This window comes from Gossypium arboreum, chromosome 11 (assembly GCF_025698485.1).
Source record: "Gossypium arboreum isolate Shixiya-1 chromosome 11, ASM2569848v2, whole genome shotgun sequence".
In the NCBI taxonomy this organism is placed as follows: Eukaryota; Viridiplantae; Streptophyta; class Magnoliopsida; order Malvales; family Malvaceae; genus Gossypium; species Gossypium arboreum.
In genome coordinates, this window is record NC_069080.1 from 55,181,502 (window position 1) to 55,253,590 (window position 72,089).

General features: G+C 32.7%; 2 protein-coding genes across 9 annotated transcripts; both read left to right on the forward strand.

Moving 5' to 3' along the window:
• The first annotated feature begins 33,606 nt into the window (after nucleotides 1-33,606).
• Nucleotides 33,607-37,181, forward strand: LOC108470689 (cullin-1-like). Of its 7 annotated transcripts, none has more exons than XR_001869366.2 (8): nucleotides 33,607-34,231; nucleotides 34,318-34,451; nucleotides 35,299-35,340; nucleotides 35,820-35,867; nucleotides 36,271-36,300; nucleotides 36,375-36,461; nucleotides 36,565-36,704; nucleotides 36,829-37,025. XR_001869366.2 is itself a non-coding variant. In XM_017772108.2 (8 exons), exons 3-8 carry the CDS (start codon nucleotides 34,356-34,358, stop codon nucleotides 36,955-36,957), a joined length of 432 nt encoding a protein of 143 aa, XP_017627597.1. In that variant the 5' UTR covers nucleotides 33,607-33,818; nucleotides 33,944-34,231; nucleotides 34,318-34,355; the 3' UTR covers nucleotides 36,958-37,181. The 7 variants fall into 7 exon arrangements, 6 of the variants coding, with proteins under 6 accessions (XP_017627597.1, XP_017627598.1, XP_017627603.1 ...); XM_017772108.2 differs by lacking the exon at nucleotides 36,565-36,704 and having other exon boundaries at nucleotides 33,607-33,818; nucleotides 33,944-34,231; nucleotides 36,829-37,181; XM_017772109.2 differs by lacking the exon at nucleotides 36,565-36,704 and having other exon boundaries at nucleotides 34,321-34,451; nucleotides 36,829-37,181.
• Nucleotides 37,182-47,130: 9,949 nt separating this feature from the next.
• LOC108470501 (serine/threonine-protein kinase SAPK2-like) lies at nucleotides 47,131-49,622 on the forward strand. 2 transcript variants are annotated; one of them, XM_017771839.2, is made up of 9 exons: nucleotides 47,131-47,506; nucleotides 47,629-47,703; nucleotides 48,100-48,201; nucleotides 48,308-48,340; nucleotides 48,458-48,550; nucleotides 48,621-48,713; nucleotides 48,798-48,902; nucleotides 48,984-49,082; nucleotides 49,167-49,622. In XM_017771839.2, exons 1-9 carry the CDS (start codon nucleotides 47,387-47,389, stop codon nucleotides 49,449-49,451), a joined length of 1,005 nt encoding a protein of 334 aa, XP_017627328.1. In that variant the 5' UTR covers nucleotides 47,131-47,386; the 3' UTR covers nucleotides 49,452-49,622. The 2 variants fall into 2 exon arrangements, with proteins under 2 accessions (XP_017627328.1, XP_017627327.1); XM_017771838.2 differs by having other exon boundaries at nucleotides 47,132-47,506; nucleotides 48,308-48,361.
• The last annotated feature ends 22,467 nt before the right edge of the window (nucleotides 49,623-72,089 follow it).

Here is a 72,089-nt window from a genome sequence, read left to right on the forward strand (position 1 = left end):
CTTAAATTGAAATTAGGGACTAAATCGAATAATTTGCAAAACTTGCATTCTAGAAGTTTTTAGTATGAAATTGCCTTGAAATATTAATTAGGAGGTCTTAAATGGTACTTTGACCAATTTTAAGTTCATGGAAAAAATTAGGACATGGAAGGAATTTTTTTAAAGTTTAGTAAGGAGGGGCATTTTGGTCATTTGAATATTAAATGAAATAAAAAGGGAAAAATAACACAAAATTTGTTATCATCTTCCTTAGTTGCTCCCGAATGATCCCTCTCTCCATAGCTAGGGTTTCTTCAATTTTCAAGCTTCATAGTAAGTGATTCCAAGCCCCGTTTTTAATGATTTTTACGTTTTTGAAATCCTGGTAACTCTCTATAGCTTATGATAGTAATATTTTGAGTTAGAGTTCATATTTGGAAAAATACCCATCCGTGAAATTTCTGAATTTTGATGTTTTATGATAGAATATGAGGTTTTAAATTATGTTAGACAACTTGTGCTACTCGGTTTTGAGTGAAAACGAGTAAAAGGGCTTAATCGGCAAAAATACCTAATAGTCATAAATACATGTTAGAGTGAGAATTTGATGTTGCCATAAAAGGGAAAAGTGATCAGCATGTCATAAAATATAAGAATAAGGAATTAAGTTTAATTCTCGAGATTTGGGGCAAAAGTGTAAATATGCAAAAGTTTAGGGGTAAAATTGTAATTTTTCTAAAATTTGAATTAAAGACTAATTTGATAATGTGAGTATTAAATAAGCTAAATGTGTTATTTTAGATCAACAAAGACGTGGAATCGACCCCAATCGAGGAAAAGAAAAGATTGTGGACTAAATTGCAAAATCTTTATATTTTGGTACCAAGGTAAGTTCATGTATGAATAATGTAGCATAATTGTTATTTATAAGTTATTGATGTTAATTATATGATATGCTGATTTTTATCATGAAATTTATGCTTTGTGGTTATTTTCGAATAAAATGCAAATTATGTATATTATTTGTTAAATATAAAGTGCTACCGAGTATTGGTTTCGGTATTTTACGGAAGATGGCAAGAATATATGTTCGAGGAAAATCCCGTTTGAACCTTAGGAATAGATTAGGATACAAGTGACATGTCACTAGGATGGTTGAGCATCCAAACTCGTTGAGTTGAGTCCGAGTTCACTTATGAATGCGAATGTCCGAACTCGTTGAGTTGAGTCTGAGTTCGAGAGATGTAACTAGGCATCCAAACTCATTGAGTTGAGTCCGAGTTCACTTAGGGGTGGGTTACATGATTGCTTGATTACATATGTGGCACTTATGTGCAAATTATCCATTCCGATGTGTTCAACGGGTAAAATTTCTAGTGAAATGGAAGAACATTTAAGGTGCAAGTGACGTTTTGGTAAGTATTGTGAAATGGACACTTTAGACAGGTATGTACTTAACCCTCAGGTTGAAAATAGATACAACAACAATAAGGTGGTAAGATGATGAATGATGTTTAGAAATGTAATATATGTTTTGGTGATACCATGCTAGGGTTGTTTGGTAAAATTGTATTGTTATGTTACTTGTTATTTGCATATGAACTTACTAAGCATTTATGCTTACTCCCTCCTTTTCATTTACTGTAGTTTTGAACAAGACGGCTCGGGAATCGGGACAGGTCGAAGGTTCGATCACACTATCCGAAGGACATTTTTTTGGTAAATGGCTTGTAAAACTTAAGTATGGCATGTATAGCAATATACCTATTTTGTGTAAATAATTTTGTGATATGGCAGTGAATTGGTTGAGAAAATGCTTGATAATGATAAGTCATGGAAATGGCTAATTTAGATTATGTTTGATGTCTTGGAAGGTAAATAGGTTATCTAGTCCATAAAACTCATGAAAAGATGAAATTTGCCATAAACAGAACATTGCAGCAACATTGACGTGAGTTTAAAAATTTACTAAAAATCATAGAAATCGAATTTGGTGATGGATTAAATATGAAATTGAAGCCTAATATGTCTAGTTTCAAATAAAACAAAATAAATAGGTAAAGGAATTATATGTTAGAAGATATTTTAATTTTAGTGAAACAGGGCCAGAGCGATTTTTGGATCCCCTGTTCCAACTTTAGAAATTCACCATAAATTGTACAAAAATAATTAGGTTGTGTATTTTATATTCTTGGAATCCTTATTAAGTCTAGTTTCAGGATAAACATACGGCATAGTAAATAAATTTTTCACAGAGAGAAATATGGTTCGTAGTAAACAGAGGTTAGTCCAGTCAAGTCCTGAAACAGGGGTAACTTTAACTAATAAACTGTACTAATTGGCCCAACCAAAAATTCTAGAAAAAAAATTAGTAAATAGATATATGAATCTAGATTTAGGGAAAATTTATGGATCTTGATTTCTAGTTTCGTAACTCAAGATATGATTTTTCTTGTAACTGTGATGCAGGTAACTAGAAAACTGTGAATGTAGAAACAAATGATCCGATGTTCTTAATTTGATAAATTATGTTCGGTAACACCTCAAGCTCGACTCCGGCGATAGTCTCGGGCATTGGGGAATTACAGTATCGGTTCAGATTCTTGACAATATGTTTCATTTCCATGTTTCAGAATTTAAGAGAAATTGAGAATTGAATTTGTAAACTATTAGACTATGTGAAATTATTGAGAGCATAAGACCAAGATGAACTGATTAGTTTCACTATTCGAATTCGAAAAGATTCAAGTAAGATGAGCTTGCTAGTATGGATCAGACTTTTGAGTGCATGAACTCTCTGATAGAAGTTAAGGTTTAGTGAAAGCGTTGTATAACAAAGAATCGCTCATGATTCGAATATGAGAAAATAATGAGATAAGTATTAGAGGCACAGACGAGTGACGGTTCTTTAGCAATGATTGTGAAAAAGAGAAGTTTATGTGAGAAACCAAACCACTTTCCTGGTAAGATTTTCAGGGAAGAAAATCCCTAAAGGGTGGAAAATTGTAACAACCCGATTTTGGGCCTAGTCAGAATAGTGGTTTTGTGACCACAAATCCGAAGTCAAGAAATTAGTTTAATATTATTTTGGGTATTATAACATGATTATATGAGTGCATGAAAATTTTGGTGAATTAATTTTAGTGTTTGTGAGTTTAATTGAGAAAAAAAACTAAATTGCATAAAGGGAAAAAGTTGTGATTTGCTGCCCAAATATGTTAACTAGCAAGAGAACCAAAATTTGGGGTCTTTAAAGAGCAAATAGACCCTCAAGAAAGGCTTGGCCGGCCATAGAGACAAAGAAAGTAGAAAAGTCAAAATTAGGTGAAGTTGGTAAATTAATTTTGACTAGAAATAAAATAAAATAAGACAAAAGGTATCATCTTTTCATCTTTCTTCTTCCCCACCGAAAATACCAGCAAAGAGGGGGGTTTGAAATCTCAAAAATATCAGCCACTCTTCACCCTTGCAAGTAAGTGATTTTGAAGGTCTTTCTTGATAATTTTTGTACTTTTGAGACCCTTGTAGCATAATCTAGCTAATGAGGGGACTATTTTGAAAAATGGTTGAATGTCTAGGGTTTTTCCATGTGAATACTCATATTTTTTACTGAATTTTTATGAAATAAAATGAGTCATGGTTGTGTAATAAACAACTTTTGTGAAAGAAGTTTGCATGAAAACACCTAAAAAGGGTTATTTTGTAAAGTTGTAAAATAAGTTGTAAATGTGTGAAATAATTGAATTTGTGAGTTGCTATAGCTATAAAAAGAATTCGGCTAGGCTTGATAAAGGAGGTCGATAAAAATCAATTTACGAGCCTAAGGGCAAAATCATAATTTTTGTAAAGTCTAAGGGCAAAATGGTCATTTTGCCAAATTACAAATTATAGAATTCTTTAATTAATGTAATGATTAAATGAGTGAATTTCATCATTTTAGATCAAGAGAATCGAGAATTGAGCTTAAATCAAAAAGTACGATGTTATGGACTAAAATGGAGTAATTAGCCGAAATTGCATTCGAGGTAAGTTCGTATGACGAAATAAGCATGTTGTTAATGTTATAGCTATTTATGGTTGAAATCTAAATTGGTATGTTAATTTATTTGTGATGAAGTATTTGTTTATGATGGTAAGTGCATATGTAAATAAAGTGGTGTTGTAGCATGTTTTTAATGTTTTGATATTATATGATATATGTGAAGCATCTAAACTTGTTGAGTTGGTCCAAGTTCATGATATATGTGAAGCATCCGAGCTCGTTGAGTTGGTCTGAGTTCGTGATATATGTGAGAAATCCAAACTTGTTGAGTTGGTCCAAATTCGTGATATATGTAAAGCATCCAAGCTTATTGAGTTGGTCTAAGTTCATAATGGATGCGATACATGTGACATCCGAGCCCGTTGAGTTGGTTTGAGTTCATTATAGATGTGATACATGTAATTGGGTTCTGGGCAATGGTCATGTCTGTCCTACCTGTGGCTAGGTAATCCTTGAGTTGGTATACAACTATACCTTTCATAACATGATGTAAGGAAAGTCCCGAAAAGGACATGTTATGAAAGGTATAGTTGTATACTATACTACGAGTGGTACAGGTATGTATACTAAGCTTATGATTATTGAGACTTTGAAATGTTGAGACATCAGTGAACTAAAATGTATGAATTATGATTATGATTTTTTTTTCAATATCATGTTAACTTATATTGTACATTTGAAAATGGAATTCATGAAATGGTGAGTTCATGATTATTTGAAATTGAACTTATGATAGTTATATGCACTAAAACAGTGTTGGACAGCAGCAGTTGTGTGACTTTAAAAAATCCACCAAAAATAGTGGAAATTGATTTAGAGGCTGAATAAAATATGAAATTAATTCTTAATGAGTCTAGATTCACATAGAAGAAACGGTGTAAGCAAAGGAGTTTCATATTATGAAATATTTAAATTGTTGTGAGATAGAGTCAGAATAATTTCGAAATCCCCTGTCCTGATTTGGGAAAATCATTAAAAATTGTAAAAAAAATAATTATAGGTTACAATTTAAATTATTAGAATCCTTAATGAGCCTATTTTCAAAATAAACAAACAGGAACATCATTCAATTTTCGTGTGAGGAGATAATTAATTTTCAATAAAGAAAGGTTGAAGCTGTCAAATAGTAGAATAGGGGTGATTTTGAAGAAAAAACTGTACTAATTGGCTAAACCAAAAATTCTGAAAATTTTATGGTAATAATATACGTGAGTCTATTTTCTGGGAAAATTAGCAGAACTTAATTTGGAATTTCTTAACTCTAGATATAAATAATTTAGTGACTGTGACTCGAGATACCAGCTTGACCTAAACATAGGTAAAAAGACAATCAAGATAGTATTACTCTGAGCTCATGTTGTAAGAATTGGTGGACGGATATTGATAAATTGCTTATTATTTTCATATGGACTTACTAAGCATGAAGCTTACTCCCTACTTTCCATTTCTTTTTGCTTGTCAGGCTAGCTTGGGGTTGGAGATCGTCGAAGGCAGCATCACACTATCAAGTCACTACCTTTGGAATAATGAAGCATATGTTAGAAATTTCAAGTGAGTGGCATGTACAGGGATCTAGTTTTATGACATGTGTTATTATGCTTTGGCCAAATGTATTGGCTTATATTGATTTATATGTATATGGCCATGAGATGTGGCTCATATTGATTTTGGATTCTAAACCTAGCTATTCATGTCATGTTTAATGTTTATGATGTGATTATGTTTGTTTGCCATGCATGGTTAGTAATATGACATGTGTGTTGGATGTATGCTCAATGAACAATTGAGGTGGTCATAGCCATGTAGTAATTGCACGTTATGAAAACAACGTGATAATGGTTGAACATGAGTGCTTGATGGATAAGTTAGTAATTATAGTATAATGGTAAAAGTGGTCATCAAAATGACAAGTCTTATGAATGTGAATTAAGGAATCTAGACTTAGTATTGCATGAGTAGATACATTTCTTGTAAGAGGACATGTTAATGTTATGAATATGTCTTAATAAAGAGTGTTTAATCGCTAAAATGATGTCATGATTTGTGGTTTTAATGTGTATAAGGTTGTAAGGGTTTATGGGTAATATGAAGGCTTGGAAAATAGCCTAAGTGTTGACTACACGGGCCGAAACACGGCTGTGTGTCTTAACCTTGTGGGGAACACGGCCTTAGCACACAGACGTGTGGCTTCGCATGTCCAAATTATTTGCTGACGTCACAGTCAAAGAGTTACACGGCATGAGGACACGGGCGTGTCAAAGGCACATAGGAGTGTCCTTCTGTCCACATGGGCGTGTGACCTTGTGTCATGGAAAGATTTTCTAAGTTTTCCTAAAACTTTCTAAGGTTTTCGGTTTAGTCCCTAACTACTTTCAATGCATGTTTAGGGCTTCGTAGGCCCATGTATGAGACATTATGCATGTGTATGAAAAGTTTTGAATCAAAAGAAATTTTGTAGCCCGATTTTTACATGTTTGTGAATGATTAATTCCTGTAATGCCTCGTACCCTATTCTGGCTTCAGACACGGGTAAGTGGTGTTACAATTCTGTGAAAATCTTTGTAATAGCCCAAAATTGGGTCTAGTTGGAACAGAGGTTTCGGGACCACAAAATCCAAGATAGAAATAATTATTTTATGATTATTTTGATGTCTATGATATGATTGCATGATTTTGTGAAAAATTCGTGAAGAAATTCTATGCATAAAGTGCTCAATTTGAAGTTAGGGACTAAATTGAATAAGTTGCAAAACTTTCATTCTAGAAGTTTCTAGTATGAAATTGCTTTGAAATATTAATTAGGAGGTCTTATATAGCAATTTGACCAATTTTTAAGTTATGGACAAAAATTTGACATGGATGGAATTTTTGAAAGTTTAGTAATGAAGGGCATTTTGGTCATTTGGTAATTAAAAGAAATAAAAAGGGAAAATAAAGCCAAAATTGACTCATCTTTTTCATGGAGGCTGAAATTAGCATGAGGGAAGCCATGGCTAGGGTTTTCAAGCTTTCCAAGCTCAATATTAAGTCCGTTCTAACCCCGTTTTTCAAGTTCTTTACGTTTTTAGAATCCCGATAATTTGATTAAGCTTATTCTAGCAATAATTTAAGCTAGGGTTCATATTTGGAAAAATACCCATAGGTGAAATGTGTTTATTTTGATGTTTTATAATAGAATATGAGGTTTTAAATTATGTTTGACAACTTGTGCTACTCGGTTTTGAGTGAAAACGAGTAAAAGGGCTTAATCGGTAAAAATACCTAATAGTCATAAGTATATGTTAGAGTGAGAATTTGCTGTTGCCATAGGAGGGAAAAGTGATCAGCATGTCATAAAACATAAGACTAAGGGATGAAGTTTAATTCCCGAGCCTAGGGGCAAAAGTGTAAATATGCAAAAGTTTAGGGGCAAAATTGTAATTTTGCCAAAGTTTGAGTTAAAGACTGTTTTGAATATTACATTAATTAAATAAGCAAAATATGATGTTTTAGATCTCGAAAAATGAGATTTGAACCTAGAATGAGAGAAAAAATCGAAAATTGGGAAAGTTGGTAAAATGACCGTTTTAGTATCGAGGTAAGTTCATATGTATAATAAGCATTAATTTATGCATGTTTCAATGTAAAATTGATATATTTACTATGATTTTCGAGGTGTTGAAAGTATGTAAGTTGGTGTGATAATAATATAGCAATAATGTTGTAATTTATATTTGAAAGTTAAATTTAGTAAATTAAATGAATTATGTTAAATTAAATGTTTATGGTGCCCAGTTTATGAATTGATTTAAAATATGTTTATGGTACATGAAGTGCATTGAATTATCATACATAAATGTGATTTTATGATTATGGATATTATGAGAAATTGTAAGTTCATATGATTTTTAATAAGGCAATGTGTAATTTAATGTTATTGCCTTGATATTAAATGAGATGTAAGTTTACATGTAAGTAATACATCAATTTTACTTGTATTATGATATTTTATAATAATGTTGGAAATATGTTTGTTGATAATTACTTAATTGGTGAAATTGTTGGAAAAGATAGAGAAATCCCGGTTGAACCTTCGGAAAGATTGGATGATACAGATGGTATGTAGCTAGGTCACATGTATGGTGCTGAGTGCACATCATGTGTACAAGAGAGCTACAAGACATTATGATGTAGCTAGGTCTCACGGGTGATACTATGTGTACACCATGTAGACAAGAGAGCTACGGGATATATGTAGCTAGGTCGTATGCGTGGTTCCAGGTGAAGGACACCATGTAGACAAGAGAGCTACAAGATAAACTGGCTAGGTCACATGGGTGGTACTAAGTGTTCACCATGTGTACAAGAGAGCCGAACTATATGATGGGTGGAGCTATGTTCTAAAACCACCAAGTATCGAGGATTGATCCGAAGTGCGGGAGACTCTCTATGTATTGCTTTGTGAGTTTTGTGATGAATAAGTGCAGGAATTTGGTTATGTGAATGATGTGTACATTAAGTGACCGGGATGTGGTAAAGTTATAAATAAGTAAATTATACGTGAGGATGATTTTATGGTGACCTTGTAATCATGGGCCTATATTTGTGATGTATGAAATGTGGTGAAAATGATTTGTGATATGTATGTTAAAATGAGGTTAATACAAAGAAAGTGTGAAAGAGTGAATTAGCAATAAAACTATTTTGGACAGTAGCAGTGATGTGATTTTGAAAAATCACCAAAAATAGTAGAAATTGAATCAGAGACTGAATGAGATATCAAATTAAATCTTAATGAGTCTATTTTCAAATAAAAGAAACAGAGCAAGAAAAGGAGTTCTATATTTTTAGATATTTATGTTTTTGTGAGACTATTTCAGAATGATTACGTGATCCCCTGTTCTGACTTTGGAAAATCACAAAATTTGGAGAAAAGAGGCTCAAACTTATATTTTTAAAATCCTTAATGAGTCTATTTTCAAGATAAATCAACAAGAACATTATCTGAGTTCTATATTGTGAGATAATTAATTTTTAGTGAAGAGAGGTCAGAACTATCAGAAAGTGAAATAGGGAAAAATTTAATGAATAAACTGTACTAATTGGCTGAACCAAAAATTATGAAAATTTTATGGTGGAAAGATATGTGAGTCTAGTTTCAAGGGAAATTTACAGATCTTAATTTGGAGCTTTGTAGCATCGAATTATAAATAAGTAAGTGACTATGACTCGTGTGGATAGTTTGTTGTGAGCATTTATTAGTAAATTGTGAAATCGTACTTACAAGAATGCTATATACATTAAGGATGTGGAATGGAGAGGAGGAGGAGGAAAATAAATATATGTGGAATACATGGAAACTATGGTATATGAAATATTGTTATAATGAAATAAATGATATGTGTTTATAAGAAAACAGAAAGAGAATGATATGTATCATGACATGTATATATATATATATATGACTAGTCTCAATGTAATGCTTGTTGGGTATGGAGTTGAATTGAAATGTTTCAGAGCAAACATGTTATTCTCATGATCTGAATTGTGGTATTTTATAAAGATATGATCTAGCTTTAAATATGAATGCTTGATGATTAAGCTGAAGATATTTGGTAAGATGATAATCTTGGTGTAAATGTATAAGTGTGTAAGAGATTAAGGTTGACCAAAGCTTGGAAAATAGCCTAGGTATATTCCACACAGTCAGAGACACGACCATCTGTCTCAGCCGTGTATGGAAAACGACTTTGGGACACGGGCATGTGGAACCTTAAAGCATGAAATTTCCAAGATTTCGTAAGTTCTCGGTTTAGTCCCGAACCCTTTCTAAAGTATGTTTTGGGCTCCGTAGACTCAAATAAGGGACTATGTGTAAGTGAATGAACGTTTTGAAATATGAATGAAATTTTATGGCTTGTATTTTAGTTTAATGTTTGTATGTTTGTCCGGTAATGCCTCGTACCTTATCCCAGCCTCGGGTACGAGTAAGGGGTGTTACAATCTTGTTTGAAAATTTCGACGTTTGGGCACTCAATTTAGTTTCAAGGACTAAATTATAAAAAGTGAAAAACTTGAATTCTAGATGTTAAAGGTGTCCAATTGCTATGAGATTTTAAATTAGAGGTCCTTATATGATAATTAGACCATTAGTTAAGTTTATGGACAAAAATGGACATGATTAGGTGATATCTTAAAGTAAGGCATTAAAGGCATTTTGGTCATTTGGTTATTAAATGAATTAAAAAGGGAAAATAAAGCAAAAAAATTTTCCATCTTCTTCACCATAGCTGAAATTTTTAAGCTCTCCACAGCTAGGGTTTGTTCAACTTTCAAGCTTGATTGTAAGTACATCCTTGCCCCGTTTTTAATGCTCTTTATGTTTTTGAAATTGTATTCACCCGATCTTTCTATTTCTACCATTGTTTTGAAGTAGGGTTCATGTTTAAAATTTTACCCATGCATGACATGCATGTGTTTTGATATTTTATGGTAGAAAATGAAAGTTTGATGTATAATAAACAACTTTTACTAGGTGATTTTTGATGGAAATGCATAAAAGGACCTATTTGTAAAAAGTTATAAAATGGGTAGTAGAAAAATCTGATTTAATGGAAAATATGGGCTGATATAAGCATGTATATGATTCAGCTAGGCTTGGGTTGCCAAGAAATTTAACACATTTCATTTTACGAGCCTAGGGACTAAATTGTAAAATGTCAAAAAGTTAGGGACAAAATGGTAATTTTGTCTAGGATGCAAATTAATGTAAATGTATGTGTAAAACGATGAACTGATAGTCGAATTTGCTTATATAAACCCAGAAAAACCGATTACAAAACTAGATCGAGGAAAACGAAAGGTCTTAGAATAGTTGAGTTAGAATACAAACCAATCTCAAGGTAAGTTCATGTAATTTAATTTGGTATGTTATTATGTTTTAATTGAATTGTGTAATTGAGATAATATATACGTAATGATACACACTATGAAATAATCATAAGATGGAAAACATGAATAAAATGTCATTTTCCCAGTTGAGCATTGTATTTCGATGGATTATAATAATTTCCTCGAACTGAACAAAAATAATATAGAAAGGATTTAGCCTGGATGGGTAATCTTGAGCCACACTCTCTTGAGCAGATGTCATTAAATGGATTTAGCCTGGACGGGTAATCAATAGTAAGCTCATTAGAGCTAACGTTATCGAAAGGATTTAGCCTAGACTGGTAATCCTGAATAAGCACTTGAGAGCAAACGCTAAGGATGGGATTTAGCCTTGACAGGTAATCCTGTTATATAAATGTGGCTTGAGAGTGTGCTCTATGAATATGTGCTCAAGGAGCACTCTGGATGTAAATTGACGGACGATTGACATGTATACCTCGAGTATACTACCTGAGTCTCCATCGAGGTTTACAATAGTTCAACGAAAAGAAATCTTGAGAAATGGAAATTGTCAAATGATATGAAAGTTTATATTATCGTGAGCTTATCTATGTTGGTTTGAATACTTCATGATATGTATAACTAACTTGTTTAATGAGCGAATGTATTTAGGTGACTTGTCAAAATTATTGATAGAATGAATGCGTATGTATGCTTATCTGAATAATTATGACCAGTAAGTTTTCTTTCTATTATGCGAACTTACTAAGCATGAAAATGCTTACCCCGTTTTACTTTTCCTTGTTTTATAGTGCTTGTAAGGCTCACGGAGGTTGGAGGATTCAGTCAGAGCAAGATCACACTATCCACAAATCTCCTTTTGGTATAGCTAAATGATTCTTTTTGGTATAATGGCATGTATAAGCTACTTGGCTTAGATGAAGGCTTGTAAGTAATATTTTGTGACTTGGCCATTGGAATGGCTAAGGATGTTCAAGTGGTGCATGTATGATGTTAATGTATGTCCAAATTCTTAAGTGCCAAGTATGGTTGATGATACATTTTGCAAATGGCCACTGAAATTGGCTAACATTTATTTAAGTTTATATGCATATGATGAAGTCTTTCATGGATGTGGAAATTGCATGGTTTGAGTTAATAAGCATGTAAATGATGTGTCGATCCCTTGGTTGTGGCTGAATTGGTTGTATGTTTATGCTTAGAATTGTATTACATGTTGTTGTGTAGGTTGTGCATGGAAGGGTGGCAAAAAGGCTTGGTAAATAGCCTTATTTTTTTCCACATGGGTAGACACACGGGCTTGTGTCTAGGCCGTGTGTGACATATAGCTTGCCCCATGGGTGTGTGTTTCGTCCGTGTGTCAACTATACCTTAATTGTTGCAAAATAGAATGCTCAATATCAAGCGCACGACTGTGTGTATCAGTCGTGTGGACGACACGGCCTTGAACACGTGCGTGTCACTTGACTATGTGAAGTCTGCACTTATTTTATGAAAAATTATGAAAATTTATTCGACCATATAGCCTAAGCACACGGGCGTGTGCCTTGGCCATGTGACTTCAATTTGTTGATGACATCATAAACAGAGGGTTACACGGGTTAGGGACACAGGCGTGTGTGACCACACGGCTAGTCCACAAGGGCATATCCCAAGCCACATAAGCATGTGACCCCTGTTTTGGTGAAAAATTTTCTAAGCGTTGTAAAATTTTTTAAGGTTCTCTGTTTAGTCCGGAACCACTTTCAATGTATGTTTTGATCCTCGTAGGCTAGTTTTAGGACGAAATGAATGTTTATGAAAAGTTTTAAATTTGAGTGGAAATTTGTGTCTTGGTTTTGAATGTTTGTTTGAATTTAAGTCCGGTAATGCCTCGTACCCTGTTTCGACGTCGAATACGGGTAAGGGGTGTTACAGGACTTGATTTTCAAATTTGAAAAGTAAAAGGACTAAATTCTTGAAAATAAAAGTACAAAGACTAAATTGCAAATTTGTGAAGTTTACATAGACTTATGACATATTTTAACCTTTATACTACAAAATATTTATTATTAATATATTTATAATTGTAATAAATATTTATTATTAAAATATTAATATTTAATATTTTCAATAATATGTGAATAATATTATTTAAAATTATTATTTTTAAAATTTATTATTAAAATAAAATTGAAATATTAAATAATTTATTAAAATAATAAATTATATTTATTATATTAATAATTTATTATATGACTAATTGTAAATAATTAAATATGTATGTTTAATAATATAGAAAAATATAATATTTTAATAATTTTAAATATTTTAAAAATAAAAATAAAAATAAAATTATTATCAATATAATAATATTAAGCTTGATTTAAGTTAATTTTTATATAAAAATAAAATTATCTATAGAGGAGCTCTTTTTCGGAAAATGACTTATGCTTTTCAAAAGGGTAATTCATTTTACAGGAAAAATGACTTATTTTACATTGACCTGTAAGTCATTTTCTATTGACCAAGCTGTTTTCTATGTAACAAACACAAGGAAATGCAGAAAACATTTTCTGTAAAACCTTTTACATGTAAACAAACAGACCTTAAGTTTTTGTTTGTTTCATTATTTGTGTAATCAAGTTTCTTATTTCTAATATGTTTATATCATCTAAGTTTGAGTTGTTTACTTTTTCTATGTTATTTTAAGTCTTCAATGCTAAGGTGAAAGGGTGAAACTCTTGGCAAATATTAAGGTAAATTCCATACTCATCATTCGAGCTAAAATTGATTATCAATCAGTTGTTATAATAATACTTGTAAAGAAAGATATTTGATTTGTTATAGACAATATATGGCACAATGAATGCTTAGATAAATTAACCTTGATTTGTTGTAGACATAAAAATTGACATAATAAATATTTGAAATATTTTTATAAGTCTCGAAGTAATCAGGTGATTATAATACCATATGGTTGGACTGAACTTAAACAGTTGAACTGTCATATTACACTATCCTTTACTTATAGATTCATTTGCTAAACTCTTAGACTTATTGGAAAATCATTTTGGACACTCCATTGATGGACATATCTTTTCTCATGGATCCATATACTTAATTAGTGGATGTACATTGCTAGATCATTCAATTGGGACCTCCATTTATTTGTGGATTCTAATTGAGTAATAACATTAAGTATTAAAATTTAATCTTAATATGACACGAAGAGTTTACCCTTTGACCTTAGCATATTTTCTTCTAGGTATCTACTTTTTATTTTTTTAGTTAATTTCTTGCGTTGACTTTTTATTTCTAGTGTTTCTAGCTATTACTTTCATTATCAATGCTTATTCCAAAGTTAAGTGTTAAATTTCTATTCTAGCATAATATAATCTAGTAAGTTCCAATCAACTACTCTGTGGGTTGACCTCGGACTCCGGAGATTTTTTTACTTGAATATAACCAATACTTGAGTTGTAAACCTATAAAGTCACTATCAGAGGTAAATAAACCAATCCCTGGTTTGTGGCCGGAGCTTGCATTTGGTTGGATCAATAAGGACAATATTTAATCTTATGTTCAGTTGATCCATACCTCAAACAAACATAAAACTTTTTCTAGCACTCACATGAGTGGTATTTACCAGAATACGTATAGTTAGGTGTCTGACCCCTAAAATTAGTTACAGCAACCCCTTACTGCAGCCTACCCTCCCTAGCAGGTTTTGTGGGACGAGTATTTGAGCCACTAAAACATAATCTCTCTTAACCAATACCTTACTTTTCTCCTATTTTTCACATTCCACTTGTTTGATCTCCTCCACAATTTTGACTTTCTCCATTAGGGTCTCAAATACCCATTTCTGGTGTAGAGCAACTTGTATTTTGAGGTTGAAACGTAACCCATTTTTGAACCTTACAAACTTATCCTATTTTGTGGCAATCATACTCTGAGCATAGCAACTAAGCCTTAGGAATTCAACCTTGTATTCAGCCACAATCTTATCCCCTTGCTTCAAGTCGATGAACTTGAGTCTGCAGGCTTCCACATATCTATTTCCCACATACTTCTTTTGAGTTTGCAGCCTTTTCCCTTAACAAGGATACAATGCCCTTCAATTTTTGTTCTAAGGTACAGTCTAGATCCTTTAGAAACCTCTCCACTGACTCCATCCAGTAATCTATCGTAGTAGGATTCGTTCCTATAACACTTTTAAATATTTTTGCCCCATTCAATTGGAGCTTCTCTATAACAGACCCACGATTCCCCAATCTAATTTGGGCTCTAACAACCCTCTACGTAACTCTCAACATCACCTGCGACACTGCATCACCCCCATTTTCATAGCCTCTACCACTATTGGCGATAGAATTCTCCACATACTCCTCCTCAGGGATTGGGTTTTCTCCCTGAATAGTAGGTGACTCAACAAGTGCAACCCTATACGGCCTACCATACCACGTCTACCTTGAATGTTCATATTGTATTCTTGAAAGTTTTAAAATCTAAGCTATATCTACAGTTTGCAAATAAAAAATTCAAGCATTAGTTATTTCCTAAGTGTTTTCAATATAAAGATTATAGTTTACCTAAAGTTTCAAAAGTAACATTAACTAAAGTAGGACCGATGCCAAAGTCTCGGATTAAATTTCTTGTAAAAAATCAACTTTTCAAAATATTGTGGCAGGGTTTTTCCCAAAATACCCCATTTTATGACATGCATGCAGACTTATTCAAATTTTCATAGTCTGAGTTTTAGAAACTTATGGCTCTAATACCACCAAATATAACCTCCCTAACCCGATCTAGATGTTAAGCCCAACTTCAGGATGCTACATTAACCGCCAAAATGGCCTAGCAGAACTGACAGAGTTCGAAAACTGTTGATTGAATCATTTGCTTTACTTTCCAAAGTAAAATTAATGTCTTTCTAAAGGATTATAATTTAGTCCCAAAAACTGGTTGATCTTAATGTTTGCTTTGCAAAAAGTGATTTTCAATATATATGTTTTCAAACCTCATTCTCTTAGTCATGCAATGAAAATGTGATATCTAACATAGTTTTAATAAAAAACGATATTTCAACATCTAATAATCAAATTAAATGTCATGCATGTTATATAATCCCAAAACCTAAGTCTCATTCCATAGTTTTAAAAAAAAAATAAAGCAATACAATATCTGGATAACATAAAATACAGATAATAAATCTAAGATACTTTAATAATAATAAAACATTATGAGTCGAGACCTTTTAGATGTCGAATCCGCGTCCTAACCTGGTGGGTTATCTATAAAGATGGAAATTAAGGTAGAGTGAGCTTAAGAAGCTCAGTGTGAGTCCAATCACAAGTAAACTAGTGCAGAAGAATAACAAAACATACAAAATAACAGTAGCCAAAAAAATTGTAATCATATAACATAGCAGAATGCAATGTTCAAACAACAGGAAGGCTCTTACCCATACTCCACTACACTCCTCAATAAGAGTTCCCCGAAACTTTTCCAACCATAACACTCAAGTTTGTGGATGAATCACCAGTATTTGCAGATAAACTACCAGTAGTAAAAATTATGAATGAACCACTAGTATTTGCAGATAAACTGCCAGTAGTAAAAAAATGGATGAACCACCAGTATTTTCAATTTAAAAAGTTTGTAGAAAAGATGCCAATAATTTGTGGATGAACCACCAGTGTTGCAGATTATTAAACTACCAATACTTCCTTCTTATAATTGTCCCACCTATGCAATGCAGTATGACATGCTTGCAATAGTATCATGTAAAATAGTAGTCATGTTTAACATGTATTCAGTTCAATTGTAGAATTACACATTCTTAACACGTATACGGTTCAGCAGTAACAATAGACATACTTAACATGTATTTAGTTTAACAATATTAGTTTGTAACATCCTGTTTTCAGTGGTGCTAGAAATAGTAGTTTCAAAACCATGATTCTGATGAGTGAATAAATATTTTATTATTTATTTAAAGTCTATAGGATTATATTAGGGTCATATTAAATTTTCGTTAAGAAATTTTAGAGTTTAAATAGTTAATTAGGTAAAAAGGACTAAATCGTAAAGGTTTCAAAAGTGGGTTTCTATTAGTTAAAAAGACTAAATGGCTTTGGAAAGGTAAACTAATGGATCTATATAGTAGTTATACCAGTGTTAAAGTTAGTGGACAATTATGGGTAGGATTTTGTTATTTTATAAGTTATTACCTAAGGGTAAAATGGTAATTTAATAAATAAATGCTTAAACATAAGAGAACTAGCTATCATCTTTCTCATTTCACTTTGTTAATGCAGAAATCACCATTAGAAGGGGAGCTTGGAGCATTCAATCACTTTAGTCTTGTGCATGGTAGGTTTTCAAGTCCCGTTTTTAGTGATTTTTATGTTTCTGAGCTCATATTAGCTTAATCTAGCTAGCCTGTGGGTTAAATTACAAAATTCCATGATTGATTTTGAATGTTTTTTTATGTTATTTGATAGATTATCAATCTTAGTTGTTAAACAAGTTTTGTCAAGTGGTTTTTGATGAATTTGAGATTAGGGATTAAATTGTTAAAAGTGTAAATCCATGGGGTTTAGTGTGAAATGTTTGTAATTATGGGCTATTACAACGTCCCTTTTAGAATTGGTTAACATGGATTTAGGTTAAAATGGTTAAAATTCAAGTTATGAGCTTAAGGACTAAATTGTGAAAAGATAAAATATTTGGGGTAATTTCATAATTTTACATAAATATGAATTATAGATTGTATTGAATGCTTGAGGTTAATTGAAGTACTGAATTGAACGAAACTATTTATTTAGATCAAGATAAATAACAATCGCACTTTAATCGAGGAAAGGCGAAAGCTTTGGATTAGTCTCCAACTCTACTTCTACAACTATAGTTATCGAGGTAAGTTCGTATGGATTATAATAGTATTAATGATAGTTAAATTGATTATCTACTATATCGTGTTAGTTATAAATGAACTTGCATATATATATATATCGATGCTTTGAGAAATTGACGAATAAATAATCCCGTTTGAACCTTAAGAATTCTTAGGATACGAATGACATGCCCTTAAGGATTTCATGTTTCGGGTGTTGGTCTTGAATGTCCTACCGATAGTTGAGGTACTGCATTTGTTGCAGATTCTCCACAGCTTGTGTAAGCAGCATCGTGTAGCTAACATTTTGACCCACAACTCATGCGAGTAGACCTATTCCATAGCTCGTGTGAGCATTATTGAAAAGAAAAGGTTACGGTTATATGGAAAGGCACACTATGTGTAAGCATTCCTGAGTATCCAATGTAATTCTAGATGGCTCAACGGGGTAAGCAAAGGTCAATGGCAAGGCATGTATATATTTGGATATTGATTCATAATCTTATAAAAAGGTTAATATGATAAGTGATGTGTACATGAAAATCTACTTATGGTATGGTTGATTATATATGTATCATGTATGAACTTACTAACTTGTGTGTTTGATGGTGCTAATATAGGATTTTACTAAGCATATGGTCTTGGTAATGATGTTATGCTTATTTTATAACTTGTGCTTAAGAATGGTAAGTTATGTTTGAGTTTATACTAGCTTACTAAGCACTAGTTGCTTATGTAGTTACTTTCCTTTGTTTTGTAGATTATCGGAAACTCGATCAGTTGGAAGCTAGTTGGAGATCTATCACACTATCCAGCAACCATTTCGGTAGATTTTGAGTTATTTTGGCCAAGGTTATTAATGACATGTATACGACCTTTTGTAATGGTAGTTATTGAATGTGTTAATGATCATTTTTGTATGATTATTCTTTTGGAGTATATATCATGTTTGATGGGCTTTTAGTGCTTTGGCAAATTGATGTACTTTGGTCACTTTAGGTACTTGTAATATATGGTACTTCTGGTATGTTTGTGATGAAAACTGAATGGTTATAATTGATGTCATTAGGGAGATAAAGTGACTATGTTTTGTGTTTGAAATATAACTACACATTGATTTGTTTTAGTTAATGATGTTTTGGTATAAATGTGGTGCCTTTGAATGAGATATTGGCTACATGATGTAGGATGTTTAAAATGGTATGTTTTTAAGTGTTTGAAAGGTGTTTGGATCTTTTGAATGTATGTACAAATTCGTCGGTTGATTAGATGTGTTTTGGCCTTAAAATGGCTTGTTTTTAAGGCCAAATTATGCAGCACATGGCCTAGGACACATGCTTTCGCACGACATACGGCCTAGCTCCACGGCCATGTGTTACTTGTTAATTTTGGTGTATCAAGTTGGTGTCTTACATGGCCTACAACACAACCGTGTGTAACAAGTCAGAGAGTTACACTATCTGCAACACGACCATGTGACCTTACTCAGTTAGTTACACTATTTGAGACACAGGTTGGGACATGGCCATGTGTCCCTTTGATCGATTGTTACACTACCTGGGCTATGTCACACGGCCGTGTGACCCACATTTTCAAATTTTTCACCTTTTTCCCAAACTTTCTGGTTTGTTCTAAATTAGTCTTGAATTGTTTCTAATCTAATTTTAGGGCCTCGAAAGCTCGATTTAAGGTCTAAATGTACATGTACGCTAGGGTATTGTTGAGTTTTAAATGATTGTTGTTAAATGACATCATTGAAATATTTTGATATTAATTGATCTATAACACCCCTCACCCGTATTCAACACCAGAATAGGGTTATGAAGCATTACCAGACTTATAAAACATTTAAACATTCAATTCACATAAAATTAATCAATTCATAAACAATTCAATCACAATTAAATATTTCGTCCCTAATACAAGCCTATGAGGCCCTAAACATACATTGGGAGTGGTTCGGAACTAAATCGATAACTTTGGAAACTTTTTGAACACTTAGGAAATTTTCTTAAAAACAGGGGACACACGCCCATGTGGCTTGGCCGTGTGTCTCACACGGCCAACAGACACGCCTGTGTCAAAGGCCCATTGGACATTCGAAATAGGAGCACATGGTTGTGTCCCAGCCCGTGTGTGACCCCATATAACTCCCTAACTTGGGTTACATGGCCAACACACACGTCCATGTGCCCTAAAAATGGCCATACATGCCTGTGTGCCAAGCCGTGTGCTAGGCCGTGCCAAACTTGTAGGGTATAATGACTTATGCCACATAGCCAAGTCACATGCCCATGTGTGAGGTCCTGTGGAGCATACTGACTTGATTTTAATTTCAACACTAGGGAACACATGACTGTGTAATATAACCGTGTGTCACACACGGCCGAGACACACACCCGTGTCTCTGACCGTGTGGACTTTTGCCACCCAAACTTGCATATACCTACGCCACATCAATTATCATCAACACATAGCATATCTAATCATCCAAACCAGCCAATTCAAACATAAATCCTGCACATTCCATACTTCCATTTTACATATACACAAATCACCAAAACATACCCTACCAATTGCACCAAACTTTTGTAACACCCCTCGCTCGTATCTGATGCCGGGATAGGGTTCAAGGCGTTACCGGGGTCTCACACTTACAAACATATAAATCGGGTCACTAAATTTTGCCCAATATTTAAAACTTTTCAAACATGTACATCTCGTCCCTTACACAGGCCTTCGAGCCTAAAACATACCTAAGGGAAGTTCGGGACAAAACCGGGAACATTCGATAAACTTTGGGTACCTTGGAAAATTTACTTACTTTGAAGTGTCACACACCCATGTGGGTGAGGCAGTGTGATCACACACGCCCGTGTGGCTTGGGACACGCCCATGCCCTCAGCCCATGTGCAACACTGGCTTTAACCATATCATACAATTAGGGACACACGGCCAAGACACACACCAGTGTGGCCTGCCCGTGTACAACACTGACTTAAAATTTTAGGTGCAGGGAACACACAGCCATAACACACACCCATGGGGGTAAGCTGTGTGTCACACACGACCTAGACACATGCCCGTGTGTCCAACCGTGTGGAGCTATTTCCAAGCCTTTGGTCACCCTTTTCATCACTTATACTTAATGATTACCAAATACAAAGTAAAACATGATTATATTCTTATAAATGATCTTGTGAAAACTCATTGTATGGAAACCTCATATCATTGGTTTCATACATGATAAGTTATTCCCCATCTTGTATTTATGGGATTCCATGTCATTTTAACACATTCAAAATTGGCTCGTTCTTGTGACTCATTGCCAATTATAAACAAACCATCATATATGAATATAAACATGGATAGATTTGTAGGTCATAGCCTACTTCAAAATAAGCCAATTCTCATGGCCATATACAAAAAGATAGGTATATCTTTACATGCCTTCATTTGGAAAATCAAATGACACATATAACAAAATACTCAAAAGCCCTATACATGCCATGGAACAAATTAGAAATGTCTTTATACCAAAACTGATCTATTTGATAGTGTGCTGGTTCTCCCAACCGTCTTCCAATACTTAGGAGTCATTGAGCTCTGAAAAGCGGGGAAAAGAGAGGGGTAAGCAATTACATGCTTAGTAAGCTCGAATAATCGGAAAGTATACTTACCAAGTAATTAGCATTCAACCAAATTGGGTAATAAAATCAATAAGCATGAAATGGTTTCCCTATCACATACACTCATTCAAAGAGTTAGTCATATAACAAAGCATCATGTAATTTATCTTAGATGAGCTCATCATTCAACATCTCATTTTGTACATATATCTCATATTAATCTCGTTGAGTTTCTAGGAAATCTCGATGGAATATCCATAATCCGTCAATTCATAAGGATAATCATTTCAGGTATGCACTCCCACGAACCTCACATCTTACGGCAGAATTACCAGTCCAGCCTAAATTCCCCGTATCGTAAACTCATAACGTGATGTTGAGAGTACCAGTCTAGGCTAAATCCCTTATAACGACAAACACCCTTAATAAGTTCGGATCTGAATTACTAGTCCAAGCTAAATTCAGACCCCAAATTGGATTACCCGTCCGGGCTAAATTCGTACTGCACATATATTCTTCGGGAGGCTCAATCATCCAAAGGAACACCCGTCCAGGCTAGATCCTTTTAATAATTGAGATCAATGGATTACCCGTCCGAGCTAAATCCTTACTGCAACACATGCAGGATCTCACTTCACATGTCAAGCTTGGTTTATCCATCGAATTCCCTTTTTAACCTCAACTGAGACAATTTTTCAACATATCATTATCAAAGTTGAAATTCATGTAATTTCATGCCATCAAAAAATACAATCATCATACATTCATAAATCATATAATTAGACACATTATGAGTTTACTTTAAGTTATCTGAACTTACCTGGTATTCGTTTTGGTGCTGTGTTTTAGTTATTTCAAAACCTTTCGTTTTCCTCGATCGACCTCCGAAGTTTGTTCCTCGGGGTATATAACAACAAAATTAAATAATTAACACTCTACATTATGCTTTTCAATTCTAAATTCCACCCCCGGTCCAAATGACCGTTTTGCCCCTAACCTTTTACATTTTTACGATTTAGTCCCTAAGCTCGTATAATGAAATACATGCAATTTCTACCTTGCCCAAACCTAGCCGAACACTTATCCCTCTTATGGTAGCCCACATTTTCCATTATTTTCTCATTTCTACCACACATTTTACAACTTTTGCAAAAAGGTCCCTTTAAGGGTATTTCATGAAAATCACCTAGGAAAAGATGTTTAACACACATCCAACTTTCATATTCCTCCATAATCCATCAAAATACAAGCAACTCATGCATGGGTAAATTTTTAAACATGAACCCTAGCATGAAATATGGGTAGAAATGGAGAGAGTAAACTACCGGGATTTTAAAAATACAAAGAACATTAAAAACGGGGCTTAGGAGCACTTACTATTGAGCTTGAAAAGCTTGGAAACCCTAGCTATGGAGGGCTTGAGAGTTTCAACTGGTACAAGGGAGAAAATGGCTGATTTTTGGTTCGCTTTTCCCATTTTATTTCATTAAAATGCCAAATAACCAAAATGCCCTTAAGCCTTTCTTTAAAATTTCATCCATGCAAGCCCATTTTTGTCCAAAAACTTAGAAATTGGGAAATTTCTCTCCAAAACCTTCTAATTTATAATATAAATAAATTTCATACAAATTGCTTCTAGAATCCAAGCTTTTCAATTTATTCAATTTAGTCCCTAATTTCCAATTGGACACCTTACTCAAAGAATTTCTTCATGAAATTTTAACACATGCATATTCTCATATTCTAGGCCTCATAATAATCATAGAATAAATATTTTGATGTCATATTTTTAGTTCCGAAACCACTACTCCGACTAGGCCCTATTTCTGGATGTTACAACTTTACTTCCTTAAATCATCAAAAATGGCTAAACTCAAATATGCAATATCAAGCCTAATTTCATAAGCATACCATTATCTTTAACTCAACCATTTGATACCCATAATACCTATAGCCATCAAGCATCACACAACCATCATATAACTCATATCACAAAGCATAAACACATATATCAATACATGATTCAACCATACCAAAGTAACTCCAAATAAGCTGTTACTCATGACTATTTATACAAACCAAAACATATACATTTACAAGCCAATTCAAATGGCCAAAATCATTACCAAAACATAACCAACATGACCAAAGTCCTTATACATGCCATATACTCAAAATACCAAAGTTCAAAGGTTCCAAGTGATAGGTGGATAGTGTGAAGCGATCTCCGACGATCCCCGAATCTGAGCTAGCTTAATAACACTATAAAACACAAGAAAAATAAACAAAGTAAGCTACAAAGCTTAGTAATCTCGTATAAGATAAACTCAACTCAATCTTAAGATTACAATTCAACAATTTGGAATATATATATCAACATTTAGCATATATTAGCTAACAAACCTTTCATATACACAATTATGATACTAATCACATTCTTCACAAGTTTCTTCGAACCAAAGCTTATACATATCATGTACGTACCTGTACCATCTCATATCATTCTCATACTCAATCACATCTTTCATCTACCCATTGAACCATTCGAAATAGAAGTCAGATACTCAAGAGTCTCGCACAATAAATACCTATACCATGGCCCGAAGCCAAATCAAGGTAGCTTATATCCACAGTACTGATATCATGGCTCGGAGCCAAATCGGTATAACTTGCACTTGAAGTGCTAATATCATGGCTCGAAGCCAAATCAATGTATCCCCTAATGACATGTCACTAGTATCCTAAACTATTCTTAAGGTTCAACCGGGATTTCAAATGTCGAATTGTCGTTGAATCACTATCGAATATATTCATAGTCTCATATTCACAATTTATGCAATATCAAAGCATATGAAATACATTTGTATTAAAACTTATAATATACGAACTTACCTCGGATGTGAAAATGACAAAATAGGTCGATTAGCCGATAACTTTAGTTTTCCCCCGATCTAGATCCGAGTTTCTCTTTTCTTGATCTAAATATATTCAAAATTAACTTATTTAATAATCTCTCTATTCAATTTAATCCAAAACATACATTTAAGCATATTTACACATTTACCCCTAATGTTTCACCACTTTTACAATTTAGTCCCTAGGCTCGTAAAATAAAATTCATTCAATTTCATCACAACCCAAACCTATCCAATTTACTATTATGCCCCTATCAGCCCATATGTTTTATTTATTTCACATTTTAACCATAAAGTTTCCACATTTCACAATTTAACCCCTAATTTACATTTTCACTAAAAATACTTAACAAAACTTCTATAACTATCATCAAACATTCAAAATCTATCATCAAACATCAAAATACTCATGTATTCATCAATCAAAACATTCAAAATCTTTAACAAATTTTGCAAATTAGTCCCCGGGCTAGCTAGACCTAGTTGCAACTATCTCAAAAACATAGAAATCATTAAAAACTGATCAAAAACACATACCTAATTGATGGGAATAAGAGTGTCAAACCTTAGCCCTATTTTTCTGAAGAAAATCGATTGGTTTTTTTCTTTTGAAGAAGATGAACACAATTAAAACTTTTTGTTTTATTTAACTTTCATTTATTTGTTAAATTACTAAACTAACCTTATTATTAATTAAAGATTTCAATTATGCCAAGCCATTATCATCCATTATCTAATTATTGGTTGATTTACCACATACGGACCTTAAATTTAACGTTCTATAGCTATTAGATACCTTTAACTAATAGAACTCCACTTTTACATTGTACGCAATTTAATCCTTTTTATCAAATTGACTAATCAAACGATAAAATTTATGAACGAAACTTTCATGCAATCATTCAATCATGCTAAAATAATTAAAATAATAATAAAATAAATATTTTAACTTTAGATTTGCGGTCTCGAAACCACTGTTCTGATTTGACCAAAAATAGGCTATTACAACTCTCCCCCCTTAGGGATTTTTCTCCCCAAAAATCTTACCAGTGAATAGGTTAGGGTACTATTTTCTCTGAGTTTGTTAGAGTGAACCCTGTGGCTCAACGATATCCACCATCTCTCGTACCCTAACCTATCTCCTCTATTTCTCAAGGACTAGAACAAGTACGTGTAAGCAAGCCTCCGGTTAATAAAATATGTAAGTATGAGGCAAAAGAATTTCATGGAATAGCATAAGACGACCCTAAAAAAGCTGAGTTTTGGTTAGAAAACACTGTGAGGGTTTTTGATGAATTGTCTTGTTCTCCAATTGATTGTTTAAAATGTGCAGTATCTCTATTAAAAGACTTAGCGTATCAGTGGTGGAATACTTTGATTGCTGTGGTACCCAGGGATCGTGTGAATTAGGATTTCTTTTAGACAAAATTCAGAAAGAAATATGTTAGTCACCGGTATCTTGACAAGAAAAGAAAAGTTTTTTTTAGAAATGAAGCAATGTTGCAGATCTGTAGTAGAATATGATAGAGAATTCATACAACTTTGCAAGTATGCTCAAGAATGTATACCAACTGAAGCTGTTATGTGCACTCAGTTTGAATATGGTTTAAAGGAATATATCAAATTGTTAGTAGGGATTTTGAAATTAAAATTGTTTTTGGTATTGGTGGATCGAGCACATAAAGCTGAAGAACTTAGTAAAGCTAAAAGAAAGGTAGATTTCGAGGCTTATGACACTGGTAAATAATCTATGGGAAGATCATTTTCATTCCATCGAAGAAATTGAAAGAATTCACAGTCGTACGTCAGTTGCGATTGAGCTTTCGGGAAGAGATAAAGGAAAGCAACATTCAAGTTTAAGACCTCAAGCTACTTCCATAGCAAGTGTGGGGAGTGTTCGAAATAATAAACCTGAATGTCAACAGTGCAATAGATGGCATTTTGGAGAGTTTAGATTGAGAGATGGATCGTGCTTTAAATGTGGTTTCTATGATCATTTTCTTTGATACTACCCTGAAAGATCTGATAGAGAGAAAGCTCAGAACACTTGGTCTAGTAACACGACTACGAGAGGGAAGCCACCCCGAAATAGTGGTAATGCGAGAAATAGTCGAAGTGGGATGAAAGATTCTATAGTTAGATCTGAGGCTTGGGCACCACCTAGGGCTTATGCAATTCGAGCTCATGAGGAAGCTTTGACACCTTATGTGATTACCAATACATTTTCTATCTTTGATACTAATGTTAATGCTTTGATTGACCCGGGGTCAACGCATTCATATATATGTACAACCTTAGTGTCAGATAAGAAAATACCTTATAAGCCAACTGAATTTGTGATCAAAGTAACGAATCCTTTATGTTAGTATGTGTTACTTGATAAAGTTCATAGAAACTATCCTCTAATGATTTGGGATTTCAACTTTCCAGTTGATTTGATATTATTACCCTTTGATGAGTTTGATGTGATTCTTGGCATGAATTGGTTGACTTTTCATGATGTTGTGGTGAATTGTAGACGAAAGTAAATTTTACTGAAATGTCAGACCGGTGAAACAGTTCGAGTTGAATCAGATAGTTATAATAGTTCAACTAATAATTTTTAGCTATGTCAGCTCAGAAATATGTCAGAAAGGGTTGTGAGGCATATTTAGCTTATATATTTGATTCCAAGGCTTTAGAATTGAAATTAAAATCAATTCCAACTATTTGTGAGTTCTCAAATGTATTTCCAAAAGAGTTAACAGGGTTACTGCCAGTCAAAGAGGTTGAGTTTGTGATTGTGTTAGTACTAGGAACTTCTCCGATATCGATAACTCTGTATAGGATGACACTTACTAAAAATTAAATTCTAATTGGAATTTAAAAAAAAAACAAAATCTAAGTTTAATTAGAAAGAGATGGGCTAAATATCTAGGGTTTGGAAACTCTATGGGGGATTAGACAACTCAAACTCAGGTTCACAAGGAAGAGAAGCAAGCTCTTTACCATTAAGCCTAAGGTATATTTCTTATTTAGTTTTTAATCCTAACAGTATATATTTTAGTGTGTCTTTTATCCTAGGTTGCTAAAAAAAAGAAAAGAAAAAAAAAGGAAGAGGGTAGCTTAAACCTAGGACTTCTAAGATAGGGGAGTAACACTTAACCATTAAACCTAATTCATTTCTTAATTAATTATTTCAATTAACCCCTATATTTTGGGGTGTGACAAAAATATATAAAAATTTTTAAAACTTATAGAAAAATCATTAAAAATCATAAAATATTATCAAATATTAAAAATAAGTCAAATACTAGAATTGATATAAACTTATAAAATTATAAAACTTATAAAGATTATAAAAATTATAAAATATATTTAAGATATTATAAAACTTATAAAATTCATAAAAATTCTAATAAATTATAAAAATATAAATTTATTAAAACTTATAAAAAAAATCATATAAATCCTTAAAATTCTAATGATCGTTAGGATCATTTTCATGTTGAATAAAATGTTCTTGATATTTTACAAATAAGACGATTATTGTGGTACCTTTTGCATTTTATTGATAAATTATTTTTTTAAAAAAATATTTATCTCCTAATTTTCAAGTACAATATGATATAAAGTATTTTTAGTACACTTATCAAAACAAAAATTTCATTATCCAACTATTAGTATATGTGAATATGAAATATTTTGACGAAGGTTTTCGAATCGAACTTGTGATCGAATTGGTCAAACCACCGGTTTGTTGATTCAACTAGTTTGACCATCCATCCAATTCAATTAAATAAAATATTAAAATATATTAAAAATAAAAAAATGGGTTCAACCTTTCGGTTCTTAGGTCAACTGATCTAATGGTTTTATCCGAACAATTAATCTTGATGATTCGATCTAACCAATCCGCCAACCGATCTAGTCTAGTTCAAGTTTTTATGATTGTTTATAATTTTATATCAATTTATATATTTATAAGTTTTATAAGTTTTAAGAATTTTATTTGTTTTTACAAAATTTTAAATATTGTTTATTAATTTTGTGAAAAATTATAATTTATTATATTTTTAAAGTTTATATCAATTTTAAATTTGTAAATAATTTTTTCTATTTTTATAATTTTAATGATTTTTATGTTTTTAATCATTTTTATGAGAAAATATTAAATTAAACATGAAGTAGCCATATGTTGCTATCGATTGATTCAGAATTTATTTTAACGGTCAACCATGATTCTATTAACGGAGGAACTGAGTTGATTAACAATAAAGGCTTAATTAAGTACCAATTTAATACAATATTTTAAGGGATTTTTGATTTAGTAGGTAAGTTTTGGATTTTAATTTCTAAAAGATATATTTAAATTTCTAATGAATTCTTGATTGTGTTGACAAAAGCTCAGGAATGAGGTTTTGAGTGCCAAGTTTAAGTATCATCTCTATGAAAATTATGTGCAAATTAATTAAGTTGAATTTAGTTAGTTAACTTCAATTGAATTAAATTATTGTAATAATTTATTTCATTCAAGATATTGATATAGGTGTTCAATTAATTGTAACTTCAAAAAATTGATATTTTTGAACAAATTAATCCATTCAAACACTCATGGGTTGGTCTGCATTATTTAAATTGTAAATGTTGAAGTTATTGAGTTAGTTGTTTTGTGGAGGTGAGGCTTAAGAATACTTATAATAAAAACTATAAATAATGGACACAATAAATTATGTATACAGTTTGGATTCAATTCTACGCATGCAGTCCGACCTCACTCACAATTATTAGTCTCTTTCATACAATTACATTCTCACTACGATTTTCCCTAAGCTTCGTAGAAACTGCCAAAATAGTTTGATTACCAGTACATTGCACTAAATATGCCGCCCTTAATGAACAAATTTAGTCACATATAAATCACATATTATGGCATATTTTCCTCCAATGAATAGATTGAGTCACTAGAGTTCTGTCCCATATAAATCACATATTATAGTGTAATATATATATATATATATATATATATATATATATATATAAAAGCAAAGATAACAACAGTAGTATATTTGAGTCTTCTTGTTTGTTAATATGGGTTCCTTCGTAATACCACGTAATTTTCTACACAACATCGCTTGAGAAATTGGAATTGCACAAAATCAGTCAAAAATTGCAAAAAGAAAGTACACGTAAAAGGAGATGTTATAGTGAGCTGCAACTAAGATTTATAACTTATTACACTAACGTAAATGATTTATTTTAAGAGATTAAGTCACGTTATTTAAAAAGGTTAGACCAATTATGTGTTCATGTGGTTTTTTTTTTTCTCATATTATAGTTTTGTTGCATTTTAATTAATTTATCATATATTTCGCATTATTTATCCTAATTATTAGAATGTGATCACAGATAACCGATGCCTGAGATGTGGATGTGGGGTTGAATCTAATATCCATTCGATGAAGGATTACTCCTTTCCAAGGGCAGTTTGGTTGACGTTAGTGCCAATTTGGATCCAAGTACATTTTTTCTCTCTACCTTTAGAGGATTGGTTGGAATGGAATTTAAAATATGTTAATCTCTATATCAATGATTGGATTATTTGTCATTCTTTATTTTCCATTATTTGTTGGCTACTAAAGTGTTTAAGAAATTGTGGATAAATGCACAAGTTGGACGTGGAGTGTTTTATCAACATACTCTGAATTTTCTTATTCTCATCCTCAGGTAGTAGGTTCAACTTGGTCGCGTCCTGAAGAGGGTTATGTTAAATTTAATACTAATGGTGTTGTACTCTCTTGAAGGGCCCGTGCTTCTATTGGAGCCGTTATTAGACACGTTAATCGGGTGTAGCAATGTGGTTTCTCAATGACGATTGGAGATGGTACATTATTTCAAGTGGAAGCAATGGTGATGCTTGAAAGGCATCGTTTAGCATGGGACAAAAGATTTCAAAAGTTGGAGTTAGAGTGTGACAATGCCTTGTTAATTGAGATTATTCTTGCTGGTGGTGTCGCGGATAGCAGGCTGATGGAACTTAGACTGATACATAATATGCTTATTTGACCTTGGGAGGTTCGTGTCAGACATATTCCTCGAGTGCAAAATACAGTGGCAGATCATTTAACCAAAATTGTAGATCCAGGGCTATTGCGTTTTCATCTATTGGAGAAACCCCAATTTCGATTAGAGAGCTACTTATGGTGGATTCTAATTTGACCGCATTGAATTAGGATTTCCTTTTCTTGTTGTATTTACTAAAAAAAATGTGATCGCAAGATTATTTACATAAAATAATTAAATATAAAATAATTTAATTTAATAAAAATTATTTATTATTAATCCTTTAAATCCGGTTTAGCCAGGTTTTAACTTAAAAGCCGTATAGGCAATTAAAAGTTACTTGGTATATTCATTAAATGACTTCTAAGTATTTACAACATTATTTAATATTTTAATTTTAATTTACAAAATCGCATAATAACAAATTTGACGTTAATTTCAAAAGTAAATGGTAAATAAATTTATCCAAATCTTAGATAAAATTATCTGAGGGAAACCAAATTTCGATTTATCCCATAAAAGGAACATATAATAAAATAAAAGACCAATTGCAGTCAATGATACTTGATGGTTGATAGATACATTATATTTTAATTTTTTAAAGATATATATGCTTCTTTCTTAGCTATCGTTTTCAATTACCTTTTTCATCTTCCAAAGATGACAATGAGGCTTCAAATTAAATAATAATCTATACTATTTGTATGGCTTTTCTCGTGACACGCGTTTAATTTACATTTTGCCAAGTATAAGATAATAATTAAATTCTATTTTTATTTTCTATTATGCTCACATCTACAATTTTATTTTTATATTTTAATTTGATATAATTTGATTACTTATTTTACAATAACATTAATTAGTTAAAATGATAATGTGAAGTTTTCTTAAAAGCATCTGTCTAACACATCAAAAAACATTTATTTCACTATAAAAATTTGGTAGATATTTTTAAGAAAAACTTTGGTCTCAATATTTTAATCGAATACGTAAGACTATTAACTATTTGAACTAATTAATGATATTACGAAAATATAGGACCACATAATGTCAAATTGAAGTATAAATAATAAATCTTAAATTTAAATTTAATAGAGGAGTATGATCATAATTTGACATATACTCTAAATAAAAGCCTTCACCTCTAAGGCTCTAACACCTCTCCAACTTCTTTCTTTTCTTTATTTAGGTTTAATATAATATTTAGTACTTGAATTTGATAATTTTTTTTAATTTGGTACCTAAACTTCTTTTTTTCCAATTTAATACTTAAACTTGACACTTTTTTTTTTAAATTAGTACTTAAACTTGACATTTTTTTTTTTAAGTTGATACTTAAACACTCTTACCTATAAAAGGATTTAGCGTTATTTCTCCATGAATGACTAAGCTGAGAGCAACAACGATGAGTTAAATAACATGTTTTATGTCCATATGCCTATAAAATGATGTCTCCATATTACAAGCAAGATAAGCTAATTTTCCTTTTGAGCTCTATCCTGATAAATCTCATGTGCTTGAAAATCATTTATGTTCCATAAAACAACTATATGTAACTGAAAGTTACTTTTTGAAAATGCCTCACAAGTCTACACCTTTTTCCAATAGTTCTTTCAACTCATCAATCAACGGTTCTAAAAATACATCAATATTATTTTTAGCAAATTTAGGACCAAGAATGATAACACTACAGGAAAATAGGGCTTTAGCGGCGTTTTATTAAAAAATGCCGCAAAAATTGTAAAACACAGAGAAATAGTGGCGTTTTAACAAAAACGCCGCTAAAAACTGAGCAATAGCAGCGTTTTTTGTTCAAACGCCGCTAAAGACCAGAGCATTAGCGGCGCTTTTGGTAAAATGCCGCTAAAAACCAGAGCATTAGCGGCGATTTTGGTAAAATGCCACTAAAAGTTATAAACACCTAAAATCCTAAACCCTAAAGAAAAAATAAAACATTAATCTATAACCCCTAAAATAGTAAACCCCTAAACCCTAACAAGCCTTAAACCCTAAACTATAACCACTAAAACCCTAAACGTCGCAATTGGTGCATTTTTAGTGGCCCTAGGTTATAAACAATGTTAATGTTAAATTATTTTGTTCAAAACTTCGTCGTTTAGCTATCTTATTTTTTACCCACAGCTGATACACTTAACATTTTCCCCGTTTTTCCCCAGTTCTATTTCCCCCTTCTTCCTCATCCTAAATCCCTAAAGTATTATCACCCATTCCCAAATTCGACATCCTAAATCCAGTATTTAATTTAATAATAATAAAAAGTAATTTTAACAATTAAACTTAAATTGAAATTTGAAACATGGAGGAATTAAATTCTTAAGAATAGAAATATAATGATTAAATTTTAATTTTCTGAAAAGTACAAATACTTATCTCATATTTTAGCTTTTCTGATTAAGTGGTTTAGTATTCAATTTGTTAAAGTATGTTAAGAGAATTACTTTTTCTTTTTAAGATTTAACACTCCTATGCTTGAAAAGATATTATTTAACTCATGTATTTATTAGAAGTTTATATACAAATTAATTTAAAAGTTTATATAAAATTAATTGTTATTTTGGTTATAATCATAAAGTTTTAATTTTAATTTTGTTATCGAACTTAAATTGTTGTATCACTCCTAAATGTAGGATTAAATTGAAAATTTTAAAAAGAATTGAACTATAACATAACTTGATCCTTTTAGAAAACGAAGGTACATTGACAACTTGGTTACAATTTTAATTTAGTCCAAGTGAAAATAAAATTCTTGATGGTGACTTTTGAAACTTGCAAATATTGTCAAGACAATTCAAAGCGAGTCTTGAAGTTAGATTTTTTTTTGGGTGGCGAATTAAATTTTATACTTTTATAATAGTACAAATGCTATTTCACCACTTAATAGCCTATATCTTTATAATTTTAAAGGATTAAATCAAAATTTTGTATTTTTTAATTCATCGATTCCATTTTATTTCTCTTAAAGTTTCCTCTTGTATTTTATATGTTAATTTAAAAATTATAAAATCTTCAAAAAATTTAAAATTTAAAAAAATAAAAAAACTTAAATATTTAATATTTAATATTTAATATTTTAGTCTATATTTCAATTAAAAATTTAATATTCAAAATTAAAAAATTTAAAAATGATAATCTCAGCACAAAAATTTAAAAGAAAAATAGAAAAATAAAAAAATATAAAAAAAATTAAAATTAAACAATAGTGGCGTTTTTTAGGTAAAATGCCACAAAATTTGTTACCCAAATTTCCCATTTCTCCCTTTTTTGTTACCCGCTGATTACTCCCTATTCTTCTCATCTTCGTCGTGCCCTAAATCCCCCAAATAACTCTCAAAATTTACCCCCAAATTTCCCATTTCCAGCAACACAAGTCAATACACGTACACCAATCACACTTCTTTTTCATTTTCATTTCTTCAAAGGTAGTAGTAGAAAGGGGAGTTCTAGGAAATTTGGTCGAGATTCGGCTGAGAAGAAAGAGCCAATGCTCATGCTAGGGTTTTGTTGATTGTTTGATTTTTATTGTTTTGTTTATGTGCTTTTACAGATTTTAATCTGAAGAAATCTTAGCTTCGCTTTTACAACAATGGAGCGCAAGACTATTGAACTAGATCAGGGATGGGATTATACGAAGATTTTGATTTTATAAGAGTATAATAATTGCGCTCAAGTCGTCAAATTCATATTTTGCGATGGGTATTGTATAGATTATTATTTAAGGATTGGCTCGATTCCGATTTCATCACCATTTTCATATCTCAAGTGATCTCTCTGTAACCGCTTGCTGTTAAATTTTATAGAAGACACGTCCGCCATTACTTTCCCTTCATATTTGGTATCTTTCTTGATCCATACCATTTTCCTATGCTTTTATTTTGTTTAGTCAGTTATTTGAATTTTATTTCTTTTCTCTTTTTCTAGAAGGTTTAATATATTGATAGTTGGAAACTAAAAACAAAATGGGAAGGATATTCATGATCACTCTTGAAGGATGCGTTTATAGCTGCAAGTACTGCTTTACCCATCTGGCTCTCCTTGACGACATTATTTCTAAGGTTTCTAGCAAAATCCTTTGATCTCTCTTTTCTTCTTCCACGAATTGATTTATGCATTGTTATTATGCTATTTACTTCATTCTGGGGTTCCCTAATCTTTTATTGGGCTATGGAACGTAGTAAATAATATTAAGGAATAATGATTTAACTGAAACAGATTGATTACTCTTCAGTTCTGGTTATACTGTCTCTCTTTGATAATACGAATCCCCAGCAATTTTTGCGCACAACCTTCTATGTGATTTCCTTATTTTATTTTGCAATTAAGGGATTAATATATGCTTACAACTTTGATGGATGAACGAGTCATTGTCTACGGAGAGTGACTGACCTTAGCTGCCTCTTTTTTGTTTTTCTACGGAGGCTTTTAATTGGTGCTAGAAAATATTAAGTCATAGCTTCCTGTTTCTTTTGATTATGTATCAGTTCTTTAATCGACAATGGCTGGTTCAATTGGAGGTTATTTTTTTGTCTAAGCCTAAGATAGTGTTTGATATTTGTGAAGTTGGAATTTAAGAGTTGAGACATAAGGAAGAGTAAAATAAGTAGGTTGTATGTCTGCCTATCATGTTTAGTTTTACATCAGTATCATATATTGAAAAATCACCTACCCTTCTTTTTTTCGGGACTATTATCATCAATGTTATTGTAGATGCAGTGACTGGTTCCAATGTTCATAGAGGGCTTCTTGCATAGCCTAAGAGCAAAGCCACTTGTGCTACCAAGTGCATTTTCTGTCTAATCTTTCTCTTCATCATGGCCATGCTTCTCATTGTTGTCTAAATTACATCTTGTGTTGTTCAGCATTATAGAGTCATACTAACCCCATCCTTAACCTGTGTTTCAGTCTTTCCACTGCGGGCATGGAAAGGCTTATCTCTTTGATAAGGTGTAAGTATTTCATTGCTATGTACTCTTTTTTTTTTTCTCCATGGAGTGTTCTCTAAAAATAGTCTTATCTATTTTAAAACCATGCTCATGATTTCACTTTCTATGCATTTCATTGTGTTGATTTTGGTATGGATGTATGATATGTCCTTTTTTTTTCCTTCTCTCCTTTTCATTTATCTAATAAAAAAATGATGATGCTGATGATGCTGATGATGCTTGATTGCCATTTAATCACATGTTCTAGTTGTACATATCTCTGCTTCTCCTGCGCTTGTTGAACTTTTTTGGCCTTGAAATTGGAACAATATTCTGTCTCTGAACATTCTTTACAAATTAGTATCAGAATAACCTCGCAGAGCTGCAAAAGATGGTACATATTCAAGTAGGTCTGAATATTTTGTTTTCTCTGTTCTGCAAACCAATTGATCTTCTTTCTCATGTCCCTAAAACTAACCCTAAAGTACTTCCTTGTTGCAGCATGTTACTGCTGAAGGTACAGCCTTGGTTCAACAGGCAGAAGATGCTGTGAGTAACTATGTTAATTTTGTTGTTGTCCTTGTATGATAGCAAGTATGATTGCTGGATGGTGGATACGTTTATTGGTTTTTTTTTTCTTTTCTAAACTAAGTCATGAAGGTTCTTCTTGGACAGCAATTTATTGAGGGGGTGGAATATTTTTCTTAAACTAACAGAATAGGTGCAAAGTAGTATTTAAACATTTCAAGCTGGAAAGGTGTTTATTTATCATCATTATTGTTGTGTTTGTGCAGTTCTCCTAACTGTTAAGTTTGATATGCCTTTGATGCACCAACTACTTTAGACTATGATTTTCCCAACCTTTGATGGAATAGATGATAATCTGCATAATTTAATTATTTCTAATATTAACCTTTTGGTTCTAAGTGCTGATATTCACTCATTTACACAGGCTTCAAATGCTCCGGCTGTGCAGGAACAGGTAAACATCCCAACTTTTACAACTATGGACTTTCTTGAAATCACTATGGATGTTGATTATCTTCTACTCATCAGGTCTGTATAAGGAAAATAATCAAGCTGCACGACAAGTATATGGCATATGTGGCCGACTGTTTTCAAAACCATACTCTCTTCCACAAGGTTTGTGTTTTAATATCTAAATTTTTAATAAGGATCGTGTTCAATGATTTCATCTAAAACATCCTGGTGATTTGACAGTGACTGTTCTAATATCTAAACTCAGCTGCACATCCTGGGATTGATTTGACAGTGACTGTTCTCACAACAGGATTCTGGCCAAGTTATAAATCATTTACGTCTCCTCTTCATTTACTTTCTTCATCTTATGATGGGAAAGTAATGTTGTGGGATCTAAGAACAGCGGTATCGTTTTGTATTTTTGCATTCTCATAATTTAACTGTATATTGTTTTTCTGGATATCATTTTGATGATTACTTTTGTGTGGCAATAGCTCTTTTATGTTTTGACTGGTGGCAAATGGAACAGGAAAAATCAACTACACTAGATTGCGGTCCAAGAACAATTTGCAGGAGGCACATAATGACTAGCTCCTACCTCTACGAATGCTTGTGGGAGGCATTGCAGCAGCGAATAAGGATTATAACATGCAGTTGACACCGTATGTGCTATGAATCCGAATTCAGGTTGACTTTTAGATATTTTATGTGCAAAAAAGTATTAGAGTGTCTTATGTTTGTATGTTAGTTAAGCAGATTATAGATAGAACCTGCAGTAGGATCAAATAATTAGTTGATCAAAAGCTACACCCTATTTTGTAATCGTCTACTTGCACTTTTGCATATACTTAATAATAATCTCGTGTCAACTAATTATTCTAATTTTTTATTTAATTGTTTTGTTTCAACATTTTATTTTTATTTGAGTTGAAAGAAGAAAAACACAAATTGCAATTTTGACTTAGTTAATCAATTTAAATAATCAATGTTGATATTTCACATGGGAATTAAGTCTTTATTTCATTTAAGGAACTTCATTATAATATCTTATTTTATTAATATCTTTATATTTAATCTAATTTTTATTATTTATTTTAGTTTTGATTCTAAATTTTTATTTTATTTTAATATTTAAGATAACTTGAGTTCTAACTTTTGGATTTTAATTGTGTTATTAATTTATTATTTTAAATTCTAAATTTAAATTCATTAATTTTTTATTTAGTTTTAAAGTTAAAATTTTAATAATTTTAATAGAAAATTTAATTTGATAATGAATTTTAAATTTTTATATTTTCATGACTTTTATAATATTTTGTAATATTTTTTTTGAATTTCATGACTTTTAGCGGCGTTTTGAGAAAAGCGCCGCTAAAGGTCATGGTCTTTAGCGGTGTTTGTAGGAAAGGCGTCGCTAAAGGTCATGATCTTTAGCGGCATTTGTAGGAAAAGCGTCGCTAAAGGTCTTGATCTTTAGCGGCGTTTGTGGAAAAGCACCTCTACAGGTCATGATCTTTAGCGGCGTTTTTTCAAATAAACGCCGCAAACTTTAATGGCGCCATCTATAGCGGCGCTAATAGTTTTAGCGGCGCTTTCCTTAAAAAACGCTGCTAAAAATCAATTTTGCTGCAGTGTAAGTGACATCCTAAATAGGGATCTTTATTTACATCCATCGTGATAAGTTATAATGAATCAATACAACTGAACATACACTATAAGACATGCTCATGTTGTTGCACGAGTTAAAACCATCACTTGCTAAATCATGTCGAACATTACGTGGACTTGTTGCAAAAGAAGGGCGCAAAAAATCTACTAGATATCCCACAAATCCATCACTACAAGGATTTTGTTTATGTCATCTCATTTCTTTAGCAATCTTTGATGACATTCATAATTTTTGCAAGCGTGGAGTTAACAAAAAATATATATCATAATTTTTTTTAGCAACCATTTCCTTAGTATTATGTTGAGTAGTTGTATTCTCATTTTTGTCATCACTCCACCTTAATTCACCATTAGTTGGACAAGATTAAAAATTCTCATATTTCTTTCCCATAAAGGATACAAACATTTATGCAAGCATCTCTAATCACATATCCAATCTCTAAATCTTGAGTAATTTTCTTACTCTCGAGAAGAAAAAAAGAAATAGTCACATCCCAAAAATCAGATTAAAAGAAATTGGGTTAGTGGACCAAGAGATGTCACGCTTTGACTTTCAATTATAAGCTTGTAAATTTATTTCAAGAATGAGCCACTAGCTTAATGGCAATGAGAAAATAAGGAGATAGTGTAATTAGCTTAGAGACTCAAGTTTGAATCCTTTTCCTTGCAAATTAATTAATTTTTCTATTTTCTCCCACTCCCATGTGTGTGTGTTGTCCAACCTAGTTTAACCTAGGTATATATGTTATTTTTTATTAAGGTTTCCAATCTATTCCTTCTACTTTTCCTCCATTGTCGTCCAACCCTTCTTCTCTCTAAAAAAAATCTCTATTTTCTTCTTTATTTTTTATTTTTTGTGCCACCCAAATAAGGGTGTTTTTCACCATTGTTGTGTCGTCCATCTGTTATTCTATTTCTTCTATTTTGCTGCAATTTTTCTAGCATTCAAAATATGTTAATATGATCACCATGGCCACCCCACCTTACTTCCATTAAACCTCTATTGTCGTCCTTTCCTCCTTGTGTGGTGGTACCATTTTGCTTCTTTTTTTTTCTCCTCTCTTATTTCCTTTTTTGTTGTCAATTTTTGGTGCTATTTTTATAGCCATCTTACTGCTATTTTCAGCCTCTAAAATTGTCTCTCTTTTTTCTGCCAAAATCGCTTCTTGTCCCACCCCTGAATCATCCATTTCTTGTCGTCGTTTGTGGTGGTGTGCTGTCCCTTTATGCATCACTTTTGGGTTGTTGTATTTTTTGTCATTGTCACACATTTAAAATAACATTTTCTTCATTTTTCCTCTATTTAAAGCAACCATTAACCTTTCCAATTAGGATTTTATCCGGTCTCACTCATTCGACATCTCATGTAACACCCTATACTCGGTTCGGTTGCTGAACCCAAGTTATGGAACATCACATTAGCCACCTAAGTGACTCTTCATTAGCACCTGACCTAACCTCCAACACACCTCAGGTTAAAATAAAACAAAATGCATAGGTTTAAGAAAACACAAGCTCACGAACTCACTTCGTTTGCTCATGATATGCAGCGGCAATAACATGTGAACCTACTTCCCATGCAAGGACTTAACTTACTCTTTTTCTTGAAATCATGGAGATTTGAAGAAAGGAATTAAGAACAAGTGATCCCTAAGTTCACAAGAAAATATACAGTTGTTCAACTATCTGACATTAGGGTTGGCACTCTTACTAGCTCAGACATACTAAGTCTTCGCAGAGTAAGATTCGTTAAACAGGGTAAGTCTTGCGAACCACCTCTTAGGTGCTTAGATGTTGTGAACACGGTTCGCAGGGTTCTTCCTATACAATATATCAAAAGTTATTAAGGGTTCACAAAACTAGATCCCCAATTGATAGGGTTCACATTTTGCACAGTTCGTCAATCCTATCACTTCGCAGCAACCTTGGCGAACTCTATATAAGTTTGACAACTTTTGAATATTATAGGTTATAGCCTATGGCGAAAACTATGTTTAGAAATTAATTTCTTAAATAGGAAGTGATAAAATTAAGAAAACTTTAAGTAATCTTAGACTATATTCATATTCTTAAAATTTATATGTGTTTATAAGGTATTATAAGTGCGCAAATAAAAACATAAAGAAAACATAAGAAATCATAAAAAACAACTAAGTCTTAGAAAAATTGGCGAGGTCAACAAAAAGATAACTCTAAGACCAAGAAGATGCCCACGTTGCCTTTAAATACAGAGTTCGTTGTTATCACCTTTCTAATATTATGCTTCGCTTGGATCACTTGCCTAGTCGCTACACCCCGTGTGGTCTAACTAACTATAGTGTTAGGAAGGAGTATGTGAGCTTTTGCAAACTCAGTGAACATACAGGAAATTATAACCACACAGCATGCATAAATCATAAGTTAAACACAAGCTTTGGTAAAATCATTGAACTGTGAACAAGGTTAGCAATACTTACGCGAAGTCTGGTTCATAGATACTCATTTTCAGATAGCTTAAAAAAATAATTTTTCAGAAAACATAATCTTATTCACATGTTCTTTATTATTAGATAAGCGGATCCCCTTATAACACCTCAGAATAACTCAATGAGTCTTAACATGTCCCATAAGTGTAGCATAAAGCTAAACACTCTCTAGCACACCAACATATCTCATTGAATAGAGCTTAGCTCAACATTCACTTATCTCTCCATCTTGTCCCAAGGCCTCTTGCTCAAATCACTAAACATAAAAGGTTTGTACTCACAATCCTATGACATGTTATTATATCTAACGATTTTAGAATATTATAGTGTCCAAAACATATACTTAAAATATAGAGCTCATAAATAATGAGGAGCTCATAAATTACTATTCATAATTAGCTCACATTATAGAGCTTGTATATCTCTGTTCATAAAAAATATATTTAATCACAAACACAAAATAGAGTTTTAGAGAAGGCTTACTCTCAGAACTTATGTTAAAACACTAAGCTCCTAATTAACACTATGGTCTGCACATACATGTGGTAATCCCTGAACACTCACCAAATTGGCTGAAAGCTTTATACAAGCTTCATTTTACCCTTCTCTTTGCTTGTTGATGGTTACATCAGTTTGCAATTTCAAAAACATACACATGTTACTAACAAACAAGGCATATCAAAACTCATACATAAACACAATCAAACCTAGGTTCGCACATGCTAGTCTTTTGGCGAACCTAATTCATTTTATTGTGAACCTTTTTAAGAGTTTCTAAAGGAACAAAGTCTTACCTTAAGTTCTAAATGCTAGGTTTCTGGGTAAAATCTTGACAATAAGATCATCTATGAAGGAATTTGAGAGAGTTTTTTCTTTTCAAAAGAATGTGAAATTTTTTTATAAAAAAAACTTAATTTATAGGCACTAAGTGTTTTGGTGTTCTCAAGATACTCTAGTCATAGTAGAAGTAAGAAAGAGTTATGTGAACGGATGGTATTACGAAGAGAAAAATAAGTCGACTTCCTATTTTTGGTATAATTACCCTTTTACCACCCCTACTTTTGACTCTCGGCCCAAAATAGTGATTACAACTCACTAGGCCCACTACCAACCCCCGCTCGGCAAACCCTCTAGTGATCACAGTTCGTTGAATCCATTAACGAACACCAGCTCGCCAGACCTACTGGCGTACACCATCTCTTGGACCTGAAACTCCTACGCCCTATTCTAGGATGTTACATCTTAGATTTAGTTAACGTGAAGCGTAAGTGGGGATTTAAGCGAGTTATTGTGTTGTATTAATTTCGTTAAATTTTTTAGTTTGGCCAAATGCTCTAAGGCCTTTAATTGATTATTAGTTACTAATTTTTAGTGATATTTTAGTTGTAGGTGTTGATCAGAATGTCCCGGATTAACAGTGAAGTCAGATCTCGTCCGCACTTTCATTTCACATCAAATCAGTATAAGTTCACTTGTCGTTTCGAATTTGAAAATTTGTTAATGTGGAACTACCTTGGTCAAGCCCTTAGGAGTGTTTCAAGGATGGTTTTAACTTTATTATTAACGTATTAAGTGTTATTTTTGTTTTTAGGCTCATCTAAGGCTTAAGTGCGAAAGTGTAGATTTTATAGTTTAGTGCTACGGGTTGTGATTTAAGGTGTGGGTCTTCTCATATGTCTAACTAACTTGAAAATCATATATATATTCTTAAATGTTAAACTTTCTTGCTAGTTTTGGTTAGGCCAAATGGCCTAAGTACAAAATAAGTGAGGTGCTGAACAAGGTATGTAATCAATTAGAAAGCCTATTTGATAATGGTTCTATTTGGGTGATGAAATTGTGTATTGAATGCTTGAATAGCATGCTAGATTTTGAAACACTGGTTGAGGTGCATGTTTTATGTCATGATTGATATTAACTGTATGAAACCATGTAAGCATGTTATTGTTATTGTTAAATGAAAAGTATACAAAGTGTATTTGACACTGAATATTGACATGCATGTTAAACATGCCATTATACCAAAATTTTTACTAAAAGCATGATGTGCTTATCAATTATATCAAATATTGCATATGCATGGGGTGGGTATTTGTGATTGACTGAGGAGTTTCGTAGAGTACCGACGATATTTAAAGTTCGCAATATTATTGCCAATGCATTGCACCAAAGTACTGAGGAGATTAGGCAATTTAATTGCTTTACTAGAAGCTTTTCTGCATTACTGGTGGCTCGCCCACACTATTGGTAGTTCATCTGCATTACCGTTATTGGTGGCTTGTCCACACTACTGGCAGTTTGTCTACACTTATATTGGCAAATTAACTGTATTATTGATATTGGTGGTTTATCCACAACAAGCTTCGGCTTGCTTTGTTTGGAGTTCAGTAGACGGGTTTTGGGGAACTCGTGGTGCGTAACAGTGGTTGGTTAGGAACCTTTTGCATTGCATCATACACATGATTGCTCATACATTGATTGGTTTTGCCATGTACAGTTTAAAATGATACTATTGAATGTTATTTGTTATGATTGCCTGTACAATTGTACCTTATATTGACTCACACTGAGCTTTCATAAGCTCACCCATTTAGTCTAAAACTTATCAGGAATGCTTGAGACTAAGGCTAGACCTAGCATACGGATGACTTTTCAGACATCGGACTATTTTAATTATATCGAATTAATTTCTTTTTAATTTTTCATTGGTTTTGAACTGTAAAACTATTATTTGGACTGTGGCTTGGTAGTTTTGGTTTGGGATTTTTATGCATGCATTATTCGTTCGAGTAGTTGAATTTAATAACCAGTAATTGCATGTTACTCGACCTTAAAGTAAAATACGACATACAAATTTCCGCTATATTAGAACAAAATGGGTTTTTCATAAATAAAAATGACAATTTAATTTTTTTTCCAAAAATGTCGTGATCAATTAATAAGACGGACTCTAAGTAAAGTTGGCCTAATTAATGAATGTTTTAACGTGCTTCGAGCTCAAAAGTAATGATTTTCCTAAAGATAGATTGATTAGGGTTTTCTTGAGTAAAATGAATTACTTGGCCATTTCAATGGCTAATGTAGTCTTCATGATTCGGCCATAACGTCTAGGCCGGGTTAGGGAGGTTAAAGAAATTTTCTAATTTTAGAAAATAAATTTTAAATGTGTAAAGAGTACAGGGACTAAGAGAAAAATTAAACCTAAAATTAGATTATTCAACTTTATTAAAAACAACTTCGGGTAAACTATACAAGTAATTACCAAATTATTAGCATGTTTCTGTTTTAGTCATCTAGATCTAGAAATTTCTATTTTAGTCACTAACGTTATCGAAATTTAGAATTTAGGTCACTCTATTAAATCATTAATGGAATAAAGATTAATCTTTTTTATTAGCATGGTAACAAGTTTATCCCTCTATTGTTGACAAATTCTATCAATTTTGTCATAATTTTAAAAAGTTTAACAAATTTAACCTCCCAAATTCGCATATTTTGTTAAATTAGTCCTAATTCTTAAAAAATATGGAATATAGTAATGGATATGTCAAGTTATCTACAACGTTTAGAACAACATGAAATATTTTTCATTTCATGTCCCTTGTTCGCCCTGTTAGCCATTTACTTTGTCGCCTTAATTCATTCAAGCAATAGAAGAAAGCAAATGTAACCACCATTTTCGTTGAAACTCCCAATCATTGAAAAACTCCAAAACATCGGACACTAATCTCAGCACTCACTCCACGTTTTAACACAATGCTTGGCCCTCTCATATCGCAAAAATTCTAAAAATTATTTTAAAAATTTTAATTTCTAAAAAACAAATGAATATTAGATATTAAGGTATTAAAATCAATATTTGTAGCACAATTTGTAATTAATACTACAAGAATGCATCAATATTTGATTTCACAACTTTTATTGTCATATGAAATAAAGAAATGAATAAATTAATATACATACGCAAATTTAAATACTTTGAGCTCAATATCATGATTATAAATCTCATATAGGTATTATCCTAATTCAACAACATCATTTCCTTAGCTTTCAATCAATATAAGCAAAGATAATATCATCTTAAAGGTTTCTCCAAATTAAATATTGCACAGAATAAAGACATGGTTGCCAATGTTTGTCAATGTTACTACCAACAAAGAAAAATATGAAATTTAACAAAAGCAATCTACATTTGTTAATTAACTAAGAAAATAGAGTGTCTGATTGGAAGTAATGGTTGTGGTGCCCATTGATGGCAGTATTGCATCAAGAACAACTAAATAAAAAACAACAGAATCTTAGATATTAAAGGTGTTAAAATCAATATTTGTAGCACAATTTGTAATTAATGCTACAAGAATGCGTCAATATTTGATTCCACAACTTTTATTTTCATATGAAATAAAGAAATGCATAAATTAATATACATACTGCAAATTTCAATACTTTGAGCTCAATATCATGATTATAGATCTCATAGAACTATTATCCTAATTCAACACCATCATTTCCTTAGCTTTCAATCAACATAAGCAAAGGTAATATCATCTTAAAGGTTTCTCCAAATTAAATATTGCAGAGAATAAAGACATGGTTGCCAATGTTTGCCAATGTTACTACCAACAAAGAAAAATCTGGAATTTAACAAAAGCTTATATATATAATGTTGGAATCTACATTTGTTAATTAACTAAGAAAATAGAGTGTCTGAATGGAAGTAATGGTTGTGGTGCCCATTGATGGTAGCATTGCATCAAGAACAACTAAATAAAAACACAAGTTGTTTACGTAGTTCAGTTTCCTTACATCTGCAAAGCCTAGCTTAATGAGTAAATCCATTCTCTTTCAATCCAATACAACAAGTGATTTAGATTCTATCACACTCTAGTATAGTAGCCTTACTTTTGTATCTAAAAATCTAATATCATTCACCTCTATGTTCTACCCTTGAAAACTAAGGTTGTAAACCAAGCAATAAACTTGATTACACTCTCAAATGCACTTTCAATAAAAGTTCCTTAATGAACAGATCAATGCTCTAAACTCTTAATATAAAACTAATAAAACTCTCTTCAAATATATAAGAGTTCGATACTTACTAACATACTAGATCAAGTACAATCAATTCCCCACACAATATAATAAAGTTTAGGATAAATAGGATCATTTGAGATAAGTCTTTAATGCAGTCCTAATCCAATCTCCATAATTTAAGAGATTCAGTAGCTTGGTCCGATCCAATCCTCATGATAAGTTATTTCAAATGAATATGTTTTTATAAATGAGATATCATATTTCCACAATATCAACAATTGCACGGCCCAAAGATTTTGTTCTAAAATATTGACCAACCAAATATGGCAAGTCATGTTGCCTGTCGCAAGGCTATCCATAGTGGCCACAACCATTGGTACTGGACAAACCACTTCTCATTAACTTGCCTCAACATATAAAAATTAGAGAGACCTCCATAAGTAGTAGATTTATCAACCTGAGAAATGACAAACCTATATGTAACATTAATGCCTTCATAATTTGGGTCTTCTGCTCTAAGGGGAGAATCTGGGGCCAAAGCTTATGAGTAAGGCCTAGACCCAAACATTTTATCCAAATTTATCCATTCGAAAAACAAAAAAAATCCTAGATCATCCTCAATCAAAAAAATCTTATTGGATATATTTTTTGAGAGAAAATAAAAAAAAAAATTAAGACGATGAATATGTAAAGTTGAATTAGGACTACACCTTTGTTGAATTTAACCCTCAAATGTTTTATGAATGTTCAACCATGAGTTCTCTTAGATCTTTGAGGTAGCGTCAACAAAGAAGATGAAGTGTACGGGGACAGTAGTGATGCAGAGCGACATGAGAGGGTCGGATTGTTGAGCTAAAATGTAGAGCGAGCGATAAGGGTGGCATCTGATGTTGTGGAGCTTTTTGATGATTGGGAGTTTTGATGGCAACAATGGTAATATTAGCTTAGTTCTGTCAATCGGACAAATTAGGACAACGAAGAAGATGACTGTCAGGGAGAAGAACAAGGGACATGAAATGAATAAGATTTCATGTTGTTCTAAAAGTTGCAAAAAAACTCAACATATGCATTATTGGCTTGCACAATATTTTTTAGAATTTAGACTAATTGATAAAATATGTAAAGTTGAAGGCTAAATTTATTAAAATTTTTAGAATTATGTCCAAATTGATGAAATCATAAGCATTGAAAGCTAAACTTATTATTATAAAAAAATTCATATCAATATTTCATTAATGATTTAATGAAAAAAACAATCTAAATTTTAAATTTCAATAACATTAATAACTAAAATAAAATTTTTAACCTGTGAAACTAGAATAGAAATATGTTAATATTTAAATCACTATTTATATAATTTGCTCAAATTTTAAAATAAATATAAATAATTCTACTTTCAATCATCTTATCCAATGTACTGAAATATTTCAGTTATGAGTGTTTATTTAGTACTTTAAGAAAATATTCTTTTAATACACAGTATTTGATTGTTATTTATTGATATTTTGCGACATTTCGAAAGAAGGAAGAGGGCCAACTAAGTGGGGTAACCAAAACGAGAGATAACCCAAAAACGAAGCAACGTCGGTGTGCAACTTTTCCACTTCTCCTTCAATTTCTAGCTTTTAATTATCCTCCACGTGTAATGTCCATTCTTCTTGTCTCTTTGACGTTGACACCATTTGGACAGCCTCATATGATTCCTTATCATCCTAGTTCCTTTGCCCTTTGCTTTCACCCATCCAACTAAAACATCAAAAAGTCCTTGAAAATCATGGAGATTCCTCCAACACTAAACCAAATATAAGAAAAAAAAAATTACACAAAAGGTTTTATATATTTGCTGCAACTATATAAGATTCATATAAGTGCTGCTGTTTCTTTCCTTACATATTTGCTGGGAGTTTTTGGATTTGGAAAATGGAGCGTTATGAGATACTGAAAGATATTGGATCAGGGAACTTTGGTGTTGCTAAGCTGGTTAGGGATAAAAGGACTGGTGAGCTTTATGCTGTCAAGTATATTGAAAGAGGCCCCAAGGTATCAGATTTTGTTTTTAGCTTTATTTTCCTATTGGCTCTCCAAGATTCATGCCCATCATCTTGTTTGGGTTGTCAATATTTTCTTATGGATGGATTTCAAGAGATTTCTTGTCTATGCAGATTGATGAGCATGTGCAAAGGGAGATTATGAACCATAGGTCTTTGAAGCATCCAAATATAATAAAATTCAAAGAGGTAAATATCTATAGTTCCTCATAAGTTTCAGGTATTGAAGTCAAGACAAGCATTACTTGTACAAGTTTCAGAGCTCCTTAAATGGAGCAGTGAAGGTTTTTGCATTTTTTTTTTCTTCTCTTTAAAAATCAGAGTTGATTTGAACAGAACAGGCTTTACAATGATTTATCTTTTGTTCTGTTTTAGCTAACTTAGCCTTGAGAGCAACCTACATGGTCAGAGATGTAGCTTCCAGTTTAGCTTTAGCTTCATATTAGGTAGCACCAGTTTTTGATTGAAAATTAACTTAAAAAGGTTCAAACAAACGATATGGGAGTTTGTGATCTTCAACAGGGCAGCTAAAATCAATGGTGTCCATGGTATGTTTGATCCAATCCCAAACACAACTTTTTGCAGGTCCTGTTAACACCAACTCATCTTGCCATAGTCATGGAATATGCAGCTGGTGGAGAACTTTTTGAAAGAATATGCAACGCTGGTAGATTTGGTGAAGATGAGGTATATTCTTATAAACATCTTTTCTTTTTCTAATTTTTCATACGTTAAAAGTTGTGCTTATTGAATTTCATTTTTTTACCTTACTGTTATTGTTTTACTGCATCAGGCAAGGTTTTTCTTTCAACAACTGATATCAGGAGTGAGTTATTGCCATGCAATGGTATATATGGCCTTACTTAGTCTATTGGATCCCCCCTCTTTTTTTTTTTTTTTTGGCTATCTAGCTAAGTTGAGATTTTTATCCCCATTTTCACAGAAAATTTGTCATAGAGATCTTAAGCTGGAAAACACTCTATTAGATGGAAGCAGTACACCCAGACTAAAAATATGTGACTTCGGCTACTCTAAGGCAATGAACCTTTCTGTTTATGATCTACATACTATAAAGTCAATTATTAACTTTGTACTACATGTTTCAGTCGAGTGTGTTACATTCCCAGCCCAAATCAACTGTAGGAACCCCAGCCTATATTGCACCAGAGGTCTTGTCCAAAAAAGAATATGATGGGAAGGTAAAACTCCTATTAAGACCTTAGTTTTCAGCTCCAAATGTTGATGATCAGTGCTTTATCTATGGGAGAAAAAAAAAATTGTAGATTGCAGATGTTTGGTCATGTGGGGTTACTTTGTATGTCATGCTGGTTGGCGCTTATCCTTTTGAAGACCCTCAAGATCCAAGAAACTTTAGAAAAACAATTCAGGTCAGTTGCTACTAGCAGCCATGACCATGATAGTCCATTATGTTTAGATTTAAAAAACTAATGTGGATGGACTTCTGACAGCGGATTCTGAGTGTCCACTATTCTATTCCTGATTATGTTCGACTTTCAAAGGATTGCAGACATCTCCTATCCAGGATTTTCGTAGCAGACCCTGAAAAGGTAATTATATAAGTTTTGTCATGTTTACAGATTTGTTGATATGTAACTTCACTTCGTATTTATTATTATTATTTTTTGTGATAGAGAATAACCATACCAGAAATCAAGCAGCATCCCTGGTTTTTAAAGAACTTGCCAAAGGAATTCATGGGAGGAGGGGGAGGAAACCTGGAAAAGGAAGAAGATGAACAGTTTCAAAGTATTGAAGAAGTGTTGTCTATAATTCAAGAGGCTAGAGAACCTGGTGAGGGTCCAAAAATTGGGAGTCAATTACTTGGTGGTAGTATGGAGCTTGATGACTTAGATACTGATGCAGATATAGATGATATAGAGACGAGTGGTGATTTTGTCTGTGCATTGCAAGTGTGAATAATAATTAAAAACAAAATAGCATCAACTTTTCAAACCAATATGGCTGGAAATTCAATAAATAGAAAAAGGGAAAGCAAATTTGAAGGTAAAGAAATGTGGAAGAAGTTGCTTTGCATAGTATAGGGGATATGGAAATAAAAGAAAAATGTTGCATCTCAAGCTTTAAAATCTCTCACGACTTTCCCATATTTTGTTCACGTTTAGAATAAGAAAATGACAGCTTTATTTTCTATATTTTCCAATTATGAAAACATGAACGGATGGAAGAGGAAAAGTCCTTTTGGGGAAGGGCAATGTAAAATTGATTGGTAGGAAGGTTGGGCCGTTGGATTCCAACATTTTTATTATGAATACTATGTCGTATGACTCCATCATCTTTAAAAAAAACCATATCCTTTCTGGATTCCATATCATTTATGTAAATGAATGGGCCATCAGTGCCAGTAGGACTCACACTCATTAAATGGTTTTGACTTTACTTTTTATATATATAAAAGCTAATTTATTCTACCATTAAATTATCAATCAGGTCTCAACGACCTCAACCAAATCTAAATAGTAGGTCGATTTGATATTCAAGATTGAATTTGGATGAATTATTAAGTTTGAGTTAGAGATTTAGTTTGGTTGATACTTGAAAAACACTGAAATCAATTGAAAATTAATATTTTCAATATCTTAATGTTTTATACATGTTTAATGATACAAAATAAAAATAATTTGATAGAATTTTTTATAAAAAAGGTGAAAAATAATAAGTAGATAAAACTTACTTTTCACTTAATGGAAAATACTTTCAATTAATTGTATTTTATTTATTTTAATATTATATTATTTAATAAAAACTTTAGAATAAGGTAAAATGTTTAAAAATAAAAATAGAATGTAGTACATAATTTTTATAATTTAATATATATATATATATATTTATCAAACCGATCGTGAAGTTCGAACCAATCTTACTTATGAGGAAGAACCGGTTGATATTTTAGCTCGTGAAGAGAAGGTTTTGCAAAATAAGAGAGTGCCATTGGTTAAGGTTTTGTAGCACAACCAAAAGATAGAAGAGGCTACTTGGAAAACCGAAGATGTGATGAGACAGCAATATCCTTCTCTATTTAGCTCAGGTAAATTTTGATGACGAAATTCTTTTTAGGATGGGAGAATTGTAAAACCCCAAAATTGGGCCTAGGAGTTTTAAGAGTATTTTAGGGATTTTAGCTTTAGTGAGCTCGAAAATTTCATTAGCATGGTATTCAGAAATGTTTTTGTCTATGGCATTTTGAAAATTAAATCAATTTTTGAGAAAGATACTGAAAAGGCTTTCAATTTTGAAATAAATACTGATTTGTAAAAGGGTCAAAATTCTGTGTGTTTGTGAAGTAATTTTACCAAAACTTTGAAAATACCTTATTTTCCCCTCCATCTTCCCAAACTCACAAAAGATTCTTCCCACTCCACTTGTTTTGTCATCATTTGTTCTCCCAATCTTCCATCACTCAATTTTGATTTCTAAAATTATATTCCTTTGATTTCTATCAACACCCAAGGCATACACCTCCGTAGAATCTCAAGAAAAATACTCAAAATCACCATAGATTTCTCCATTGTTAAGCTTTTAGGTTTTTTGGGTTTTTGATCAAACGCTCAGTTTTTCGTCAACTGAGGTAACGATTTGATTCCTAACTAGTTTTAAATGTTATTTGATCCTTTAAACTGAATTTTTAGCCATTAAACCGCATGTTTTAAATAAAAGCCGAAAATTGGATCACTAATGGTGGATTTTGGGATTTTGTGTAAAAACGTGGTTTCAAAGTGTTTTTCATTAGTTTTGATGAGATTAGAAGATTTCTAAACTTACTTTGAAGTTCTGATAAATATTTCTTGGGTTTTAATGAATTTCGTGAAAATTTCCATAAATATGTCAAAAATTTTGATACCATGAATTGAGTAGTTTTGTGTAGTTTAAAGGTTGAGAATTAGTCATAAGTGAATAATTAGATGAATGGAATCAGTTTAGATGAAAATATTAAGTATAGACCGAGATATTTGGAATTTAAGTTTGCTATGTGAAGGTTTCGATTACTTGAGAACTTAGCTTAGGCTTATAATTTTTATTGCTTGAGCTAAGTCCTTAGCTAATTTTTGAATGTGTTGTTTTGTGATTTGTTGTGTTAAAGCTTCAGATTCGTTAAGACCATATACGAGTTAAGGAAATGCTAGTTTTAGCTTTCGGCATTTTGACGAAAGTGTATTGGTGAGTGTTTAGAATAGCTACTTGTGGACACGATTCAATGTGTTAATAGGAATTTAGTAGTAGCCTAAACCCTTACTCTAAATTTCGAGTGTAAGCTTTCTCATACTCTTGATTTAATATGTGAATATGTGTTGTGAAACTATGAATTAAATTGTGATATTATGATATGTGATATAACCTTATGATGAATATTGTAAAAGACTTGATTGTGGACATGTTATGCGTACCATATGAAAGCGATTATGCCGTGAATATAATGTGATTATGCAGTGAAAAAGTGCAGAAATGGTAAGTAAAATATGTTTTTAATAACATATATTTTGGCCTTGTGAACCCTGAGACCATTGGATGTAGTTGGAATGTCATGGGATTGTGAGTACTCACCTATATGTGTTATGCGATTTTGACATTGAAACCTTGGGACATGTTGGAGAGATAAGGAAATGTGAGCTAAGCTACATTCAACGAAACATGTTTGGTTTGATGGAAAGTGTTAGCTATATGCTTCAGTTTTTGGGATATGTTTGACTTTATGAGTCATTTAGTGTGTTGGAGATCCATGTATCTAATGAGTGGTGATAGAGCATACTTTTACTTTTTTTAGCTCCAGTGTCAAATTATCTATAAATATTTTTATGAGAACTGTGATATATGCTTAAATGTTATGTGATTTTATGTGTAATGTGATATATGCTTAAAAGTGAATGTGATTACCATGTAAATAAACTATTAAATAATGCTTGAGTGAGTATAATATGACTGTAACATCCGAAATTAGGGCCTAGTCAGAACAGTGGTTTTGAGACCACAAATTTGAATTAGAAATAATTATTTTATAATTATTAAAAGGTTTATGATATGTTTATATGATTGTGTAAAATTTTCATGAAGAAATTATATGTGAGAAGTGTTTGATTTGGCTTTAAGGACTAAATTGCGTAAAGTGCGAAAGTTGCATTCTAATAGCTAAAGGTATTAAATAGCTATAGAATTTTTAGAGAAGCCCTTATTTGGAAATTAGCCCATTAATAAGTTAGTAGAAGATATTTGTTTGGTATTATTGAAATTAGTTAGAAATTAAAAGGGTAAATTGGTAATTAAGTTAAAAAGGTATAATAAGACAAAAATGCAAAAAGCTATCATCTTTTTTATTTCTCTTTCTTCTCCACCGATTCTTACCCAAGGAAATGGCCATGGAAGCTTGAAAATTTAAGCAACTTCTAACTCACAAGTAAGTGATTTTGATGGTCATTTTTGGTGATTTTTGTATTTTTGGAACCCTTGTAGCTTAATTTAGCTAACGAGAAGACTATTTTGCAAAATGGTTGAAAGTCTAGGGTTTTTCCATGAGAATATTCATGTTTTTTTTTGAATTTTTATGGAAAAAAAATGAATCTTGGTTGTTAAATAAAAAACTTTTGTTAAGTGATTTTCATGAAAACACCTAAAATGAACCATTTTGTAAAAGTTGTAAAATTGGTGATAAAGGTGTTAAATAATGAAATATATCGGCTGCTGTAAATAAGATAGATATTTGGCTAGGCTTGGGTTGGGATAAAATAGAATGAATTTTATCCCAACCCAAGCCTAGCCAAATATCTATCTTATTTACAGAATTTTATTTTTCGAGCCTAGAGACTAATTTGTAAATAAGTGAAAGTTTAGGGGAAAAATTATAAATTTGCTGAAGTATGATTTTTGGGTCAATTTGAATATTGTGAGTAATAAATAAGCTATATTTGAAATGTTAGATGTAACACCCAGAATTTTGGGCCTAAAATTTTTAACTCTTGAGTGGGTGCAGTTAGGAGACTGCACATAAATATTTAGTTGTGCAAGAAAGTGACACACAAATGCATGTCTGCTTCAATGGTTAACTGTTCTGGGAAGTGTCTGAGAAGTCTTGGGTTCAAGCCTTGGCTTTAACAAAATTTTGTTTTAAATGGAAAAACCCTGTCTCTAGTTAGTAGGCTTCTAAAATAAATGTGGTTATTTCTTGTCATAAAAAGCGTACTAGTCTAGTGGTAAGTGGCGTATGAAGTGTGCAAGGGGTCTGAGGTTAGAATCCTACTTTAAGTAGTGGAGTGTTTTATTTTGCTACACTGGCCGTGTGGGTAGTAGAGGATGACTGAAACACTGCTGAGTGGACTAGACTTTGAATTGGTCATGGAGGGATTGTAGGAGAGATATGGGGAGAGATTTTAGGAGAGAGTAAAGGGAGGTTTGAAATGAGAGGGAGTAGTACCGATTGGGGGAATTTCATGTTGGAAAATTGGTCATAGGACTTGTTTTTCTCTTAGGCCAAATGGTGTTCTAGCTTTCCATCTCGATAACTATGACTTTTTCTTCTTGGCATTTTGTTGAGGTCGTAGAGACCATTCGGGTTTTTTCTTCTGCACTTTGCGTTTTTCCTTTCCTTTACTTTTTAGCAAATTACTTTCTCTCGTACTTTCTTTTTGTGCTTGGCCATATACTCATCTCCTATTTCTCAAATTCTGCCGGCATCTAACTCCTAGTTCTTGACTGACTCCTCCTCCACTTAATCTCCATCGGTTCTTTTTGGCCGAATACCCCCTCCTTCCACCCTCAAACTCCTTTGATTTTAGTCTTGGTCACTGCTCGGCTCTTCCTTTCTCTTTTTGGCCCTATATGTGACAGCCCTAAAGTGACCCTAGTCGGAAAGCGGTTTCAGGACCGCTAAACCGAGTCACCAAATTATTTGAATATGATATTTATTGTCTAAAATATGTGATTATGAATGTGTGAAAGTTTTAAGCTTCGATTTAGTAAATTGCATGTGAATTTAGTCAATAGGACTTATGTGTGACACTTTTGAAATGTGATAGGTTAATCTATAAGGATCTATTAGTGCATGTAATCAAAGGGTGGACTTGCATGTCAATTTCCCCATTTAATTACTAGTGGCCGCCATGACAAAGGGTGATGGGCAAAACATGTCATAAAACATGTTGTGTTAATGGTTTATGTTAGAAATGATAAAATAATAATGGTTAGTAGGATGATGAAAAAAAAAAAAAGAGATCATCATCCATGTTTCTTCCTAGCCGATTCTAAAGAAAAAAAAAAGAGAGAACAAGAGCATTCGGTGATGAAAACAAGTTGTGTTCTTTGATTATTCTTAGCCGAATTGAAAGGAGTGAAGCAATCGGTCATCTTAGGTCAATATTAAGGTAAGGAAGTTGATACTAGTTCTTGAAATCCTAGTTGATATTGAGTGAGATATCAAGTTATTGTTGGTAACCCATGTTGAAATTGTGATTTTGGAATAAGTAAGGTTTTCGCTATGGAGATTAATAAGGGTGATGGTTGTGTTTCATGCTAAATCTAGATGAACAATGGTAGTTGCTTACATCTTGATATTTATGAGTTCCTTTCTTGGTTCTACCTTAGGTCCATAAGTATGATTTATGTTTGTTATGTTACTCATGGTTAAAATGATTCGCTATGGTTCATGTAAAAATAAAATATACATGATTTGGTATTAAATGATATTAGGTTATATTCGAACATAGAAAGAGTTTAGTTTGGTATGCTTATTACATGGTAGGTAAGATTTGTGTTTTGGATATATGTTTATATTTGGTTAATGATTTGTTCTTGTGAAGTATAAATTTGTAACATGAATTGAGTTGGAAGTTATTATAATGTACTTGTGCATTCGGGTATATGATGAAAATATATGAGGTGGTTATAATCAACTTTGTGATTCGGCTCTTGCACATATATATATATTTGCACATGATGTATTGGTATGACATATATATTATCTCAAGGTATATATTTATATATGATGGTGTTTCAGTTATGGAGTAAACGATGGATGCGTATTGAGTTATAATATGTAATGCATTAGTTAGTAAAATGTATGCCATTTATATGTGGTATTAAGTATATAATTGGCCTCAACATAGACTTGCATATTCGGCCACATGAGATGGATTGGTGTTGCATGTATTCGGTTAGAGGCAAGCATATTGATGCTTTTATCTGGGCTTAGATAAGCGGCTAAAAGAGAGCGTGGGCTAATATGTTGAGTTTGATTCATGATTTCATACACATGCGACTCTAATGTCTAATGTATATATGGGTTAAGTACCTTGAGTTTCTCTTATTGATGTTCAAGTGATTAAATCAATTTATTTGTTAAATTAAGCTCAAGAGCAAAGGGGAACTAAATCCAATAAAGGGAAGGAAAAAGTGGTCGAATAGCCATCGAAATCGTTCGACAACATCCGAAGTAAGTTTTCGAGTAACGAGACTTAGTTTACGATTTGATTAAGTCATGACGTATGAGCATAACAAATATACGGTGATTTGATGATTCTACTTGAATTATATGTTGAGTTAATTAGTCTATACGTATGACGGGTAGCCGTATGTGCATAGAGATCGTGTCATAAAGCAAACTAAACCATGCTGTTTGTATGTGGCTAGTGAGTTGAAAATGGGATTGCTTAATACGTGACTTGTGTTTGAACTCTAATTATGAAAATGAAATATAGATGTGTCATGATTTATTGATATGTGCATGAATATTTGGATGATAACCGGGCTAAGTCCCGAAGGCATTTGCGCTAGTGACTAGTTCCGGGCTAAGTCCCGAAGGCATTTGTGTGAGTTACTAGTTCCGGGCTAAGTCCCGAAGGCATTTGTGCGAGTTACTATATTTGGGCTATGTCCAGAAGGTATTCGAGTGAGTAGCTATATCCAGTTAAATCCCGAAGGTACTTGGCTTGGGAATGAGCGACCTTGCTGTAATAGTTTCAATTAATACACTCGTAAAATCCCAAATGATGAGGTATGTTTCAGATATGCTTTGAATTAGTTGATCCCTTACAAATAGTATTCGTCAATGATAAATGAGCTATCGGCCTTTGGCTAAGTTGATCTTTTGTGTATGAATATAAGGGTTGGTAATGTGAAGTAAGTATGATATTGAGAATTTGTGCACATTAAATTATCCGCTTAGCCATATGAATGTTACACTTTAGTTGTGTCAAATTTTATGGCTCAAAACTTACTAAGCATTAAATGCTTACTCCGTTTCTTTGAATCTCTTTTATAGATTTTGGTTCGTCACCATCGGACTCGGGATTGTCGAAGTCAAGTCGTCCACACTATCAAACCCCTTTTGGTACACTTTCGGTTGAACTTTGAAATGGCATGTATAGGACTACCCTTTTGTTGTGGGTCATGTACCCTTGGTTTTGTATAAATTTGGATAGCCATGCGAAAATGGCTTATATATATTTTGAGCATAATGTTATAATCATTTTGTATGTATATGGTTATTGAGAGGTGTGGATATGCTTGGCAATGATTGGCCATTGGAATGGTTAATCACGATCATACTTTGTGCTATATATGCAAAAGGGTTAGTTGAATCATGGAAACTGTGTAATAGGTAAAGTTTACCTTAAAGGCAGATGCTAACAGCAGCAGTGGTGTGAATTTGAAAAATCACTAAAAATAGTAGGAATGGAATTAAATAGTGAATAAATTATGTAATTGAACCTTGATGAAGCTACTTCCATATGGAAGAAACGAAAAGGTCATATGAGTCGTATTTTAAGAGATATTCAAGTTTTTGTGGGACAGGGCCAGAGCGATTTTTGGATCCCCTGATCTGACTTTGGAAATTCATTATAAATTAACCAGAGATAATTAGAAGTCATGCCATATATTTATAGATTCCTTTTTGAGTATAGTTTCATTAGAAATAAATGAAATAAGTATTGAAGCCCTGTATAAGGAGTTATCTAAGTCGCAATACAGGAAGCTCAGGGTAGTCAAACCCTATAACAGGGGAGACTTTAACTAATAAAATGTACTAATTGGCTCGACCAAAAATTCTAGAAAAACATTTGTGGATGGATATTTGAGTCTAGTTTCAGGGAAAAATTACGAAACTGATTTTTGAGTTTTGGAACTCAAGATATGATTTTTAAGATGACAGTGACGCAGTTAGTCAGCTGTCTGGAAATTTTTAAAATGGACTGTGAAAATAAGTGAATTTAGTCTGTGAACCCCTCGTGTCCGACTCCGGGAACGGTCTCGGGTATGGGGTGTTACACTATACATCTTCTTTCCCTTTCAATTCTTTTGTGGTCACGGTTTCCTCCTCTTCTCATCTGATTACTGTGGCCGAATTCTGCATCTCTCTTTATTTCATTTCGGTTTTTGCAATTATTCTTTGAACAATCAATAGGTACGTGGTTCTTCTTGGTTTTTTTCTCTGTTATAATTATCTTTCATCTAACAACTCCTTTCTTTTCCGATTACTGTTAGGGGTGCAATTGTTTCATCTCGTGCCTCGAGTTAAGGGTGTGCTTTGGGTGTTGGTCGAATACTGTTGTCTCTCATTCATAGTTATACATTTCTGGTAAGTTATTTATGCTTGGTTCAGTTCATATGTGCGAGTAATATGATTAAGGCTGATAGGTTTGGGTGAAATACAGGTGATCTCTAAGGGTCTATAGTTAGTTTCCTGCAACGATTGAAAGGTACAAGCCTAAATCAACGATTAAGGCAAGTGATAATCCACCCTATTTGGATAAGTATTGAAAAGAGCCGTTAACTCTATTATCAGTTGATTAATGGAGTAGTTTGATTGAATGTAGGTTTTGGTGTTCGTAGATTACGTGCACTATCGCAAACATGTGTGTAATCACATTACCATATTCGTAAATCGGCAAAAGTCGGAATAGGTGACCGTCAACCCTACACGAGCGTGCGCTCGCTTGTGTGGCAATCTGAACACATAAACATGGGTGTTTGATCGTAGAGGCCACCCTGAGCAATTTCATGGGCTTAAGTTGTTTTGGACCATGTTAGGCCGAAATGGGCCGTGTGGGCCCCACAGTTCGTGGGCCCCACATGGGTAAACCACACAAACGTGTGGAGATTATTCGGCCAGGCTGTGTAATTCACACGGCTAAGGCAATTTTTGGGTTATGTGGGCCATACGAGCGTGTAGGCCCACATGGGCTCGCAATATGGGCTGTGGGCTCATTATCACCGATTGACTATTAAGGTTGCACGGGTCACCCAAGATGACTGTGGACCTACTGTTAGGCCGGTAAGTGTACCGGGACCCTTCGTTTTGTAAATGACTGATATACCCCTATGTGATGTATGACTGTTTGAGCATACCATTTTTACTGTATATACATTTATATTATGCTGCATTGCATGGGGTGGGATATATGATATTGGAGGAAGTGTACTGAAAGACTATAAGCCTATTACTGGCAGCTTTGCTTCAAATACTGTTATAGTGCCGCAACTGGTGCTACTTGGTGTGTAGGGATAGATGGGTCGATTTTATCCCCACTTGATGTGTAGGGTTGGTACGGAGATGGTGTGCAGAGGCGGGATTGGGTAGGAATCTCTGATTGCATACTGTACTGATTCTATAATAGGCTTAGGCCCCACTGATATTGTTACTAAAATGGGCTCAGCCCACACTGTTTCTAATTCTGAAATGGGCTAAGGCCCTAACTGAAACTGAAAGGGCTTAGACCCAAATTATATTTACTCTGATTGTTTGCTTATATGGGATTACATACAGAGTTTTCATAAACTCACCCTTCTGCTTATTTTCATAGGTAATCCTTAGGTGGATCGGTGCTGCGAGGGACTCGAAGGTGGCCACACAACCGCTCATGCTTCCATATTTGATTTTTAATTTATAAGTGATTTAATTTGGGCATTTTTGAAATATGGCCTCTCTAGATTTTATTTTTAATTTTGGGATTTATGTTTATTTGCTTTAGTACTGCTAGCGGTAAGAAAAAGACTCGGGTTTTCAAAAAGACAAATGTTTTCCAAAATTACCACGAATACGTAAACGGTTTTAAGAGCTTCCGTAAGAAACAATTTTTTAAAATAAATAACGATATTTTACTATGATTTATTTTCGTCAAGTGACGTACATTTTGAAAATTAACAGCAAGACTTGAAATCTTCTTTAAGACCGTACATAAAAGATTAATAGAGAAAGAGGTTTTTAACAAATTTGCACTTTACAACAAATACTTCAATGTGACATCGCCAGATTTGGCCATAACGTCCAGGCTGGGTTTGGGGTGTTACATTAGATCAAGAAAATTGATATTCGGGCTTAAATTGAAAAAGTAAGTGGTTTAGGACAAAAAGTGGACAATTAATCATTTTTGCATTCAAGGTATGTTCGTGTGATAATAATAATGCAATGTCTTATTTGAATTGTAATGCCTAATTATTATTATATAATTTGTATGATTTGTTACAGATATACTCGACGAGGAATCGACAAACGATTCTTATGATAAAATTGGTAAAACAATAATGTTATTGTGATTTGTGATCGAAATCTGAATTGATATGAAAATTCGGATGTGTTGAATTATATGTTTGTAGTACTATGTATGTGATGGTGTTATGCTTCACGATATTATATTGTAAGCTACGTATATGCAATGACCTAAAACATATGTCTATGATGTTTGATGACATTGTAATGAATGGTAACTGGTGTTGAAGAGTGATATTACATGGAATATGTATGACGAGATTTGTTGTGGTAAAACTCCCAGTTCAACCTTAGCAATAGATTGGATATCCATGCCAAGAAATTTGGTTGATATGTGTGCTAGTGTAAGACTATGACTGGGACATGGCATCGACATTGTTATGAGAGCTAGTGTAAAACCATATCTGGGACATGGCATCGGCCTCAATAAACGAGCTAGTGTAAGACCATGTTTGGGACATGGTATCGGTATTTTACCCTTTTGTATGAGGATTATCAGGTATGCTTTAGTATTCCAACTAGTTCAACAGGTGATTTAAAGATTGTGTCATGATTGAGAAAAGTTGTGATAATGTTACAAGTGGTACATGTATGTGTGCAAAACTTATGAGAAATGAATTTGGTTTATCATGCACCTTAGGTAAGGATACAAATAAGTAAGTCATGCCCATGAGAATGATTTTGTGATGACCTTGTGATTATGGGTCTATGCTTATGATGTATAAATATGTATTTTTACCATGATGGTTGAAATGATTTGTAAAGGTGTTATAAACTTAGTTATCATCATTTTTCACTAAAATAGTTTTGGACAGCAGCAGTAGTCTGATTTTGAAAATCCACCAAAAATTGTGAAAATTGATTTAGAAGTTGAATAAAATATAAAATTAAATCTTGTCGAGTCTAGTTTCACATAGAAGAAATTGTGTAAGAAAAAGAATTTCACGTTATGAGACATTTGGATTTCTGTGAGACAAGGCTAGAGTGATTTTAGGTTCCCTTGTCTTCACTTTATAAAATCATTAAAAATTGTATGAAAATAATTATGGTTTATAATTTATATGAATAAATTCTTAAAAAGTCTATTTTCAATAGAACTAGACAAGAACATTATCCGAATTCCGTACTATGAGATAATTAATTTTAGTGAAGAAGGGTTGAAACTATCAAACAACAGAACGGGGGGACTTTAAAGAATAAACTGTACTTATTGGCTGGACCAAAAATTCTTCAAATTTTATGGTAATAATATATGTGAGTCTAGTTTCAGGGAAAATTAGTGAATCTTAATTTGGAGTTCCGTAGCTCAAGATATAAATAATTTAGTGACTATGACTTGAGTAGACAACTTCAGATGAACAAGAGTAAATAGTAGAATTTTGTGCAATTATGATTGTACTAACTTGAGAACATGTCATGAGAATATGGAAAAAACATGTCAATAAATCTCTTATTATTTTTATATGGACTTACTAAGCTATATAGCTTACGCCTTCCTTTTTCCTCATTTTATAAGGTCACTAAGCTAGCTCGGGTTGGAGATCGTCGGAGATTCCATCACACTACCCAGCTATTGAAGGGTATAAATGATTTCAAGCATTTTAAGTCTATGGCATGTATAGGGACTTAGTCAATTCGATATGTGTCATTTGATTTGGCCAAACGTATTGGCTCATAATGGGAATATAATTCATTTTGTATATGGCCATGTGATGTGGCTCATATTGGTTATTGGGTTGTAAACCTATCCATATATGCATGCATGTGCTAAAAGGTTTAATAGGGTGTGGTCATGTGTGTTTGGTATGGATGAATTGTGAATGTGCCCTAGATTACTTGATGGTTTTAAAGTAACTGAATTGGCCTATGGATAGACCTTAGCATAAGTATGAAGTGTAAGAATGTGTTAACGATAATTATGGCATGAAGTTGTTAAGTTTAAACTAGGCAAAATATAGCACCTTATGCATGAATAAATCAATAGGAAATTGCCTCAAAAAGTTTCATTGAAGTTATGTTTAAGTAAGTGCTAACGAGGGCGCCAAGTTACTTGGTAAATAACCATTTTCTGGGCCACATGGGCAGAGACACGACCGTGTGTCTTATCTGTGTGGAGGACACGGTCTAGCACACGGGCGTGTGACTTGGCCATGTGACCCTATATCGTTGCTGATGTCATAAACAAAGAGTTTCATGGGCTAAGGACACGGGCGTGTCCCAAACCACACTGGCGTGTGTGACCACACGGCCTAACCTACAAGGGTGTTTGACTCTCCAAAACTAGAAAATTTTCTGTGTTGTAAAAAGCCCGTAATTTCTCGATTTAGTCCTAAACCACCCCTGATGTGTGTTTTGGGCCTTGTAAGCCCATATAAGGGACATTATTAATATGAATAAATGTTTTTAATTTGAATGAAATTTTTATGGCCCGGTTTTACATAGTTGTGTACCTTTAAGTCTGGTAATGCCTTATACCCTGTCCAGACCTCAGACTTGGGTAAGGGGTGTTACATTGAGTGGTATCTGAGCTATGGTTTAGTTGGTTCTTAGACTAACCTGGCATGTGTGAAGGTTTAGCTATACATGCCACGGATTTGTGATATTGTGATGTCTCCCGATGCAAATAAGAACCATCTTGTTTAGAGAAAGGTACTCTCCAACCGAGCTACACCCGACCATGTTGATAGTGGTACTAAGGTAATTGAGTAAAGTGTAATTATGATGAGTTAAAACTCGGAAAGGTATGAATAAAAATTCATGAAATATATATATATATATGTATGTGTACATATATGAGACATGAGAAACATGAAATAGAATGTGTAAGCGACATAATGTGCTTATCTACGATTGATCTATAGTTCCATAATGTATAAGACTGATTTACTCGAATGAATGCATGTGTTCAGGTAACTTACCAAAAATATTGGTGGAATGAATGTCCATGTATACTTATTTGAATAATTATGATTGGAAAACTCATATAGTTTAAGTAAATGTGTTAAATCGATTGGATTGATTTATATGATTATAATGATATGCATATGATGATGTGTGAGATGAAAGTTTCGATTGTGATACATTTATTCATGTTTTTTGGCCCTCACATGATGATATGTGTTTGATATGTTTGATTAAGTGAATGTGACGAGAAAAGACATTCGAAATTCATTGAATGTTTGCATAAGTGAACTTGATTGAATAAGATAATCGAAAAATCTGTGAAATACAAACGTGAATGATAGTTTGCCTGAAATGAATGATATAATTGTGACGATGTTACTTTGATGATTAAAGTGGTGTCATATGTATATGTGTATGAGAAACGAGTTAGGGACCTTACGACCTCACCTTTCCCCCTTACCAGAGTGGTGTTTTGTAATGGAATTTTGTGAGAAATGTATTGAATAAACTCACAAGTGTGAAACTAAAGAGTTTAGTGATAGAATAGCTATGAATATGATTAAAGATTGAGAATAGGTTGATAAGTGAAACCAAAATTAGTAAGGTATCAGATCGACCCAAAAATTTTTGTAATTCATGCAATATCACAGTTGGTGAAGAAGTTAACTTCAGTAAATCAATCTATTCTGATACAATGTCGAAAAATGTATTAATCGAAATTTTTTCAAAATTGATCTCATTTAGTGAAAAGAACATTATGAAATTCATGATGGTTGAACAGATTAGGACAGTCTCTTCTGAGGTGTTCTATGTGTTTATTTGTTCTAAAAAATATTCCTACGGCTATTGATCTTCTGATGAAATTCTTGTTATGTGGGGATGTTTTATAATCGTGATATTAGAAAAAAGCATTGTCAGCATCACTGGTTTATAATCTATGTTGCTTTATTTCCCTCTGGCATTCTAATACATTTCGTCTGTTGCGAATGGATGGGAAAATGTGTATGAAGCTATGATTTTGTTTCTTCTAAATATTGTTTTATCTGATTTATATATGGAAAGGTACATTGTTATTGTTACATCTAATCCCAGTAGGTCAGAATAATGTTTTTCTGGACTTTTTTTCTCTAGGGGATTATCGAAATCTTTCATACTTTCTTGTGAGCTATGTTCTTGATATTTCCATACTGTATCGCATATTGGATTTCTTTATTTTGGAATTTTCCAACTTGGATTTCTTCCTTTGTTTTCATGTCATCTTTATTTCATAAATTGTCAATCTTAACTCATGTCTAAAGTGTGTTCTTTGGCTTATGATGACTATGTTGACTATGATTATGCTTTTAGTTTGATTATTGGTAATGTGGTGACCTTAGTATTTGGAATTCTCAAATTTTTGTGTAAAGATTTGACATCGGCAAGTACTTCTTGATTTCAGTAATGTGTTGCTGCATGAATTGTGAAGTGTTTTAAGACCATAAGGCAACGTGATAGCTTAGAGTATGGAATGTTATAGAAAGATTTGAATTTGATATAGTGAAGATGACTTGTGTATTAAAAGATGATGAGATAGTATCGAATGATCATTGAGAAAGCAAATTGTGATGACAATGTTTGGATAGAAAAATCCAAAACTTATACAGAGATTCTGTAAGAAAACTCACGAAAATAATGTGTTAGTGATCGAGTTTGGAACTCGATATTTTGATCTTTGTGTATGAGTAATTGAAATGTTAATGGAGTTAAAGCCGAACAACAGGTTTTACTAGAACTACCTCTGTCAGTATTGATATTAATATTGAAATAAGAAAGGGATCATTCTCGGGCCATACCAGGAATTTCCCCTGTCTTGTAAAGAGGAAGAAAATGTTATATGGCTTGTTGATTAAATGTTTGATGAGATCTGTAAAATTTTGCCAGTATGTACGGAAAAATTTCTCTTATCAAATTAATGGGATTTCGTCTCTGTGATTGTTGGAATTCTTGGAGTGCTAAGTCTTCATTAATTGAATTGAAATCCAGGTTTTATCTTGTGATTTCTTGAGAAAGCTAAAATAGACTCTGAAATTTAAGAGCAACTGAGAGTTGAGTCCGCAAGCTATCAGGCTGTATTAAATTATAGAGAGTATAAAGCTGAGATTAACTGGCTAATTTCACTATTTAAATTTGAAAAGATTCAAGTACATGTGTATACGTGTTACGATGACATGGATCTAACTTTTCATGTGTATGAAGTCTTCAATAGACGTGAGATTCAGTCGATGTGTTGTATAGTGAAAGAATCGCTCATGATTCGAGTATGAGAAAATGAAGAGATAAGTATTGAAGGTACAGCCGAGTGAGAGTTCTGTGACAATGATTATGAGAAGAGAAGGTTTTACGAAAACCAAACCACTTTTATGGTAAGATTTTTGGGGACGAACATCCTTAAAGGGGGAGAGAGTTGTAACATCCCAAATTAGGGCCTAGTCGGAACATTGGTTTCGAGACCACAAATTTGAATTAGAAATAAATATTTTATGATTATTAAAAGGTCTATGATATGTTTATATGATTGTGTAAAATTTTCATGAAGAAATTATATGTGAGAAGTGTTTAATTTGGCTTTAAGGACTAAATTGGGTAAAGTGCGAAAGTTGCATTCTAATAGCTAAAGGTATTAAAAAGCTATAGAATTTTTAGTGGAAGCCCTTATGTGGAAATTAGCCCATTAATAAGTTAGTGGAAGATATTTGTTTGGTATTATTGAAATTAGTTAGAAATTAAAAGGGTAAATTGGTAATTAAGTTAAAAAGGTATAATAAGACAAAAATGCAAAAAGCTATCATCTTTTTTATTTCTCTTTCTTCTCCACCGATTTTTACCCAAGGAAATGGCCATGGAAGCTTAAAAATTTCAGCAACTTCTAATCTTCACAAGTAAGTGATTTTGATGGTCATTTTTGATGATTTTTGTATTTTTGGAACCCTTGCAGCTGAATTTAGCTAATGAAGGGACTATTTTGCAAAATGGTTGAAAGTCTAGGGTTTTTCCATGAGAATATATATATTGTTTGCTGCATTTTTATGGAAGAAAATGAATCTTGGTTGTTAAATAAACAACTTTTATTAAGTGATTTTCATGAAAACACCTAAAATGAACCATTTTGTAAAAGTTGTAAAATAGGCGGTAAAGGTGTGAAATAATGAAATATGTGGGCTGCTGTAAGTAAGATAGATATTTGGCTACGCTTGGGATGGGATAAAATTGAATGAATTTTATTTTTCGAGCCTAGAGAGTAATTTGCAAATAAGTGAAAGTTTAGGGGCAAAATTATAAATTTTCTGAAGTATGATTTTTGGGTCAATTTGAATATTGTGAGTAATAAATAAGCTATATTTGAAACGTTAGATCAAGAAAATTGAGAGTCGGGCTTAAATTAAGAAAGTACATCGTTAAGGAAAAAAGAGGGATAATTAGTTGTTTTTGAATTCAAGGTAAGTTCGTGTGATAATAATAATGCAATGTCTTATTTGAATTATAATTCCTAATTATTATTATATAATTTTTATGATTTTTAGGGATATACTCGACAAGGAACCGACAAACAAGTCGTATGATAAAATTGGTAAGACAATAATGTTATTGTGATTTGTGATTGAAATCTGAATTGATATGAAAATTCGGATGCGCTGAATTATATGTTTGTGGTGCTATGTACGTGATGGTGTTATGCTTCACGGAATTATATTGTAAGCTATGTATATGCAATGACCTAAAACATATGTCTATGATGTTTGATGACATTGTAATGAATGGTAACTTGGTGTTAAAGAGTGATATTACATGGAATATGTATGACGAGATTTGATGTCGTAAAACTCCGAGTTCAACCTTAGCAATAGATTGGATATCCATGCTAAGACATTTAGTTGATATGTGTGCCAGTGTAAGACCATGTCTGGTATAACACCCTTAGCTGTTTCAGTCGCTGGATTAGGCCACGAGACATTACCGATCATATCATAATTCATACTAATAATATGTTTAAATCATAATTCGGCATTTATTAAAACAAATTATAAATTATATATTTAAACAAAGAACATAATACAATTTAACAAAATCGATAATGAAATAATAATCTAAAACAACCATTCAATATATTCATGTATAAGTAAGTGTAATTAAGCATGTATAAGTAAGTCTAATTAAGCATACACAAGTATGCTTTACAACAAATCATACTTACGGTTTAGTAAACAACTATCATACTAAAAATTTCAACATGTTACACCGATCTTAAGTTCATTACATTATTATATCATAAACATTTTCAGACACAATTAATAACTTTAATACATGCATATGATAAAACCGATTAAATCTTATTACCTAACTTAACTAACAATCGTATATGCAACTTAACATGACCGACCATGCTATTAAGGTATATATATGAATATACATGGCATGCACTTACTCTAAATTCAAAGCCACGTTTAACATTGGAATTCATACCAAAACAATTAACTAAAATCAACATGAAACATTTTATTTTCTTAATACTTTGCATGGCCGAATCTACTTAAAACCGCATTCACATCCAAAATTTCCACCACCAAATTGCCAAGACTAAACTTATTAAACATTTTATCTAAGAAAATATCAAACCAATCCAAGCATAATAAGCAAATTTCGCATACACCTTGTCTTGATATAAAACACATGCCAAACCAACCATTTTATTTATGATCGGTTCTTTCATACAAGTTTTAGTCATTAATCAACTTCAAGTATATATTATCTTCCATTTCTAAGCCATAATTTACCTATCACAAATATCACTTCATCATAGCATTTAACACGATAACCAAAATTGAATTCAAACATAATCAAGCATAAACGAATTTATCATAGGAAAAAGCCATATTTGCATGGCTTTTATATAAAACCAAAGTTCATTGTTTCTAAACACATTCCAGCCTATACATGTCATAATTCGAGTTTGATTATTTAAATACCGAAGCTGTAGATAGTGTGATGAACTTTGCTGACAATCCCTGAGCTCATAACTTACTTCAAAATCTATAAAACAGAGTATATAAATACACACATAGTAAGCTAACTTAGCTTAGTAAGTCATAAGCAAATATAACTCAAAAATATAGTCAACTTCTTAAAATTTTAAACTGAACCAATTTACTATATCAATGTCATATTTAATCTCAACTTATACATTCCATAACCACACATGTTTAACGTAACAATCACTTTGGCCGAATACTTATAAGGTTAAAATTTTACAAATTTTCATTCAACTTTCAAAGTCAAATATCATTTCACATTCAAGTATACTTACCATTCATTTACACAAACTCCCAAAAACTAGAATTAACTTCATATACAAACATCACTTATTTGGCCGAATACACAAGATTTTGTATAACATCACATATGTACATTACCTATATGGCCGAATATACATGGTCACACTTATACACCTAGTGAATAATCGTTTCATTGATATACAATTTATTTACTCACAAGGCCGAATGCACATACTAAACTCACATATATTTTTCATTACTATTATACATGATTTAACATAAATATTCTAAGTACTTACTTACCTTATCTCACATAGGTAACAGGTTACTTCATACCTGGCCATTTAGCTCAATTTACTTACTTAAATACCACACCAACATGAAGTCTTTTAGGCATAAACTTATGATAAATCACCGGTATAAAGCCTGCTAGGCATAAGCTTGTATTACACACCGGCACAAGGCTTGCTAGACTCAAAGTCTGATTTTTATACACCGGCATTAAGCCTGCTAGGCATAAAGCCCGATTAAATTCACCAGCACAAGGCTTGCTAGGCTCAAAGCCCGAATATCATTATTATAAAGCTGTCTTGTGACAACCCAAAATTGACCCTAGTCGGGAAGTGGTTTCGGGACCGCTAAACCGAGTCACCGAAATGTTTTAACGTAATATTTATTGTCTAGAATATGTATTTATGAATGTGTGAAAATTTCAAGCTTCGATTTAGTCGATTGCATGTGAATTCAGTTATTAGGACTTGTGTGACACTTTTGAAATGTGATAGGCTAATCTATAAGGACCTAATAGTGCATGTAATCAAAAGGGGGGACTTGCATGTCAAATTTCCCCCTATAGCTAGTGGCCGCCATGACAAGGAATTATGGGCAAAACATGTCATGAAACATGTTGTGTAAGTGCTTTATGTTGGAATAAATAAAATAAGGTGCATGGGTGATAAAATAATGAAAAAAAAAAAGAAATATGATGAAAACAAAGAAAAGAAAAAAAAGTGTCCATCCTTTCATTTTTCCTTTGCTTGGCCGAATGTCCTAAGAAGAAGGGGGGGGAAGAGCTTGAGAAAATCAGCCATGGTAGTTGCTAGACCAAGGTATGTTTGATGTTGTCCATGAGATTCATGCATGTTTTTAGTTGTTTGTTTGAATTCTATCTATCCCATGGTTGGATTTGGGGTTGTTGGAGAGTTGGGATTTGACAAAGAAGCTCAAAAAAATTTTAGTTGATACCTTGATGCTATTAACATGTTAGTTATATGGATGTGTTAAGTTGCTTGTTATGTTAGCATGAAAGTTGAAGTTGTTAAGTCATGGTGTTGGAGGAGCCGAATGTAGGACTAAGAAGAGGATGAGGGTTCGCTAACATAGTTGAAAGGGATGTTGCCGATTTTAGATTTAGGTTTTGGGAGTGGCTATAATGGGCATTAAGATGTAGAACTTAAGAAATGTAGTTATATGTGAATTTACATGATGTTACAAATAGATGTGAAAATATATGCTAGATTAGGAAAATTTGATTAAGTGTTCATGAGATGAAATTAGGTGGTTAAAAGATATTATAGTTGACTTTGTATATATATATATATATATATGCATACATTCAGCCATCCAATTGAGTATGAAGGCAGTGTTAAATCTAATTGTGATGCCCATTTGGAAGTGTATAATCAACTAAATGGGTAATTAGTGTGGATGGTTGCCGAATATACAAACATACATATGCATGTGTAATTGAATTATGAATGTTTAGCAAGATGGTTAAACTAGTTGATTTATTGATTAAGCTCAAGAAGTTAAAGGAGGAGAATCAAGCAAGGGAAAGACGAAGGTCATCGAGTAGCCGACTTGGAACTATTTTACCCAACACAAGTAAGTCACTAAGCGCATATTTTGTATTGATTTAAATAGACATGATGTCTATGTAACTATGCCGAAAGGAATGATAAATCTATATACATGTATGTATGTGGTGATGAAAGTATCGAATGAAGAGAAAAGAGGTGAGATGTATTGAGTTGTTGATTTCGGCACTAAGTGTGCAGGTATAAACATTTATGATCATGAAATTGGCACTAAGTGTGCGGTTTTAAAATTTGTACAGCACTAAGTGTGCGAGTTTGATTATATAGCACTAAGTGTGCGAGTTGATTATATAGCACTAAGTGTGCGGACTCACTATATGTTTTGAAATCACTATTGACACTGAGTGTGCGACATTATTGAGTTGATCACGGACAGCGGATCGGGTAAGTACCTTGCGCTTATGGCTAATAGGCGCTGTGTTTATATTTGGAGTTGAGTTCGGTAAGTTTTGAACCTATGTGACAATTTTAATTGAAGTCACGTACATAAGACTTATCGTGGAATAAGTGAGAGGTCATTTAGTTGTATGATTGTAACGAGAACAAAATGATGTATAAAAATGCCTCTAATATCCTATTGATTAGTATATGGAATGTGAATGTGTAACTTGGTATGAGATTGAACCGAAAGGTCTAAGGAACTATGGTATAGTTCGGTTTGGATGGAGTAATTAACCTCGTTCCATTTTGTTTCCTCTTATAATAATGTTATTAATGGATGATAGTCACTTATTTTAGGTTCCTTGGACTCGACTTTTTGTGCATTCGGGACCGTCATCGAAGTCATCACACCGGCTAACAACTTTTGGTATTTTCTTCGTAGTTGGTCTAGGAGTACATTTCGGCATGTATAGGCTGTTATGCTTTGTTGAAATTTGGTATGTAAACTTTTAGCCATGCGAAAATGGCGTAAATGTTCGGTTGGAATTGGTTTTGTGATGTTTGGACACAAATCATGGTTATAATTTGGGACATGCATGATGAATTATTAGTTAAATCAAGGAAAAGTCATGAAATAGGCATAGTTTGTTTTAGTAATAGATGCTGACAGCAGCAGTGGTGTGGATGTGAAAAATCACTAAAAATAGCAGGAGTGGAATTAAATAGTGAATAAATTATGTAAATGAGCCTTGATGAATCTACTTTCATATGGAAGAAATGAAACGGTCATATGAGTTGTATATTGAGAGATATTTAAGTATTCGTGAAATAGGGCCAGAACGATTTCTGGATTCCCTGTTCCGAATTTGGAAATTCATTATAAATTAACCAGAGATAATTAGGAGTCATACCATATATGTATAGATTCCTATTTGAGTCTAGTTTCTATAGAAATAAACGGGATCAGTATTTAATCCCTGCAAAGGGATATATTCAAGTTGTAACGCACGAAGGTCAGTGTAGTTGACCCCTGTAACATGGGAGAATTTAACTAATAAACTGTACTAATTGGCTTGACCAAAAATTCTAGAAAAAAATCTGTAGATGTACATATGAGTCTAGTTTCAGGGAAAAATTACGAAACTAATTTTTGAGTTTTGAAACTCCAGATATGATTTTTTAGGCGACAGTGATGCAGTAACCAGCTTGTCTGGAATTTTTTTTTATGGACTGTGAAAACAATTAAGTTAAGTCTGTGTGCACCTTGTATTCGACTCCGGTAACGGACTCGGGTACGGGGTGTTACATGTCTCATAAATAATTCATATATCGAACATTTCAGATATTCCACATAATTCATATTGTCTTCCAAATATTACAATTCAATCGAGTTAAACTCAAATACATTATCTCTATGCGTTATCACATTCGGCTAACTATGCCATAATTCCATGAATTCCAAATCAGCAATATAAACTATGTTACATTCAAAATTGATGATATTTAATTGTTTAAAGACTTACCTCGAACAATGAAAAACCGGTACAGATCAGCTAGTCGGCAACTTTACTTTTCCCCCGATCTAAATCTGAT

Bases quoted from the DNA above. Each gene is read 5' to 3' on its own strand.
- LOC108470689 (XM_053020902.1), top strand. The intron at 36,462-36,564 runs GTTTGTGTTTTA...ATCTAAACTCAG, and splicing joins ACCATACTCTCTTCCACAAG to CTGCACATCCTGGGATTGAT. The intron at 36,705-36,828 runs GTATCGTTTTGT...CAAATGGAACAG, and splicing joins TGTGGGATCTAAGAACAGCG to GAAAAATCAACTACACTAGA.
- LOC108470501 (XM_017771838.2), top strand. From the start codon at position 47,387: ATGGAGCGTTATGAGATACTGAAAGATATTGGATCAGGGAACTTTGGT. The intron at 48,714-48,797 runs GTAAAACTCCTA...AAAAAATTGTAG, and splicing joins AAAAAGAATATGATGGGAAG to ATTGCAGATGTTTGGTCATG. The intron at 49,083-49,166 runs GTAATTATATAA...TTTTTGTGATAG, and splicing joins TCGTAGCAGACCCTGAAAAG to AGAATAACCATACCAGAAAT.